Source organism: Cupressus sempervirens, chromosome 5 (genome assembly GCF_028749045.1).
Source record: "Cupressus sempervirens isolate cs-2001-9-10 chromosome 5, ASM2874904v1, whole genome shotgun sequence".
Taxonomy (NCBI): Eukaryota; Viridiplantae; Streptophyta; class Pinopsida; order Cupressales; family Cupressaceae; genus Cupressus; species Cupressus sempervirens.
Window position 1 is genome coordinate 298,392,850 of NC_143122.1, and position 72,089 is coordinate 298,464,938.

Here is a 72,089-nt window from a genome sequence, read left to right on the forward strand (position 1 = left end):
ACTAGCCACAACTTGGCCTATAAGATTATATAAACACTTAGACCAAATCAAGCCACAAGCTAGATAAGAAAAATAACTCAAGTTAAAACCTTTGATGAGGAAGTCACTAAGAAAAATAAGATAAGTTTTGAGGCCACTCGGTAAAAGGATCATAAGATAGAGATTGAACTCATTGGTGAAGAGAACTACAAACTACACTAAGAACTCCAAAGAAAGCACCAAGCATGTCGTGAAGAACCAAGATCACTCCACCAAAGTAGCTACCAATAATGTTAGTGAACAAAAATTGAACACAACGTCGAGCACAACAAACAAACTACTAAGAACCCAAGGTGCTCCTATGTATTAGATTCTTGAGGCAAATAGAAAAGTGTGTCCCACTCTTTAATCCAAAAATAAATAGTTACACTCATCTTCATCTTTGCCAAAGGCTTCAAATCCATCAAAGACAATAGAATAGATTTGTAAATCCAACATCTTTGTTTCATTCCCTGAAACACTAGAATCTTCCATATCACAACTAACCAATCAACATATTCACTCATAGGAATAAAATGAATAATATAGCAATCTACTAATAATTTATGCAACTTATCATCAAAATATTTATATATGAGAACCATATCAGTAGTATCATGTAAATCCAAATAAGAAGAATAATGTAGATCATCAATTATATCAACAACAATTGAATCTAACTCCACATCAGTAGAAACATACATTATCTGATGATATATATATTTTATATTTGACTATGTGCCCCTGTTTCATAATTTATTTCAAGCTTGAATCGATATTTACATCACTATTTCCTTTCATGAAATTAAGTTATTTGAATTATGTAATTAATCATTATTATTTTACATCAATTTCCTTGATTAAATTGGAGTTAATGTATTTAATTAATTTTAAATAAATGGTTGGATCATCTTGATTTTTGTATTATTTAATTAAAAGAATTTGCTCCCTTTTGATTAAATAAAACCCCTCCTCACTTAATGTTATGTGCAACAATTATTATTTTAAAAGAAATAATTAAATAAATGTCACACACTTTATTTTATAAGAAAAGAGATTATTTTACATTAAATTTAAAATAAACACCCCTCATCTTATAATTTTTATGGATTTATACACTCCACATCTCTTAATTAAATGTTAATTGCACATTCTCTTATGTGGGTCACACCTTTTCATTTAATTTTCATTCTCCCTCTAATCTAGGAATATCTCTTGGCTTTGGTATATATATTGCATATCTTGTGTTTGCTTGTTTTTCTTGTTGCTTTGTTCATTGCGAGCGAGCGTTCAAGCATAAACGAAAGGTACAATAGAGAAAAATGTGTTGCAAGGATTATTAGGTATTTTGCTGGATCTCTATAACACTTGGATTTGGAACTAAAATGAACATCTCATTTGTTTGGCTTGAGCGCTTTTACATGCTTTCATAGATTCACACTTCATTTGGTGCTCTAAAATTGGATCTATATTTACTTTCACGCATATATGTTTCACATAGTAATTAGGCCCTATGAACACTATTTGGGAGATCTTGAGAGACTGAGCTTCATTCGCTTGCTTTACATGTGAAGCTCCTCTTGACGACATATCCCCTTGTAGGTAGGGAAGGATATTTGTCATTGTCTCATTATTCTGCTTGGGTTTGTCCTCAACATCCACTAGTACTTTCTCTTTTGAGAATGGTGGTGTTTGTTATTGGATTTTCCAAAAAGTTGGTGAGATGATTTCAAATTAGTGTGTCAAAGAATCTTGTTTTCTATATTTAGGTAAGGTGAAGAGGCTAGAGGAGTATGCTCTATTCCCTTTTGGGCACATTAGAAACTTGGAACCCTTAAATCCAAACCAAGTCCTCATGTGGTACAACTTTGTGAGTCTTCCTTGATTATAGAGGGTTAAACTGCAGTGGACATTCCCTTTATTGGGTCAACCATGTGGATGGTACCTCAAACAGTAATAGCCATTTTTGATGTGGTAGTAGCAACCGCTATATAAATGTCCTTATGGGGGAAATCCCCACGGGTGTAGTCTTTTGTTGAGTTTTCGGATCTCCTCAGTATCTATGATTGATTAAATTCTTGGAATATGTCAAAACCTTGGTATGCCAGGATTGGATTTCACCCACTCTAGATTGTAAAAGTTGCAGAGCTGACCATTACTAAGAACCTTAGTGCTGCCAAATTTTCTTTTCTAGGACTATGTGCATGATTGAAAAATATTTTGAGAACATACATAGTAGTGGTTCTAGGGATTAGATTCATACTACGACACTATTTTTGTTCATGTGCAAGGTTGCTTTGTCCCTTGTCCATTGCTTGTAGATGTTTGCTTGAAATCCCCGATTGTTGTTCTATGTGCCTGATTATTATTTATAAATGAAGGAAATGATTTTTCAAGTGGAGAAAGTTTTCTTTGGGATTCTTTAATTTCATCCTTGGATTGTGGGTAGTTAGATGGTTTGTTATCTCAAGTTTCCTATTGGGGCGTTACACTTTTGATTCAAGATTTTTAACTTCTTAAAAAAGCCCAATTCAAAATCTTGCAGTATGAACTTGAATTTAAGTCTTGAAATTATAACTCTCTATTTAGTGATAAATTATGTTCTCCATTACCTTCCCTATCTTTCTATAATCCCTTCCACTACAAGGAAACATGACCTTTTAACTTAGTTTGTGCTAACTTAAACCTTTATGGATCCTTAATGAGTTTAAGCTCAATATAAACTTCTAGCTCAATTATCTAATCTATCAAATCCTTAGGATGTAATGAACTAGAAAAGTTAGAAACATCAATTCTATGACTCTAACCATCTATGCCTTAGAATTCAATACTATTTCTTATTCTACAAGAATCCTACCTTCTCTTTATTCTTGATCATCAATAACCTCTTTAAATTTATCTCCAATTTCATTATTTGTCCCAACCGAGCATTTTGGATTTTAGCTCTCAACTTGTATTTAATTACTCCATCATGTGCTATAATCTTCTAGGGTCATCCTCCTATGTAATGTGTTAATAAAGATTCCAATACTTAATTCCCTTAAGTTTGGTAGTATGATTATAGCTATCAATTTCTCTAGTCTAATCCAATAATATACCAACACAAATAATCTTCCTCAAGTAACAAGGATTATTTAATACCTAAAAAATTATCATTTTTGACAATCAACCAATACTCCAATAGTTATAGGTTAGATCCAATCTTCTGCCACCCATAACCAAGTTCATAAGTGTGATATTCAATTCTTCAAAGAAACTAGACCTCCTCTTTCCATCTTGTACTAACCTCTTGTTGATGTAGATCAAATCCTAAACTTCTATGGTCATCCTCCTATGTAATGTGTTCATAAAGATTCTAATACTTAATTCCCTTAAGTTTGGTAGTATGATTACAACTATCAATGTCTCTAGTCTAATCCAATAATATACCAACACAAATAATCTTCCTCAAGTAAAAAGGATTGTTTAATACCTAAAAAATTATCATTTTTGACAATCAACCAATACTCCAATAATTATAGGTTACATCCAATCTTAGTATTAGTATACTTAATAATCAGATTTATTGAGATAAAATAAAAGTTTATAGGTTAATCTGAACCCTCTAGTGGATTGGGAGATATTGTTATCAATTTTGAAACTAATATCATACATGATATATGATAACTAATTTAAATTTAAATATTACAATTCAAAATATAAAAAATACTCTACTTCACTAGTCCCTGACTCATAATAATTGAAGTGCTTGATTCTTTTAAACCGCTCAAATCCCTCTCCCACTTTCTTCACTTTTGGATAGTTACACATGAAACTCCTCAAGACAATCCATTGTCCCCTCTTCCAATTCTAGGAACTCCTCTAATTCACCGAACCAATTAATTTTCTCAATTATATTTCAATGTAATGCATTATTTTCTTGTTACCTACACGTAAAATTGTTAGATTCCTTATCATTTTCAGGAGATTGCACTTTCTATTTATCTTCCTTTTTCATGGATTGCCATTAAAATTATAATATTTATTTTTTCATTAGTAATTTCTCTTAATTTTTTAGATTTTAATAATTCTTTAGAGAATTGTTAAGAAAACAATACTTGAGATGTCATATGAATCTATAAAAATTATCATTCATCAATAAAAATTATCATTCACCAATAGATTATGGTGATATTAATGGTAATAAGTTTGATGAAAAACAAACACATTATCAAATGCATAATTAGCTTCATAGTAAAAAGTTATTAATCTTATAATAGTAATTTATTCAAATTCATTTTTAAATTTAAGAGAAAATAAAATTATTCAATAGTTAATTTAATGAGTATGAGTCAAGCCCAAGTTGGATTAGATAGAATAATATATGTGCTTGGATGGGTGCATACATATAAATACTTATCAACTATATTTTTAAATATGTGTAGGCATTTGGAAGTCATTTGCAAGTAAAATGTGGTCAGGCAAAGTTGTTTTTGTCATATTGGACTCCATAAATTAGGTGAGTTGGTTTTTTCTTTTCAATCATTAAGTTGCACTAAGTAAATTATTTTAAATTTTTTACGTAGTAATTGTAATTGATGTATATTTTTGTGTGTGAGCACACATGCACGCACGCACACATACACACAAACACATGTCCACAAGTTTAAATTTAAAATTTAAGAGAAAAGCAAGTTGTCTTATAGTTAATTTAATGGGTAGGAGTCAAGCCCAATTTGGATTTGATTTTTCTAAGGGGGTTGTATTCATAGTTGGAAGATTGATCTTATGTTTGAAAAATAGTTCAATACATGGAAGTTTTAAGATAAAATAAAATAATAGATGTGTTGGGATGATTGTGTAGATATAAGCATAATAAATCATATCATTGATCAACTATATGTATAAATGTGTAGGGATTTGAAAGTGAGTTGCAAGTCAAACATAGTCAAGAAAAGTTGTTTCTCCATATTAAGACACTATAGACCAGGTAAGTAGGTTTCTTCTTCAATCTTTAAGTTACACTAAGTTGAATATTGATATAGTTAGTTTAGTTTATAATAACAATATTATAATTTAATATTCACATATTAATTATTTATTTAATTTAAGCATTTAAATTCACTATTTCAATTAACTGAAATAATGTGTTTTTTCTTGGGTATTTTATGTTTGAAGCGTTAAATTATATTAAATTTTATGTACTAATTATAATTTATGAATATGTTTATGTGTATGTTTGTTTATATATACATACATATTTGAACAAAAAAGTGATGAAGGATTCAATAATTTAGTTTTTTTTTTAATATACTATACAAAGGTGTTAGTTTTAAAAATTCAAAATTAAATGAACATATACATTTATCGGGTCCATACTAGCAGTCACTCCTACTTAAATAATTATTATAGGTTTTTTTTGTGTGTTTGTCATGTTAGATTACAACCTCCCTACTTGCAGACAAATGGTGACTTTTTCCTTTTCAACCATAGGTTTGTAATCATGTCTCTATCATGTGTTCATTTAGACTACTATTTACATCTTTATCATATATCCCTATCATACAGTATACACAACCTTTACCCTAGATGTGTATCATAAAATATCTTATATCCACTTGCACTAATCTCAAACATAAATTTCAACCATGGGATATGCATTCTATGTTATTAATGATATTTTGTTTTAAAAATTGTTCAAAATTATTTTTTTATCTATGAGCTATAAGTTGACCCTTTTATAGACATTTACTCCCTAATTTTATACTACCACAATAGTATCTAGTCATATAACATCTCCAAAATCACCCATATGTCATATGTTATAAACTCATACCATCATAACATCTTTATAATGTTATAGTAATTATTTGTTCGCACTTATTAATTAAATCACTTTGATTTAATTAATTAAGTTGCCTATTACTCTAGTTTTCTTAAGCTATCTTGTAGGTGCATATAATTAATATTCTATTAATTATATTGTGCAACCCTAGCTTTTTTAGGCTTTAGTTTCCCTTTTCGGGTTTCGTGATTCCTTTATAAGGATTCACTTCTTTGTATTTTATTCATTCACTTATTGGATTATATGAGATATTGCTCTTTGCATGTCCATAAGATAGATCTGAGTTTTTGGCCTCCATGATTTTTCTTTGCCTCTGTTCTTTGCTTCATCCATGTGACAGGTTTATGCATGCAGGTGTTCTTGGGAGATTAGTTTTTCACCTAATCTAACATGGTATAAGAGCAAGCTTGCTGCTCGATGTTCGTGGTTTGTTGAAGCATTTCAAAAGCTACTTTTTTTAAGGGTTTTGAAAGTTTTTTATGTGAATTTAGGGGGGACCTTATTTTTTTTGGTCACTTTGGGCTCAAACGGACATCACCGTTGTGCTCAGAGCGCCCAAAAACCCCAGAATCCATATAAAATTTGTCCATTTTGGACACCGTTGGTCTGGGAGGCAAAAAAAATTTCCCGTACAAGTGGATCGAGGCAAAAAAAATTATTAAAAAATCACAAAAAAAATAACAATTGCGGTAGTTTTAGCCGTGGCGGTTAATTAACCATAGCGGAGCCGCTAGCGACCACCACTGCGGTCACCGCTGATGGCCACCGCCAGCGGCCCGCAGCGGCTCCGCCGATGGCCACCGCCGCAGCTTCGCCCCACGGTGGCCCTCCACCCTCCTGCCGCCCAGCCTCCGCTCTGCCGGCGGTGGAGATTTTTATAATGTTTTTTTTTTTCATGCATTTTCAGAGGCCCTGGAGGTTTTTTCTCCGTAACTTGAGCATAGGGACGTATTTTTTCAATCCGAAAAATGCGTCGAAAAGCTAGTTTCAAGACAAAAATGCTGGTATAGGTGTTTTTGGGTTTTGATGTAGTTTGGTTGCCTATTTTGGTAGTCAAAGCTAGATATTCTATTTTGCCTTCCGGGAGCCATATCTTGCTCATCCAGACTTTTTTTTGGGCTCACCAGATATCGTTGGAAAGCTGGTTCTGTGAGTTATTCAGTTGCAGGGGTTTTTTATCCAGATTCTACTCCAGTTTCTTTCCCCTCTGAGTTTTTCACTTTCACACTCTGGCGGACTACTTGGATTCTACAAGTCCTGGATCTCTTCTTTTGTTCTTTTGGCTCACTCTTCTTTCTGACTTCTGAGCATTGTATGCTTCTCTTCTGTTGCATTCTTTTTTTTGTAAATGCACTGAGATAAAGTGCCTACTTTTGCATATCTAGGATCTTGTACACCTTGTGTTTGTTTGTACTCGCACTTAGTTATAAAGTGCCATGGGGGGTCATGATGTTTTGCCATTTTGTGCTCATCCCCCTTTGTCAAGTGAATTTTTGTTCCACGACATTAGCCCATGTAGTGTGTTGGTGACACCGCCCTTTATCCTGTGCTTGTACTTCTATTGCACTGTTGGTGTTCCTGATTCTTATTCTTGCAGATGTTTTTGGCATTGCATTTCAGTGTTCCTGTCACCCCTCTCCCTGTTCAGCATTATGGGGGGGTTCACCTGTTGGCTCTATTGCTTCCTTGTTTCGGTTGAGTGATCTACGTATTCAGTTTTTGTTCCTATGTACTAGGCAGATGCAGTGGCTAGGCACCTATGCATTTCGATGAGATGGTTCATCTACTATATAGACACTCATTCATTCCTACTTTTGGAGGTCACCTCTTCGATTGATCAGCTCTTCAGTCTTTGTCTTCTCTACCTGGTCATGCACTATTTCAGTGGGGGTTCCAGCAGTTTCTTCTGACAGTGTTTGCAGCTTCATGCTTCAGAGATGCTTCATGCTCTTTCTTGTTCCTTTCTTTGGGACATTTCCTAGATTGGAGGCTTAGTTTTCATCATTTAGTTCTTTTTTTTTATCATTGTTGATATTCATTGTAAGCATCTTTATGCAACGCACTGAGATAAAGTGCCACTCTTGCGTTTCGGGATCCTTTTCATCATTGTGATTTGTTGTACTCACACTATTTTATAAAGTGCCATGGGGGGGGATAGTTGTTTGCCGCTTATAGGCCCTCTTTCTCTATTTTCTCATGCAGTGTCGATGATACATGCCTTTATTGATGTTTGTACCTCACTCTCGATGTGTTTGGCTCCTGTGTTGCAGGAGATTTTTGGCCCATCTTTTCAGTTGCCTGTCACCTCACCTACCTTAAGGGGAGGTTATATTGCTGTTCTATGCTTCTTTGGTTGATGGTTCGTGCCTTCTATTTCCGTGGAGGTTCCTTTGGTTGATGGTTTGTGCCTTCTATTTCCATGGAGGTTCTATAGATCAGCATTTTGACAGAGTTTTGCAGTTCTTCATGCTTCAATGATTCTCTTCTGATCTCTTTGTTCCTTCTTTTGGAACATTCTTTGCTATCTCTTTTTGGAGTAGGGTTTTTCCCATGTGATTTTCTCTATTTCTGCTCTTTATAGAGATTTTTTTGTGATTGGGTACCTGATCAGGCCTTATTGCCGGGACCCAATTCTTCTTTCATAGCTGTACTAGGTTAGCTTCCTCCCAAGCTTCGCTTAAGGGGGGGTGTTAGAGTAATTATTTGTTCGCACTTATTAATTAAATCACTTTGATTTAATTAATTAAGTTGCCTATTACTCTAGTTTTCTTAAGCTATCTTGTAGGTGCATATAATTAATATTCTATTAATTATATTGTGCAACCCTAGCTTTTTTAGGCTTTAGTTTCCCTTTTCGGGTTTCATGATTCCTTTATAAGGATTCACCTCTTTGTATTTTATTCATTCACTTATTGGATTATATGAGATATTTCTCTTTGCATGTCCATAAGATGGATCTGGGTTTTTGGCCTCCATGATTTTTCCTTGCCTCTGTTCTTTGCTTCATCCATGTGACAGGTTTATGCATGCAGGTGTTCTTGGGAGATTAGTTTTTCACCTAATCTAACATATAAACATCTATTGTAAATTAATTCTTTATTAACTCAACTCAAGGTAGGTTTTATATTCTAGGTTTGATCATCAACCTAACATCTTCATGAACATCTATTTTAAATTAAATCTTCATTAACTCAACTCAATGTAGGTTTTATCACTATACATTTTGTTGTCATCCTTTGGTCTTGACATTTTTTTCATAAGCATTGATTTCTTCAGAAAACCTTTATAGTATTTTTCATTCTATTTTATAGTTCATATTAGCTTCATAACTTTACAAATTACATAAAGAATATGACATTTAGTTAGTTTTTTGAAGTATCTTTAATAGATGTATTAACTTCACCTAGTGGGCCCATGCCTAGAATATTTTGTAGGATATTAATATATAGATATAATGACATCACTATAAAAAAATTTACATGTTTAAACAATATACCTAGGGTCTCTAACAAATTTGATATTATTCAGGATGAGCAAAAGGAATAAATGAGAATCACTTATCAAGCTAGATGTGCAAGACATCTCAAATGAAGAAAATCATTTTTCAAGTTATGAACTTGAATGGACACCTATTGGAGTTGATAATAACCAACAAATAGACTTGTACACCACTATCCCTCTTCATAGACTCATTCACTTTGTGAAAAGTGAAGGTTTATTAGATGGTACAGAAACAACTTTTATATGAAAAAAACACAATGAACATATTTTGATAGAGCCTTCTGACCATGCCACAAAGATATATTCAAGGTTTGTCTCTAGATTTAACAAATTAGTTATGTCGCCCTTTTTTAATAATGTGAATTAATAACTTTTTGTTGTAAATGTATAAACAATTATCATTGTGCTTTTGGGCCTCAAGATGATAGAAATCCAGATGAAAATAAGAATGTAGAAAAGAAAAGGAAGCGAAGGTTTGTTCAAAAAAGGGGTTGTCAAGCCCACTTTCATGTTAAAGTCATGTATGGTAGACAAGATGTTGCTATTATTACATATAATGAGTATATCCATCAAGATGCTAGTGGTGAATTTTGTCATGGAAAGGATGACCCTTCTGGTGATCCAAGGAGTAGTTTTGCACCAAGGTTATCAAGTGAGTGCAAATCATATATAGAATCCCTATTACTTATGGGTGTGGGGATTGACACAATATGCGAACAACACTACTTAGATTTTGGTCTCAAGAAGTTGATGAATAAGAGAGACACTTGCTTGTTGAGAAAAGATGTGTTGAATGTATGGAAAAGAGTGTGTTCCCTACGTTCACAAAAAAATGAAGATGATGCAAAAAGTGTATGTTTGTGGCATGTGGAGGAGAAGGATAACTTTTTCTATTTCAAAACACCAAATAATGTGGAAAACATTCCATTTATCATAGGCATTTAGACACCATGGATGAGGGAAATGATGGTGAAACATTCACATGAATCTATCATTGCAGTGGACTCCACGTTTTCAACAAATAAATACAGTGTAAGTAAAACAATGTTAATTTTTATTTGTGGATTTTAATTTAATTGTGTCTTATATATATATATCATTTATTTATTTATGTGCAGTATGAATTATATACATTGCTTGTATTTGATGAGCAAGAAGCCGGTGTACCTGTTGCATGGGCAATATCCTCAAGAAATAAAATTGAGGATATAAATGAATGGCTAAAAGAGGTTTATAAAAGAGGGAAAGCACAAAAAGAAGATTCACATGTGAACGCATTCATGACAGATGATTCTAGTGCTGAGATTGAAGCAATCAGGTTTTATCAACCTTACTTTAGATTTGTAAGAGTGTAATTATTTGCTATTTCATTTGTAAAAATATAGATTTTCTAACAAGAATGATTTTTTCATTTAAAATTCAATTTTTTTATAATGTCATTATTGTTACTAACTTGTATATTGTAACTTGTAGATCAATCTTTGATTGCCAAGTACTTTTATGCATTTGGCATGTGCGTAGAGCATGGTTAAAGAATGTGTATAGGTAAGTCAAATTTCAATTCAAGCATACAAAAAATTATATGCTTAAACATCATATCCTAATATAATTTTTATAATCTAGGTTTGCGAGTAATAGAGATGTTGGAGCAAAAATGTTTGAAAGATTGGGTGAAATCATGTATGCAATGAGTGACAATGTAGACATGATCAGCCATTTGATTAAAGAATTCATAGAGGAGTTTAAAGAAGAGAAGACATTTATTAAGTACTTTCAAAAAACTTGGTGTCAAAATGAGAGACGCATTGGTAAGTCAATCAAAATGTAATTATTTAATATGTATTTATATCTTTTAATTTGTATGTAGTGTAAGCTTAGACATCATATGTTTTTGTGTAGAGATGTGGGCAAATTTTTTTTGAAGTTTCTGTCATGCAAACCAAGAAACTAATGTAGCTATAGAGTCATACCATTTTCATATTAAGAGTCACTATTTAAGTGATCTTTCTAAGAAATGCACAAGGAGAATGGATTGGCTTATTCATACGCTTCTCCATAGAGTAGAGCCATACTATAAAAATAAAAGATATCTACAGTTCTCTAGATTCTTGACTAACTTCAAAAAGGAAAGATATTATCTAACTGCTTTAGAGAGGTCAAAAGCAATAGCTGATATAGATTTCTATCCTCATGATCTTCTTCCTAATACATATAAGGTAAGAAGTCAAACTGATCCAACCAAATGGTACTTCATTAGGAAATTTGGATCAGATTTACATGTATGTGATTGTCAGTGGGCAAAAAGAGGAAATATCTGCAAACATGTGCTGAAAATTTTAGATTGTCTAAAGAGAAGAAAAATAAACCAACAAGATCAAGTTGGTGGTAAGTTTCATTTGTGATTTAAGCTTAATAGTTATTTCTAATTATTATTATGTAATTTTCAAAACTAACCAAATTAATCATATCAAATTACAGATTATGTTACTACATTGGTTGAAGAAAATGATGGAGTTAGAGGGAGCTCTTGTCATGAAATTGGCACCATTGGTAATGTTAATATTCTTATAATTAAATATTGAATAATTTTAGATTTCTAAAAATTAACTTAGTCATTTTTATTTCTATTATTGATTGTTGAAAATCATCTAATACTTCCAACAATGACTTTCTAGATTCAGTTGACTAAACTATTTTTATTAAATTACAGATGATGTTACTACGGTGGTTGATGATAGTGATGAAGTTAGATGGAGTTCTTGTCATGAAAAGGGTGGCATTGGTAATGTTAATTTATCCTTATAGTAAAGTATTAAAAAATTTCATGTTTCTAAAACTAACTAACTATTATCTAATTATAGATGGTTCTATGCATCTAGAAGATCAAGATGTGTTTGGAGTTGTCATTGCCAAAGCTCAAAGTACTGGTAATCTTCAAAACCATCATTTTATAATGAAACATTACAAATTCTAAAATATTTTTTTAACTTAGTCATTGTTATTTCTATAACAGATGGTTGGAAATCATCTAATACTTCCAATGACGACTTTCTAGATTCAGTTGACTACATAACTTCATTGCTTCAAACTTTACCGACTTGAGAAGATGAGAAAATCATGTTTAGCCAATGTGTTGGGACATTTAAAAAAGATATGCATGCAACTTTTTCTTCATCTTCCAAACTGAAATCAATCCTTGGCTCAGAGAAATTATCTATGAGACGATTAACACCATGGTTTAGTCCAAGTAAAATGCGTAAACGCCATTTTACTCATCAAAAGCTTAGTGCCATAACTCAAAACTCAAATGAAAGAGCTAAGGAACATGAAACTTTTAAATTCCCCTCTGTAGGATCTAGAAAGAAAAAGAAAAAGAAGGTCATCAATCGATCAAGCCTAACAATACAACAGGAAAGAGATGTTATCAAGCAGAAAGGTAAGTATATTTATTCAAAAATATTTTAGTAATTTATATAAGAATTTGTGTGTGTGTGTGTGTGTGTGTGTGTGTGTGTGTGTGATAAACATATGTCATTTTGTAGTTCTGAATGATCAAGAAAGTAGTCGACGACGTCGATTGCCTTTCTCCATTGATTTGAACCAAATGGTTACAAGTGAAATACAAGTTGTTTATGGTAATGATTTTTAGTGATTATTATATTTCCTTGAAGCAAACTAAGATTATTTTATTATATTACAGATGATGTTACTCCATTGGTTGATGAAGATGAAGTTAGAGTGAGTTTTTATCATGAAAATGCAATCCAAACTAGAAATGGTAATGAAATTACAAAATAACAATAAATAAATTTTGATTCTTTTGTTTGTATATTTATTTTATATGATTTAATGTATTAAGCATGCAATGTTGTTGCAATGATAGATGGTGGACAAGAAACTCAATAAGATATCTTACCCAAGACAACAACAATGGACATAATGCAAGTTACAAAAGGTAATAAAATAATGAAATTCATTTTCATAGATTTTGTGCCTTTAATGCACACGTTAAGTTTTAGTCTTTGAATGTGGATGTTATTGCAGTTTTAAATGATAACAACCCCCAAGAACATGTGTTACCTTTTTCTCTTGATCTCAACCAAGCAATAACAATGAGAGACACAATGAAAAGTGGAGATGGTAAGGAAATTTTGTATTTAAATATAATCAATTCCATGACTTTGATTTAGAAATTAATTTTATAACTAACACAATTTATCTACAGGTGGTGTTGATGATATTTATATGGAGGATCATGACCAACATATTTTTGGATAATCACATGTTGATGATATTTATATAGAAGATCACAGTCAACACATTTTTGGACAATATTATAATATATTATATTTTAGATATTGATTATTGAGTACTAAACTATCTTTGCTAGAAGATGTGGAATTCATTTGTTATGGAAATTTTTTTCATCATGTTGTAACTCTTTATTTTTAAAAAGAAATTATGAGTTTAATTGTTCTTTCTTTTCTTGTTTTTTCATGAATCAATTCTACTTGACATAAATCAAGTGATCAATTATTGAATTTTCTACCATGAAAATCTTACTTGTATCATATAAATAGCATTTGAACCTAAAAGAGTTGCAATGTTAGTGTCGATAGTAATATATAGCTTAACTAAAAATAATCATAGCTTCTAATTAGATGAAATTTGTTTTGCATTGCAAAATTTAATAATTTAGAATTAAAAATTTCATTTCTTTAAATTGATATCAAATGCTTATAGAAAAAAGTTTGAAGTAATGCAATTGTCCTTATAATTGAAGGGTGTAGACACCTACTTGCACAATTAAAAGGCTAGACTATTTATTTTCTTTGTTTTTCACTAAGTCTCAAGTTAATTTTATTTTTACAACTATAATCAATAAATAGACATTAATATAAAAGGTTGGGACAGATAATATTCAATTTTTAAGTTTAAATATTAAATGTACTTTTATATAATCTTTAATTCTCGTCAAAACAGAAACTTTGTGACATAATAGACATCCATGAAAACATTTGTAACTTATTACAATCATTTAAAATTAGATAAGAACTCTACATTAAATCATTAATTTTAAGAATTAATTTATTATTACATTTACTCCATTTAATTTTAAATTTAGTAAAATTCTTTTTTTAATATTTTTAAAATTATATCTATATCTTATTTATTATTCATTCATTAATATGTTTTACTATGGAGTTTGAAAAAATAAATTTAATTAATTAATTCAAAACTATTTAAACTATTTTGAATGCATCTATACATAAAAAAATTATAATATAAATAAACAAATAAATGTTTACAAATGGTGAAATGTAAAATTGGAGGAAAGCGAAACAATGAGAGTGAAAGCGCAGAGTTGAAATAATGACTTGAGTGAAAAATATTTCAAAGGAGAGCTAGAACAATCCAAAAACCAATACAGTTATTTCGATTGATGGGAGTCGATGGGCGTCTGACACGGCCAGCATGTAAGAACAAAGTCTCACGGCACCCCTGACGTGATAGGTAGTGGATGGAACGAGGTTGAGAGGGCACTGGACAAGCGGGTGCAATTTTTTGGCTGTTTAGCCAGTGCTGAAATAGCCGAGTAGTCATTCCACTAATAGCATTGACCTTGAACACGTGGATAGCATACCTATTGTTACAAAATCAATAATAAAAGTGGGCAAAGTAATAAGGAGACATGGGATCAATAAACAAATTATACAATTGAATTGCCAATATATTAAGGAGGCTAAAACTATAAGAAAAGGGGTAGTACAATGTGATGTATTATTAGGATAGATCCCCAATTTCAATTACATTCTATTTTATATACAAGACCATTAGTTTTTATATATAACAAAATCATTATATATATACATATAAAATACAATTCCATATATTTCCAAGTAGAGAACGGGTACTTGAAGTTATTTGTAAGATTTTAAATTATAAATTAAGAGCAATTGAAGGACATCCCAAAATGGGACATTACAAAGAACAACTACGAAGAGAGCACATAATGAAATAGGCATTACACACTATTAAGAATATTTTTGTGGATACATTTGGAATAACTAATTTAAACAATCAACATCAAGTTTTGGATCAGTTAGTGTATATTATTTTGATTAGAATAGTATAAAAACTTATTACAATAGGTTCATCATGAACTATTCACCATAGAGAAAAAAAGTTCTAGAGTAATATACTTTAAGTCTACAGGATCAATTACTATATATACTTTAAGTCTACAGTAGCATTTGGAATAACTAATTTAAACAATCAACATCAAATTTTGGATCAGTTAGTGTATATTATTGACAAGGTTCAATAAGAGGATATAAAGACCAATGATGAATTGATGCAATGGTTTGAAAGAAAGTTTTAGCACAAAGCATTAGAGAAAGTCTCTTGAGAACTTGTACATAGACAAGCCGAGTTTTCTAATTGAGTTATACAACTAGAAGTAATTTTGAAGACTACTCATAATTTGTATATGAAGTTATGTGATGTTGAGTTCTTTATATTGAACAATCAACATTTCATTGATGTATTACACATTGAAATGAGGGCATGTACAATTTCATTGAGCAAGAATGCAAGTTCAAGCTCACAATCATACAATATGTCGATATTTGACCAACAAAGGTTAGCCAAGCTTATGACCAGAGATAGTGAAATAAGGAACAAGTTGATATTAATTCAATTTCAATTGTTACCAAGTTTGAAAATTATTCAGAAGGAAGAGTATATTGAAAAGAATATCATGAAGAAAGATACACATTTTTCAAACATTGAGAACCTAATTAATCTAGTTGCCGAGCTAAAAATTCAATTTCAAGTTTTGGAGAAAGTAAAGGGATAGTGGAATAAAGGCTATGCAAAATTTTTGGCAAGCCATAAACAATTTTTTGAGAAATATCAGTTGACCCCAGTAAACCCCAATCCATGAGTGTCAAAAACAAGGGGGAAATGAAAGAAGAAATTAGTTAAATCAAAGGGGAAATGAATTAGAGTCAAAGACATCAGAGGAACATCATCGATACATTCAGATTGCAATATTGTTGATACAAATTATTGTCTTAGGGGGAGTATTTTTTAGTGTAATGATTATTCATGACATAGTGATTTTTCCACTAATGTCAAAAGGGGAGATTGTTGATCTCTACGCCTATGTTGCCTATTAGTGTCCAAACACTTAGTCATTTACTAGGCAAAGATGAATGGTCATCACTGGGATCAAGCCATCTAGTAGAGGGAAAGCACATGAGGACTTGCTTACTTTTATGTTGAGCAAGTCAAAGATTGTGGAGCACCCTAGTTGAGACCAAGCATATATATAAGTTGAGCATACACAACTTAGACCAAGTAGTTTGGAAGACAATTTTTGTCGAGAAAACAAAAAAGATCACACATGTAGAAGCCGAGCGCTAGCATGAATGTTAGTAATGATTGAGTGTTATGACATTCAAATGTCAAGCAAACCAGTTTTGTCATATGAGTTCAAATGTAATCACACAAACACCTATTTAAACTACTTTTGGCCGACCTCTATATACATTTAATGATTTTAGAGACAATTAAGATAGAGCTTACACACCATTATAGATGGTAATGATCCCAAGGAAAGAAAATCAACCAATCAGAAAACCAGAAAGAAACGAAAAAATAACATAAACTATGAACTATTGATTATGATCTAGAACTTTCAAAGATTGTCTATTTAAAGAGGGTTCTAACCCTAGAATTAGTATATGAGAGAGAGAGAGGAGTGTATGCATGTGTGAATAAATGTGTGAATGCACAAGTGAAGAAGAAGACAATGATAGAATAGAGTAAGAAAGTGAAAGAAGATCATACAAGGGCAATCCAAGTAGTGAAGGACTGAATGGAGATATCAGATCAAGAGATCAAATCAATACATTGTACAAAGGAGATCCAAAATTAACTTACAGAGAAAACTGAGGCTAAGATACTAAATCATTTTTTAACAAGATTGAGTCAGGGCAAATCTCTTAATCAGGTGATCCTAACAGATCTATGTAAATCTCCTAACAGAGTCCTTACTTAATTGATTGTGTAAAATCCTTTAATAAGGCAGGACTTCACAACCTTGAATCTTTTAACAAGGTAGACCCCTCATAGGGGAGCTCATATATTATGATCAAATATTCTAACCCTAACAGTTTAATTTTATTGTTGCAAGAGTGAAGATTTGTGGGTTTCATCCCCACCCAAGTTTTACCTTCATATTGAAGTGATTCTAGGTAACCAAATCATTTGTGTTATGTGTTGAATCTTTCATGGATGTTATGTTCTCAACATTACAATTTTAATATTACATTTGAGATATGAGATGAATTAGGTGTGAAATCAGTAATCTATATTTGCAAGTTAAAGTTTGATATTTAGATTCATCCCACTCCCCTTGTCCTCTCAATATCTTGTACAATGTTTAAAAGTTTCCTTTATACAATACATATGAGATGACAACCTAATTCTTATAATTAAACAAGGGGCGCATGCGTCAAAGTTCCTGCCTTCATGTTTTTATGGTTGATTGACTCATGTTCTCATATGACTTTGTTTTAGATTATTTCTTATTTCTCGCAGAGTTGTTACACCTAAGTAGCTTTTGATAAATTGATATTTTTAAAGTATTCTTACCCCCCATTGGCTTTTGATAAAATTGATAGTTTATGAAGTAATATAGTTTTGCTCTTGTATTTCTTTAAAAAAATCAAAGATGTGTTGAAGGCCAATCAATTTGCATGCATTAACTACATTGAGAGATGTTTCTTACAAGAACTCAGTGGAAATGAACTATTTCTGTATATGAAAAAAAATCATTTATAAACATTGATTTGCGTATCTCTATTTCATGAAAAGAAACTAATTTAGTTATTTTATAACAATTAATCAATGGTGTCAATTTTATAAGGATTTGAAATTTTGTGGTAATGTTTTCAAAAGGAATTTTGTACAATTCATAATCCAAAGTTTGCAGATAAAAAATATACACTCCTCTTGTCACACCACTTTTATCCACAAAAGAGTAGATTTTTAATAGGCATCCAAATACACATCTTCTCAATCATCCTATCCATTTTCATCTCTTTGCTCTGGAGGTAGGGCTTTTGTGTGCTCATTTTGTTTAATTTGAAAGTTTTTCTTTAAAACAAAGCCTCTTCTTTCCATTTATTTATTTAATTTGTTGACTTTCAATTTATGAAATATGAGTTATCTTCTTAAAATCCATCCAACCATACATACACTAGTTTAAATATGTATGTATGTACGTATGTATATGTATATAACACATCACATCAATGTAAAACTAATAAGAAATATATATATATATATATATATATATATATATATATATATATATATATATATATATATATATATATATATATATATATATATATATATGAACTTAGTAAGATAGCTAGTAAAATCTAGTGTAAATTTAAAGTAATAATATTTTACAAATTACAAAAATAAACATCAATGTAAAACTAATAATAAATATATTTAAAATAAGAAATATATAACATTTAACTCTATATCTGATTAAAATATCTAAATTATACAACTTAAAAAATATTTAACTCTATAAATTCACATGACTTCTTCTTCATAAAGTATCTTCAATAATAAATGTATTTAAAATAAGAAATATTAAACATTTAACTCTATATTTTATTAAAATATCTATATTTGAATAACATTTTACAAATTACAAAAATAAACATCAATGTAAAATTAATAATAAATATATTTTAAATAAGAAATATAAAACATTTAACTCTATATTTGAAGATTCTTTTCTCATGCTTATCTCTAGAACTTTGCTATGTAAAGGTTTCGAGTCCTTTAAAACCTGTTTTTACTTAATCAAAACTTTATATTTGAAAAAAATAGATAGAGATAATTAATATTGATTAGACATTCATTTGTTAAGTGGATGATAAAAATGATTGTTTTTTAAAAAGTTAATCCACTTGTCACAAATGTGGAAAAGATAAAGTTGTAATTAATGCATTCATTAATAGAGTTGTTAGAAAATATTTGTATTTTTGTTAGATAAAATTGAAAATTTTCATTGCTTTTTTTTATCATGGGCCAATACAATTTTCAAAAAATTACATTTTTTAATTTCAGAAAATATACAAATTAATATAGCTTTTGCAAACATTAGTATATTTTCAAATTTTTAGATTAATGAAACTAATATGGAACCTCATGATTCCATTAGTTTCCTCGGAACCAAAAATAAAGATAAAAACACAAAAGTATGTAAAATATGATAATAACCACTAAGCAAGTGGATAACAATAGATTTGAAAGAAAGGGTTCATAGAAATAAAAGATTTATATGCGTACTAAGAAAGAAAAACATGTGATAAGGAATGGTGGGGTGATTGGATAAGAGTAGTTGACCAAAATGAGCATTAAAAGCAAGCAAGGGACATATAATCCTAATGCAAATGACGGGAGCCGCTAGGCCAAAGGGACCGCACCAAATCAAGACAACTATTTAATGCCAAAAGGGTAGCCAAAAGAATAGATATAATACAAAGAATGATAAAGGAGGGAGACAAAACAATAGGGATAACAACAAAATTTTATACCTAAGATTCTAGATTTCCAAGTAGAGAGTGCAATGAGCCTATTTTACTGCTGCCACATATTTGAAGGAGTGTATCCGTGGAGCTTTCATATCAAAATCATAAATAGCCAAAAAATACTCTATAACGGTCACAGCTTATGATCGACTAGTAGTCGTAACGGGCCTTCAAATCCTACAATTGTGCTTGTCATGATATGGGTTTTTGTCATGCTTAACTTACGTTGAAATTCCAGTGCATCTATTTTGAAGTAGGGTCAAATTATTTGCATAGGAAAGGAATAATAATGGTTAGATCTGGTGACCGGCTCTTTAGAAAATGGAAAGAGAAAAATGCCTTTGACCAGGAGATTATGTTCGATCAAATTTAAGTAGCAGTGCTGTAACATCCCGGATTTTCTTGAGCTAATAATAATGGCCCCTCGACCTAATCAAGAATCACTGACTCCCACTCGACTGGCCTCATCTCTACATGGAGTTCCTTATTAAATACCAACTGTTTTACTAAAATTCCTGACAGCGAGTGAACTCCCTAATTAAATCTTATCCTAAGATGCCAACCCCAATCTTTTCACCTCTATTTAATGGGATTGCTACAAATATGAACATCACCTTTTCCCTCATTACTCCGTATCAATGGCTTCCAATTGCATGTGGAGATGTGTGTTCATATTGATTGCCTTCTGCAACATCAGAGTTGAATGCCGGAGCTCATTTGACAAGAGCGTTGTTGTTAAAGTTGCAATCAATGGCGACTCTGCTATAGCCGAGACAGACAAGGATTTCATATGCGCCACACTCGATTGGTGGCCTCTGAACAAATGTGACTATGGGACTTGCAGCTGGGGTGAGGCGTCTTTGCTTAATTTGGTATGAATCGTGACCCATTTTATATATGTGTTATGTTTTTTTTCTACAAATATTTGAATTTGGCATGCCCCCGTTTGGGTATTAGTGTGAATAGAAGCTCCTCGTTTGCAACTTCCAGTTTTATGCTACTCTGTCTCATCTTTTATGTCTTGATCTTCATTGGAAAATCTTGATTTGTTGGTTGTATTTTAGTTTAGAAGTGTTTTGATCAACTTGGTGATGTTTTGCATTACCCCTGCTTGCTTGTTATCCCCATTTATGATTCGTGTAAATAAAAATGATCCTTTTATCTTCGTGTGGAATCTTTAGTGAAAGGCTACATTTTATTTGTTCATGGGCTAACTTTTTAGCTTAGATGCTATGACTGTGAGATATATGACTTTCGATCAGCTCATCCAATATCAATACTCTAGTATGTCTCCCAAATTTCGAGTCAAGAGATGCTTCGGGACTTCGACTCAGGCCCTTTTTGCTATTTTCTGTAGAGAAATTTACGATTGTACGTCTTATTGTGTGTTAACTTCTTCCCATGGCGTAAATTCAGCTTAGATGCTGCAACTGAGAGACTTCAATTTGGTCAGTCTAGTCAATTTCAACGCTTTGATCTTTTCTGAGGTTTGCGGATATGGATGCATTTACTACATGAGCTTCATAGCCCTTGTCATGGAAGATAGAGATTTTAGACATGTGCACGAGATCAAAACTATTTATTGGAAGATTAGAATGCCTCGAAGAAATGAAACTGTTGAAAGATATGGAAAATCAGGGTTTTTGTTTTACTTTGAGTCTTATTTCTTATCAGAATTTGCCCAATTTTTTCCATTCTCAGGTTTTGGATTTGTATATGAGGATTAACATAAGTCCATACATCACTATGCTAATAGTAAATTTTTTCATGACCTTGATAACATAGCTAACGACTTTGATTAAGATGGGTGAATTCTTTTTGGGTTTTTGTTTGTGCATCAGCTTGTTGCTTATCAAGCTTAATTCAATATGTAATCAATTTGAAGCTTTAATACAGTACTGATTAACAGTAAAATTTATCACTGTTCAAATCAGAATTTTATCATTTGCAATAAGTCATTGTTATATGATTTATGATCTTCTTGTTCATGTTTAAAGTCCACCTTCTCTATTATGCATCAAACATTTACCATATATTATTAATACAAACATATAGCAAATCTGAAGCTCAAAACAATACATAGCATTTGCAGACTTTATTACATTTGCAAACCTTATCGCTGTTCTTATTTAAAAAAAACAATATTCATGACTTATAATTTCAGATTTTCTATAAATATTAAATAATAATTAAAAATAAGTTTGACATACCCAAGTACCTCTGTCCCTTATTTTGAAAAATAGTTGTTTGCGTACCCGTACCAGTACCCTAAGTACCCAAGTACCCCCGTCCCCATGCAACCCTGGACTAAACGCTGAAGGAAAATCAAATAAAATGAAAAGTTGGGCACATTTCTGTCATTAAACAAGTCTCTGTAAAACTTGCCAAGTCTGTGCTGTCAACTTAGTGAGTCTCACCGAGAAACTTCTGAGCTTCCTGCACTGACTCGTTCTGGGTGTCCCTGACAAATTGCATATCTGGTATTGAGAGTTCTTCCGAGTTCGTAAGCTATAGGATAGATAATTCTATCAAAAATGCTGTAGAGAACTGTTGTTGAAGGTTAACCTCTCCCAAAGTTTTAACTACAATAGGATGATGAAGATGTAAAATGTTGTAGTATGCCATTTATGAATTATGCTGAATCATGATGATGTTTAAAGACAATGATCATATAGTCATTACAGTTTTCAGCTTACTATATTGTATTAGGATTCCACATGAGGATGCGATTTGTACTCAATTTACATTCAATCAATCAAATTTGATTGAAAAACATGATTCGTCTAATTTATGGACTGTTTGGATACATCTTGTTATTGAAGTTTGCAAAAAAAAAAAAAAAGAGTATATTGAAATATAAGTAAACTTTTGGGTTGCTGAGTTTTTGCCAAGTACTATTCATTGGGCTTGCATTCTCATATTGGCAAGGTCATTTTGTTTCTCCATGACAGCCCTCAGGTTCCTTGCATTCTGAATTTGTGTCCTTGTCTTAGCAGACAGTTAGTCCGATGCTTACAAAGTTTACAGTGGCACTTTGATCTCTAATAGAAATCTCCACTGAAGATATCATGATTTACATGGAGGAATTAAATAATAAAAGTTAGTAATTATATTGGTCAGCTTCACACTGTTTTTTGCTCTGAAAATTTGAACTTGATATTTGTTGAATACTTTGAAATTTGTAACCACATAGTGCAGGTAGCTATGTTTCTTGTAGAGATTGACCAAAATTTACAAACCAGAATTATATAGTAACTGATTCTATTTTGATTCAACACTCCTAGCAGCAATATGGATTGACAGTTGGAACAATTTGCCATTTTTAGGCACGTTTAAATAGAAAAGGTGATGTTGAGAAGTAACATTAAAAACTCTAGGGTTCACATTGATAGGCAGGATGCCAACAACCTAGAGCCAATGAAGTGGTTTTGTTTATTTTAAGGGAGCGTCCAAAGACCTATGCTTGACAATCAATTGAATGGCAGCATATTTATGTGGTAGCATGCATTTAAGTGAGATGAATTTGTTGTTTTAGAGCATTTCTAGATCCTTGGCACTAGAACTTCTCTAGGATTTTCTTTCTCATGGACAGAATCTATATGCTTTTAGATTCACTGGAAATGTTTCTTATTGGTAAAAAGTGGTTTCCTGGATCAGATAGCATTACTTTATTTTATATTTTTGATTCTTCTTTTTCTTAGTGTTTTGCTACCCTACTAACCCACCTAATTGAGCTGGTCAATTCCAGCTCTAAGCTGTTGAATTGATATAAAACACTAACTTAATATCAACTACACAATACTAAATGTAGTAAAGAAGAGAACAAGCATCAACATACTGGCCAGCAGATAATGGACTCAGAGCAATAAATAGCAGAAAGGAAACAAACAAAAGATGATCAATAGGGTGATTGAAGTGCCCTTTTTGAACATCCAAATTTCATTTCCCTTATGCAATAGTCTTTTTTGGGTAAACTTCTTTCTGTAAGTCGTACTGGTATAAACGTTTCATCGAAAAGGAAAGTTGAATTCATTAAAGCACAGCCTTAGATTCTTAACAAAACCAGGCATCTGGAAAGTATACATATTGATACATTTCTTGATAAGATGCCATAAAATGGCACAAAATGCAAACACATGAAATTATTGTCTCCCAGGTAGGAGGAATATAATTGCCTTTATAATTGTACAAAATTGCTCTAAAGGTAGCAACAAGTCACAACAAACTGTGATTTCATCTAGAAAATCTTCTCACTTCAGAAACAGGCTCAATAACCTTTTTCAATTGCCAATGGATATCTTTGAAGGTATCAATAACTATGTAATTGATATTCAAATCTTAAGAATCCCCTAATACGGGAAACTGCAACAGTGAAGAAGTGTTAATAATATAGTCAGAGATTTTTTTTACAAACCATTTAGTTGATGTCAAAGAAGTGTTATTTGTAATCTCATCCAAGGGAACTCACTTGATCCATCGGTTTTGTTTGCAAAAGAAAAGTGATGGAGGTAGCAGCCTTTGATCTGGTCGACAATTTTATAAAGAATTTTTAACTGAAGTAGTTATAAAACTTATGAATAACTTTATCTAAAAATACTGATTAGCATTGAATTTCAATCGCCTATCTTACATGACTCTAACAAATCTTTTGAACACGATCCATAGAACTGGCTCCAATGTGAGTTATATGTCAAAACAGTTGTATGTGGTGAGTCTGTCTACCACCATACATTCCTCAATTAACACCCTACCCTTGTGATTTAGGAATGCCTGTGAGGAAGTCCATGGATACTTTGTTCTAACAATAGCTTGTAATACTCAATATTTGCATCAGGCATGGTGGTATTTGATTGTCTCTCCCTTAACATATAGACACAAACTTCTTGATATGTCCTTTTAGTCCATTGTAAAAGAAGTTCTGCTTAACCTTGTATTAGTTGTCAGCAATTCTGGGGGACTTCGTATCAAGAATTTTTACACGGAAATGTAAACTTAGCGAAAACAGTTACAAAAGAGCTCACATAGAGTATGTTCTAGTAGTATTGTCACACAATCTACCCCCAACACCATAATGCTTCCTCCACAACCTACCAAATTCTCTAACTTATCACTCACACACTTTTTCTGGAGTTAAGATTTGTGTTTCTTATTTTTGAACATTTGGGTGTTGACTTTCTTGCACTAAACAACTCCCATTGGATTCCTAAAAGGATGAGGCATTGTTTTCTTTGGTTATTGCTTATTGGATCCTACTTATGCTCATAAGTTTGTTAAACTTCGTTTGTTGTTCATTTTGTTGCTGTGATGTGAGACTGAAGTTAAGTGTGGTGTCAGTTTTGCCCCTCTTGAGCCTCATAAAGATTGTTGAAAGAACTTGTGGTTAGCCATTTATTTAATTTTAATTCTTTTGCTACCTAGATTAGCTTTTCTTTACATACTTTCTTTGCTTGGAATACTTTCAACTTTCATAGGTGTCTTTCCATTTCTTTCTTTGGCCTTGTTATTTTAGCCATAGCTCCAAAGCAAATATCCATAAAAGATATGTACTTTTATGATCAGCTGGATAAACTAATATAAATCAAATAGATTTCTTCAAGGGTTTGGTAAAAACCTGAATACAACAAGGTTTCAAGTGGGACCTAGGTGGTTGTGATAATCTTGCCAAGAAAAACATTGTAAGAGATGATAAGTATCTTCAGCAGCACTAACTCCTTATCTGAGGGACTTTTTTGGTTGCTCTGAGGAACTGAGAAGAGTGGAATCGTTGTGTTTTTATTGATAGTCTACATTTGTTTGGCAAGACCCCAAGCTGAGAGACACAACTTTAATGGATTTTAGAAGAAATGATAGAAAGTAACAAAAGTCTCAGGAAAAGGAATGGTAGAAAGGCAAAATAAGTGAGCAAAGAATTGAGATGTTTGAACTCATTTCTGTACTTGCTTCCTTATATTGCTGAAATATATGCCAAAAGGTTTATCTAGCAAGGTTTGAAAAATCATTCTTGGTCCATAAATAGAATTCTGCTTTCAATATTTCTTGTTATGCATAATTTTAGACTGTAACAGTGAAATAGCTTCAAGTTGTGAGGATATTGGACTGTAATGCATGGAAGTTCTTATGGATTCTTGATACATCGATTTACTATTCTATTATGTTTAATGAGCAGATAGGGAATTATTGAAGCTCTCTGAAATACAAAAATTAAATAAATTGCTCAATTTCTTGGCTGAACTGGCATGGGTGGTCTTCAATTTAATTATAAATGTATAAGTAATGAATGTTGATCATCTGGAGAAAATCAACTTTATCTGCAAAAGCCAATATTATCTAGTATGGCCACAAAATCAGAGGGAAAGTTGATTCTTTCATCTCAATAATCTAAGAAGAATTTCAGGAACTTTGTACCATTCAACCATGCTATAAGGAAATATATAGAAATATTGCAGAGGCAAAAGATGATAGATCCTAAATTATATGCTGGAACTCTTGCGTGCATTTATATGTATGTGTACATTGTATGTGTATATATATGTTTGTGTGCAGCCATAAGTAGGATTGTGCTTTGCAACCAATAAAGAGTGAGGGAGCTGTTAGTTACAATCTCTTGCAAAAGGCAATATTTCAACAGACAGTGGAAATATAAATGTATCTATTATGGACTTTGTATTAACTTGATTCCTGTCTTTTGCCAGGATCTTGAAAACCCGCTGCTGGCAAATGCTATTAAAGGTATATATGTTTGCATTTTCAAATTTAATGTAGTATTTGCGAGTTTTTTGTAATATTTCTTGCACCTTTGATACACCCCCAAACTATTGTTGCACCATGCATGGACCCATCATTGAGGAAAATGGGCTTTTTAAGCATGGGGAGAGCGAGCATGTGGTACTCTGTTCAGTGTCAGTGAATGAAAAACAGTACAGCTATTTCGCAATCTTTTTAAAATATTGCAGGTCATGGTGTTTGAATTGAAATATATGCGAGTATTTGTTAGTTACTAATGAATCTAATATTGTTTCACATATTGAAATATATGCGAGTTTTTGTTAGTTACTAATGAATCTAATATTGTTTCACATATCAACGTACAGCTTTTGATCCTTTGAAATTAAGATTGGGTGGATCATTGCAAGACCAAGTCATATATCATGTTGGAGACCTGAAACAACGTTGCCAACCTTTTGTGAAGAATAATGCTTCTTTGTTTGGATTCACGGGTGGATGCCTGCCCATGTCAAGATGGGATGCTTTGAATTCATTTTTCAAGAAAACAAGGCAAGTTCTTAAATGGTTTCCAAATCATTTGTACATGCAAGCTTAGCCCTCTTTTTACTTACCATGTTAGATGTCATGTGATATGAATGGCGACTATAGGGCTGTAGTAGCATTTGGATTGAATGCCCTAATTGGAAGACACAACATATCAGAAGGTGTTATGGGAGGACCATGGGATCCAAGGAATGCTCATGATTTTATTCAGTATACAGTTGATCATGGCTACAAGATAAGTGCATGGGAGTTAGGTGAGCTATTGTAAAATTCACATTTTATGTATTCCTATGCTTAGCAAGAAAATTTTGGGAGGTGCCATTAGCCTTTATCTCTATGTTGTTGTGAGTGATTGATGAAAAACGACCAACATTTTGTCAAGAATTTAAAAAGAAATGTAATGTTTTGGTAATAGGAAACGAGCTTTGTGGAAGTGGTGTTGGGACAAGTGTCAATGCAACGCAATATGCTTCTGATGTAATCGTGCTAAAAAAGATTCTGAAAAAGATTTACAAGGTTGATAAAGAGAAACCCCTCCTTCTTGCACCTGGTGGTTATTATGATGCTGACTGGTTTAAGGAATTTCTGCAAGAATCTGGACCTAATATTGTGAATGTTGTTACACACCACATCTACAATCTTGGTGCAGGTATACAAGATTGTTTACATGCTTTGTACATGTTCATTTTTCATGCTGAGGTTTTAGATGATATTAACTTCCCTTTATCTTATCAGGCGTGGATCCCACTCTTGTGGAGAAGATTCTTGATCCATCTTTTCTAAGTAGAATAGAATCTACCTTTAAAAGTGTCAAAAACATTGTGGAAACTTATGGGCCTTGGTCAAGGGCTTGGGTTGGTGAATCTGGTGGAGCTTATAACAGCGGACACAATCTTGTCAGCAATGCTTTTGTATATAGTTTTTGGTAAGGTCATCTCTTATTGATCTCGAGTCTTCATTTTCTTTAGGAATTCAGACACTTTCAGGATATTAAAATTTATATTTATCTTTTCAGATACGAATTGAAAATGAGAAACTCGAGTGAAGTATATACATAATATATATTTCAAGAAACCAGTGAAAACTAATATTTCTCATGAGATATTTGAACATAACTTTTTACCTCTCGTAATGCTTTCTCTCTTCATCCTGACGATGGAACATGAAGTGTGATCTGAAATGTTGACAAAAAAATACTCACATAACCGAATCTGGAAGCAGCATTCAAATGATTTCTCATGGATTGTAAAGATGTACTCACTATTAACTAGTATTTTGTCATTTCTATATTGGACTTTTTTAAGAGTCTCTGTAGTAAGTATGCTAGTTTTTCCTTTGTTTAGACTTTTGCCAGATTGGAAATAAGATTTGCTGACTTAGTTATTCCCAGTTTTAACTAGTATTTTGTCATTTCTATATTAGACTTTTTAAAGAGTCTTTGTTTGTAAGTATGCTAGTTTTTCATCTGTTTAGACTTTTGCCAAATTGGAAATAAGATTTACTGACTTAGTTATTCCCAGTTTGTTTTTCTTTTCCTTTACTGCTCTTTCCTGTACCCATAGTTGATCTCCTTCTGGCAGCATCCTCACTGCTGACTTTTTGTTAATACATTATTTTGATTTTCCTTTTGTGGAAATCTGGTGCTAAATTTCTATATTATACAGAAGTCTTTTGCATTTTAGTTGTTGCTAATAACTATTAGCTTATGTGTTGTGAATTGTGATGGGGTCTCCTGGTTGAATTTCGGACCCTGGTAAATAGTATACTCAATAATTGCTGTACACATTCTGTCAGGAAAAGGTATATATCATTGAATAGCTATAATATTCAGCGAGGAAAGAGCATTTCTTCATTGAACAGTATCATAAATAGTAAACATCTCAGGATTAAATTAGTTCACCTTATTGCTTGAAAGTTCATTCCAAATGGTTGAGATGCCTTTGTTAATGCATTACTAATGTTGTCTCTGTCATCTTACGGTGATATTCTTGTCGTGGCATCCTTTACTTTCTTGTCCTTTTTTAGTCTAACATAATGGTATTATAAGCATCAATTTCTACATATTCAGGAAACCTCTATAACATCTTGGACAGGTATTTAGATCAGCTAGGAATGGCATCCAAATACAATACCAAGTCATACTGCAGGCAAAGTTTGATTGGGGGTAACTATGGCCTTTTAAACACTAAAAATTTTGTGCCAAATCCTGATTATTACAGGTACTGCTCTAAAGACATATTGTTCCTTTTAGTTTGTTATATTTTGCTTAGTCGATGAATTAGAGAAAGTAGAATTTGAATCCTTGACTATGCTGATAGATAAAACTGATTGTGCTGCTGAATTGGTAGAATTGAACATATTCCTGACATTTTGTTAACTTTTGTTTCAGTGCACTTCTTTGGCACAAATTAATGGGAAGACGTGTTCTTTCAATAAGTTCCAAGGGATCACAATATCTCCGCGCTTATGCACATTGTACAAAGAAATCTGTAAGTAATTTAAAATTTTAATTTTAAAAGGACATGAACATAACTGCTATCTTTATCCATTTGATTATAGGCTTTGCATGTTATAGGCAGTGATAAAAACATGCCCTTTATCTCTTTGCTGTTAGTTTTCACTTTGGAGAAAGGAAACTATGCCTGATGAGAAATTGATATTCACATTCTCTGAAAATTAGTTTGTTTTCCCTATTATCTATCTTTAGTGCACAATGTTTCTAGGTCAATATGATAAATTATTGCAAATATAAATTGATTAGTCATATGCAAGATGAAATTATAGATGATTTGCAGAGTTGCCCACTTTCCTGGGCATTCGCTCTTTTTTGCTTAAGGCCATAGTCGCTAACATTATTGAACTCAGTGTTTAGTTGGGCACTTCATTACATTCAATCTTCTGTATAAATAAATTGGAATATTTTTTACTCTTTCTGCATTGCTTGTAGTGTATGCTATGGGTTTAGTAATGATGTTTTCAACAAAAAGATAACCAGTATTTGGTCTAAATTTCTGTAGTGGTTATTTTCACAGAGGGGAGTCACTTTGCTCTTTATCAACCTCAGCAACTCCACTCGCATCTTTGTGCGGTTATCCGGGAAAAACAAGAATATGGATTTGAATTTCATTGGAGAAATTGATAGGGAGAAGAAAGGCGGGAAATTGAGGATGGAGTATCACTTAACAGCAAAAAATCATAATCTGCACAGCCAGACTATGCTTCTCAATGGAAAAGCTTTGAAACTGACTTCTGATGGAGATATACCCTCTTTAAAACCAGTAGAAACTAATGCTCGAAGACCTCTCTCTGTAGCCCCCCTCTCTATTGCATTTGTGACTCTTCCATTTGTTCAACCCCCTGCATGTAATAGAGGGGGAGGTAATGATTGGAATCATCAACACTAGCTATTGATTCATTACTATTAGCTACCAATCAATGGTTTTGAAATTTTATTTCAATAAGTATCTGAGTATTGTATGCCATCTTATCCATAAAAGGTCATGGAAAAGAAGCTGGCATGTAGGTGAGATATTGTATTTTGATGAAAGACTTAAATGTTGAGATCGGTTTCTTTATTGCCAATGATAATGTGGTTTTCTTTTCATTTTTTAAACTTACTACTGCTTATTCCAGGAGACTCCCTCTCTTTATAATGAAAGACAATATGGTCGCAGGTCAGCACACATATGTGCAGTATGACTGTTTTTTTTTTGACAAGATGTATAGAAGAATGATTTGGGATTGCAATAATATATTAATAATAACAAGAGCTGCCTTGCAGCTGGAGTCCCTGCCTTTCGCTAAAGGCAGTAAATGTTGGAACTTAGATTAGCTGAATTGGATTTGACATTCAGCTAAGTGCACTAGCATTTAAATACTGTATTGCTTATAAAAGTTGTGTATGTCTTTGCTGTATTTCAATTATGGGCAAGAGTAGACTTGAAGATCACTTAGCCACTATGTTACTAGAAAAGACAAATGAGAAACCAAAATTTACAAAAATTGCGTATAAGACACACACACACACACACACACACACACACACTTATAATAAATTATAAACATAGGGAGATTAAAAAATTTATCTTTAAGGACTTGTGATTCTCACCAGTTGTGCTGCTAGCAGTTATATTTCAGTTGAGTGGGAAAGATTAGTAATTCATCAGCTAAACAACCAATAATATTAGGTCAGTCATCACTTCTATGCACCAAGACAAGAGAAGTCTGAAGATGACGAAGAAAAACTTACTTGGAAAAAGAAGTTATTGATTTGGGTAAGAAGATGGAAAGAAAACATTCAAGTTGCCCAAGACAACCATGGAAATAGCAGAAAGCATAGGAGAAAATGGATTTATAGGAACCATCAGTAGTACTAGATTTGCTAGACTATTAAGGATAAATATTAAAAAACAAAACTGACTTCTCATGCGGTGTGAGGAATCTTAGGTTGTTTAATGAATATCATTAATGAACAGGAAGTAAAGGCGTCTAAGCCTCAAATAAAATGTGTGTTTCAGGCTGAGATATTACTGAACAGTCTGTGCAAGGATTGTTCATACCAATCCCATCATCCATACTGCTCTTAGCCTGGGCTTGTGCTGGAAGAAAGGATGATGCCATTTTATCTGCTAGTGCTACCATAAAAATGTTCTTTTGAGTTGCAATGCATTTCTATTTAATGCAAAGCTCATTTTTCTAGAAGAAATAGAAAATTAGAAACCTGTATCTGGAGATATTTCAATGCCTAGTAGGTTTTTTCTGGCTACTAGTAAAGTCTTCCCCTCTCTCACCCATATCCCCCTTCTTTTGGTCTGCACTTTGTCCCTCTCCGTACATGCACTCACCCAAATGTGCATGTAGATGCACACTCCAGAACAAGACCATATAAAACCCCCCACCTAAAATTGTGTACCATCTATGTCTCTGTCTGTCTCTCCTCTTTGCCCAACTCAAAGATAGAGGGACATGACTACTCACTAATAAAAAAATATCTCTAATAAAACCAACAAAAAAATGTGTGCCATCAGACATTCTAATTCTGAGAAGCCTACTAAAGGTTTTCCAAACATCATAAAAATTCAATGGCAATTATTTACCTTTGTTGTAATGTCTGTATAAATGGGAGATGAGTATGTCATGTTGCATAGACAAGCCTCAGCAGGTTTCAGTACCAGCTTCTTTCCTTCTTTGGTGCTGTAGGAAGGCTTCCCACAGCGGCCTTGCCAATTTTAACAGATGCGCAATAGCGTAATGTGTCTGATGAGGATCTCTTTTTTGTGTAATCTGTTTCTACATTAAACACACCAAGATCATCAATTACCTTTTGTAAACCATGGCTCATAAAATGGTTGAATGAATCAGCTGGTGGCTTAGCAGTGCCCACTCGCCAAAGAATGCTTTGGAAGCATCCCTGCATAAGGTTCGTAGTTCTTCATCAGACAATTTGCTTTCGATTTTGTTGAATAAATCTTGTTCCTCTTCACTGCTATCTGTTTCTTCTGCAAATGGTGCCACATCTATGTTGTTTCCTAGTTCTTGTACTTGCTCTGCAATGTCTATATCCTTGCTTTTGCCACACTTTTCTATTTCTTTAAGGATATCTGCCAGATCCCAATTGTCAGGATCTGTATAAGGTATTCTCCTCTCACTACAGTACATCTTGCTCAATTTCATGGCCATTTGCATTCTCTGCTTCATACAACACATCCTCAATTGCTCCGGCCTCTGTTATATCTGTCATCTCTATCCTTGTTGTAGTGTCTTCCATTTGCTCAGATAAATTTTGTATGCCACCACTCCTAGCACTACAATCAATTCATTCATCTGATATATCTACAACATCAACATCCATCCTTTTGGCACCAACTTCAGTTTCCATTTCGTTGTTCATCTTGTGCATATTCCTCTTCCTGCCTTTAGCTTCTCCTGCATAACTTATTTTGTTTGTGCACCGGAAAGTGTTCAATGAAGGTCTTGAGAAAGTTATTGCAGAAAGGGGAGAAAATTTCCAGTTACCATATCAATATCAGCTCGAAACGCTAAACTGCATAGATAAAGCAAAAACCGTTGTCACATGTAAATTCTTTGATTAAAAAATACTGAAGAAATAAGATACACGAATTAACAAAAGTTATGATCACAGATGTTTGCGTGCTTATGCAAAGCAAGAGGATTTTAAATAATTTTCAACTACATCATACACAATAATTTTCAAACCAACCTTGGTAAACGCTATTAGATTGCACCTTAGAGGTTACCATTAAGCATATTGAGCTAACTGTTCAGTAAACCACACCCACATCCTCAATTAGCAAGGTTCTCATGTCACTCCAATAAATACTCAACAATTCTGTAAAACTTAGTTTTTATAATAGTATTCAGTTCGCTTCCTTGAGAGAATTATTACCAGGCCTCTAGTGATAAACAAAAAAAGTCGTCTAACATCACCAGTATAAACGTTTCTCAGCTTGCATGAGGGCGGTGATACACGGTTTAGAGATTATATCCAATAGGACACCTAAACACTTGGGTTTGCAGGCAGGGAATGAGACTGTAGGAGGAATACTCATAATTATATGAGTTAATAAATTTAGAAGCTTTAAGATGTAAAACATTTTAAAACAATCTACTTGTAAGCTACAAAAATGTTTTGTTTGGGTTCAAACGCTTATATATCTAATGTTCAGACTTCTCATCTTTCTGCAACTGATTTTTAATCTGATTTTTAGCATGCGATGGGCAGCTTGGATGCACTGCACAGGTTGGAGAAATTAACAGTTTGGTCTTATATGATTAATGATGATTGCATTTGACATTTTTGTGTACGGAATCTTACATTGAAGGAACTATTTTCGAAGTGAACTTCTATGAGTTTTTCTAGATACCTTATGGCAGAGGTGGGGTACTTGGGTACTCAAGTATTTGGTGCGGGGACAGCTATTTTGAGGTTTGGGAGGGAGGAGCGAGTCTCCGTTTTACACTAGTATTATGCAAATGCTACTTGATGATTGTTTCTTTATTTATTGAACCTGGTACTTATGATTGATGGGATAAGGAGGCTAGCGTGGTAACTGTAGACTACTTTTGCAATGGTCAGGCCACAAGAATTATCTCCCCATTTAGTCACAACCAAGACTTTCCATCCCCACTCACTATTGCCTTTCCAGACACTAACATCAAAAGGCACCTTCAAAGTGACTTCACCGTGCAACCACTAGGAATACGTACTGAGGTGAAATGCATCCTAAATGGTCTCGCCGATTTTAATCACATGTATTGGGCCCATTATTTGATGCGCCAATTTTGTGTAGCTACATCAAGAGAGAGGACTTTGGAAAAATATTTTTGGGTTTGAAAAACATCGATTCCACTTGGGAGTAAGGGACTATTCGATTCCACTTGGGAGTAAGGGACTACTACCAACCCATATTTGAAAAAACCCCAAAAGATAATGCAGTCAACTTGTTCCCCCTATAGTCGGTCTATTTGTAATAGATTTCCCATGCCACCTTTGTCAAATCATGTTGGATCTCAAAAGGCACATTTTGTTCCAACTAAAGAGGAGAATTCCTATTTAAACCCCAATGTTCGTCAAAATAACTATAAATTTCTTGCAATAAAGAGGAATCTTCTTTTGTTGTTTATTGTTCACATATGCATAGTGTGGCCTCCACAATCTGTGGCTTGGTGTTTGTATGTTTACTCTTAATAAGGCCTTGAGATTGTGCCTCTATCATATTCCTCTTCTTCTCGACTGTGGTGTATTGTAGTGGTTCTCTTTACACTTAGCTCAATTTGTAGAGACCTTTACACCCTTTGTTTATATGGGAATATTTTGCATCACACATGCTTTTTTTCTCTTCCATTCATCTTTCATTCAAAGCATGGATTGTTCCATATAAGGTCTTTATCTGTGAATAATAGGTAATCAAGCATGATTACTCGCAATGAACCTCTGGCAGGAGTGGTTTTATTCTGGACAAAGCCACTAACATCGTGTCCCTACCTTGCATGATTTTCACACCTACAAGTATCCTCTCACCCTTGTTTGGATTGTTGCACTTGCACTATGTCTACCTTTGAGGGAATGCATCCTAGAGATGATGGTTTAGAAGTTTTGCTAAGGCTTGCAAGATGTTGTGAGAACTTTGGTGCATCATCTTGAAGCATTTCCCCCTTATTCTCTATTTAAGGAATAAAGAGCCAACTTCTAAAATCCTCGAAGTCAACATAACATAGTGCACCAAGTCCCCTATATGCAAAGCTTATTGAATACCTTTATTTAGATATGAACCTGTTAGAGATCAACCATTTTTTCTAGCATGCCTATTGTGACGAAAGTTTGATATCAAAAAAAGTAAGTGCTTTCTTTAGTGAATCAACTTTCATAGAAGCCTCTACAAAGAATCCTATGTTACATAACAATACACAAAGATACAATCCTTTTCTAGGCTACATGGACCATGTTGACTATAGTCATTACCTCACATTTCAACTAGAGGTGTAAAGCTTCCCACATGTAGAGATCTCATGGTGACAGTGCACAAGACATCTAGTGCAATTTCTTGTAAGAAATAATGCAGATCAATGTGGAGCTCCATTGGTATGATCCCTCAGACCTAGGCCACAAAAACATTTTAGTTACATAAATGCTAGTCCATATGAGTGAGCTATTTTTTGCCTAGGATGCAACATTCCTTTCTTTCAGGTCAATTAAATGGCTCTACCATGAACTGGAGGAGGTTAAGGAAATAATGGGACAATTGGCATAAGGGAAGAAGTGAGATCATGGAAATTTGATAGATCGGGGGATGGTCTCAGGTTGGCTGAAAAAAGGATACCAAATTTGGAGAATTGTAATCATAATATGGCAAACCAAATAATTTCTATTATCAATTCTTTAGATGAAAACATCTCCTCTTGCTAGAAAGCTGAAAGCTAGGGGCTTTTTGGAGGAAAATGAGGATAAGGACAGAGTCAGAGATAGGATGGATGAGGATATGACTACGAACATTACCTTCAGCAACTTGGATTAGATCGGTCAGAAGAAGCAGGAGCATATGGCTGAGGAGATTCAGAAAGCTTATGAAGTGGCAGAAACAATGTAGGAGCTTGTAAGAAGGCAGAGGAGTAACTAAGGTTTTTCATTACCTGTCTTTTGGTTTGTTTGGCTTCTATTTTTGTTTTTTGGCTTTTTGCCTAACTGTCGTTTTGGCCTTTTGGCTGGATGTAGTATTGTGGCTGGGCTTTTGTTGCTTATTTTCAGCCCTTTGATATGTAATAACTTTTGGGTTTCAGAATCCTTATAAAACATGTATTTCTTATTAAAAAAATTCCTTTCTTTCAAAGAAACAATCCACATGCCACATGTGAATGATTTTCCACCACGTTTAGTCCTTGAAATTATCTCCTTGTATAAGGCCAACCTAGTCTTCTTGCACAAAGAGCATCCCAAGGAAGAGAAAACAAACACAATTTGTTGCATAATTTTGGCCCCCAAATCATCTCACGTTGTTTCAAAAAAGATGGAAGTCATTAGTGATATTTGATAGGACCTAAGGAATACACATGAGAGGACAATGATGCCCAATTCTAGAATGAGCTTGAGATTTTGTATGCATCATGAGATCATGAGTCCCTTGTGAAGAGAAGGCCAAAAGAAGATATCTCAGGGGCTTTAGTTTTGACCCTTGACAATATAAGAAATGAGGCCCTAACATGGAGCATCAACGAAGAATATCTATTTCTAACATTGGATACCCCATTAGGGGAAACAAGCCAATTGCAGCCCATGTATGCATAATCGCCACACTAACCATTACCTTTACCCCCCATTGACCAACCTAAAAAACCCGAGTACCTACATGTAAACATGCCAAAATAAATCAACATGAACACCAATACCCGTTACCTTTACACTAACACATACTCACTAAACATGGGCAATTATTGGTACAAACATGTTTAAAATTGACACATCATCACACAAAAAAGGTGTTGTATTAATAAAAAATATAACGTTGCACATAAATGCATATTTACATGATTGATTTCAAAATATAAAGTGATTATATTTATGTTCAATTTAGAATTTATTCAAGTGTACATTATAAATTATTTTATATACAAAAATGCATAGCTTTGACATTCCCTTCTACACATGGATCGGAAACAAATGTGGCAACTTATTGCATTTAGCTCAACTTCATTTGGTACCTACATGCACAACTAATGGTCTAAGACTCACCAATTGAATTAAATTAAACAAATGCAAGCACAACAAATGAAATTAATTAAACAAGGAAAAAAGAAGGCACAAGTAATATAAATTTTAATCCAAGAAGCCACTACATGTAGCGATCATTAAATGCAATTCATTGTATGAAATGACCAATCACTTCCCACCACAATTCAAAATTCAAATTGACAAACCATTCCTTCTATGAAAAAATTCCTATAAGAGTGATATAATGCCACATTTATATCCTTGAAAATTCCTTGTCTGAACACTCTCGATTTATTCTTTGCAGTCTGCAAATTCTCTACGCTTGTTCAAGTTGGTAATATATTGCTAATTCCATGTTTATTTCCCTTTTTAGTGGTTCAAATGCACTCTAAGTACTAGTTATATCATAGCATCACGTTCATCATCCCCAATTATAGAAACAAACATGCCACCAACCACCACAATATGCACCTAAACTAGATCTAGGGCTAGTTTTGACTGTACCCACTCTAACTCTATGACAACCTCATCCAAACATGATTGTGACTCCTCAAGAGCTAACTATGTACACTAAAGAGAGTCCACAGTCAACTCAAGCTCCTGGATGAGCTCAGTCACCTCCGCCTCTTTCCATTTTGGACTACTTCTCGCTTGTGAGGAGTTCTTAGTTGCTGGTATTCCTTTTCTTGTTTCTTTTGTTGTTTTGCTTTCACATTCTTTCTGCAGACACCGTTTAGTGTTTCCCCTGCTGTTATTTTCCCTTTGTACTGTTTCCAGTCCCTTAGACCCTCGTTGGTCTCTTGTTGGACATTAATAAATTTATCTTATCTTATCTTATTGTATCTCCTATCTAATTGTCTCGAATGCACATCGTTTTCCAAGTTTAATTTCTTATTATAGCAGTTCAAATTCACGTTCTTTCCAAGTCTTGTGCTTCATAAAGTCACATATGTTTTTTCCAATTTTAGTGGTTAAAAACACATTTTCCCCCCAATTAAAAAGAATGTTTTTCCCAGTTGCGTTATCTATTTTACTAGTTCAATTGCAAGTTTTGGCTTCTTATTTTATTGGTTCAAATGCAAGTTACATTCCTCGTTTTATTGGTTGTTACGCCTAGTTTTAACTAATAATGACAACCCCTAAATCAAGTTTTATATCTACATTTTATGGTTTGCCTCTAAATGTAAACAAAATAATCTATATAGTTTTATTGTTCTTACCACTTGTAAACAATGAATTTTCATGCCCAGTTTTAACTAATAATTGCTGCTCATAAATCAAGTTTTATATCTACATTTTATGGTTTGCCTTTAAGTTTAAACAAAATATTCTATATAGTTTTATTGCTATTACTATTTGCAAATAATGAATGTTCCCCTATTTTTCTTGCTTTGACTACTTTTTAAAAACATATTTGACCTTATTTATCAATATTTCGTCCTCCTGATTCCTTGCAAGTGTATGCTAATTGGAAGTTTGTAATGAAGTATTTGTTGATATTGATGTCATCATTCTTCTAAATTTGTGCAAGTATTTCACTTTTGTTTTCAATGCATTGTGTTCATGCTTCACAATCCCTATGAACACCTTACTTTTGGTTACTAATGTGCCACTAATTACATTTGAAAACTATTATTCTCAATGACTACTTAGGGTTCACTAAATTTCTAAGTTTATAATCTTAAGTATTGGTATTTTGTTATGGTTTACTACTTGTCGTCTTGCTTCTATCATGTTCTCAATGAATACCCAGCAATTCCCTCTTCATTTACAAGATGATGTCAATGAATACATTACACATATATCATACTTTTTCCCTCATTGACTTCCTGTTGTCATGTTCTCAATGAATACCCAACAATTCCTTATACATTTGTACAACGTTGTCAATGTACATTACACATCTATCATACGAATTTTCTCAATAGAATTTGTAATTTTTTGTGCATATACATTACAAAACCAATTCAGCCAACTGCTATCATATGTATCCAATGTATTCATTGAAACAAAATGTCAAATAAAGAAACTAAATATACCCAATTAGCAATTGCTTGTGTCAATGAATGTTCACTTTATAATATGAACCCACCCATTGGGTAGAAAAGGTGGTGATGGGGTCATTTTAATTAAAACACATTGTCCATAACATAAATCAAAACCCCATGTTATTACACCCCACCATGACCCTAACTTAACCACAACTAACCATATTACCCTACATAATGACACATATTGCCTTTCATCAATTGCCACATTATCACCAATGGTTAACCCATTTACTAAGACAATTTAACCCTAAACTAGTTCATTTTCATCATCTAAAAGTCACTCACAAAGCTCCCACCAATTCTTTCCCCTACTTCTATCTCTTCCATTTTGAAAAACCTTTTTCTTCTTCTGCATTTTAGTTGAGGACTCATGAAGTAACAATATATCACTATTGTTTATAATTCACTTAGTGTTTCCATGATTATCTAGAACTTTTCGTTGTATGTCTTTGGGGTTTCACCATGAAATGATTGTACATATTATGAGAGAGTAATTATTTGAGAATATGTTAAAGATATAGTGTAGAATCTTGATAGAATCATAGCTTTTTATTATGTTTGTTGTGAATGATTGTACTAATTTGTAGGCTTTGGGAGCAATATGGGGTGTTCTATGAGTTTATTATTGTTGTTATTTATCATTCCCTTAGTGTTTTCATGATTATCATGCATTTTTTGTTTTATGTCTTTGAGGTTTTGGTTTTAAATGATTGTATGTAATGTGAAAGGAACTAGTAATTTAAGAAAATGGTAAAGAAAAAGTGTACAATGTCTAATAATAATTAAAAGTGTCTTGCAAGTTTTAGGTCAAAGATGGAGTCTTATATGTGTTTATAATGATAAGGGCTTGTAATGATTGAAGGGTTTTAATTCACTAATTGGAGGGTTTTCTTTAGTGGTCTTTACTATTGCATTACTTAATGTTTTCTATTTTAGTTGTATGTACAACAACTAAACTTCAGTTCATTGTTATGTAATGAAACTTTTATAGTTATGTACTGTTGCAGATGTATAATACTTCACTCCTATTTCCTGATGCCAATTTTTTAATGGATATAGTCAATGTCAACTTTGTAATGCATACATTAAGTTCAAGCTTCACAAGTGTTATATGAAAATTAATTTGTGTAAATGTGTTTGTATGTGTTTGTGTGGAGGCATCTTTATGTATATGTATATATTTATATACACACACATTTACATATGTCTATGTATATACATCTATCTACACACACATACACACAAATAATGGTTTTTATTCATTGATTGCTTGGAGGGTTTTCAATCATTGATTTCTATTGTGTAATTTGTGATTTTTTCAAAATTTTCAAGGGATCTTCAAAGGGTTTACAGATATCATTGTTAAAATGTCAAGTTTTGAAAGGGTTTTCTTCCACCCTAAATGACAATGTAGGAAAATTTTAGAGGAAAAGGGGAAATGGTTTCAAATTATATAGATGAAATGTAAAAAGGAATCTTTGAAATGTGATATGATTTTTTGTTAAGGGTTTTTAATGATTTAAGGGCTTTGAATTTTCTTATTCTACTCAAGGGTTTCTAATCAAGAAATAAGTAGTGTACAATGTCGATAAAATTATTTTTTGTTGTTGTGTTCCTTTCAAATGTTTGAAGTACATTGCAAGTTTTTGCAAAATATTGGGGTTTTCTCTAAGTTTATAATTCTCTTCAACTTGTTTGCTAGAATAATTGCTCTAATTGTTTTGAATAACTAACTAATATTTTTTAGCAGCTAATTATAGTGTATATTGCTGATTATATCATTATTTGTGCATCTCCATCGTTTCTACCACTCTTCATACTAAGTATGAAGAATTGCTTGTGTTCATCATTGTCTTCCTTGTACTATTATTCTATAAAGTTCAATACCCACTCATGCTTCGTGCTAGCCGCATTTGGAATAATTACATTGTCTGTGACCTTTCTCATATTGTCATTCATTTGTTGACTATCTTGAATATACTCATTTGGATACATCTATTCGAATGCACTACCTCTTTCAATTAACTACATACATTTTTAGGTTGTCATCAATCTATGCATTGTTCAGTTGACATTGACTATGTGCATTGTTAAGTTCACATTGACTATTTGAATTCTTAAGTTCGTATTGATTGTATGCCTTGTAAAGTTGTCATGACCTGTATGATCTAAAGAGTTGACATTAATTATATGCATTCATCGAGTTACTATTCCCGTATGGGTGTGCATATTTCTTTTGAATCTACTGCATGCATATGTGCAAGGATTTATCCATGCTTCAACTCACATGCATGTGTAGAAGATTGTATGCATTATTCAACTCATAAGAATTCTATGCATTACTCTGATTTTTAAATCTTCTACTTTCCATCATTAATCTATCATTCTTTCCTTATACTGTTTGCATTGTCATGATGTGCTACTAAATCTCTATACATTGTCAAGAATTGTTGTCATAAGGATAGTAATAGTTATGGCACACAAAAATTAGGCAAGTTTAGGAAAGGATTAAAAGAACAACATGTGCAAGAATTATACATCAACAAGATCTCGTGGAACTATTAGTGTGTCTCCTATCGTAAGTTTGACAAGTGCATAACCCATTAAGGGTAATGTTGTAGGTAGCATAAGTTTCACCTAATGCTACCCCAACACATGTGGTAGAACCTACTACTACTGGCAATGGAGAAAAAGATGATAGTGTTGTAAATCAAGCAGTAATTGGAACTTCTCATACTGTGTCAAAAAAATGTGGACTAAGGAGGACATGGAAGCTAGTATTGTTATTTTTGAAAAAGGAAAGAGCTCAATTCAAGCTACTGCAAAGAAGTGGGGAACACCTCCTTCCAATTTGAGGGTGTAGTTGTATGGTATCACTCTAACAAAGTTGAGGATGTCCAAAACAATGCTGATTGAGGAAGAGGAATTGGATGTTGTTCACTGGTACAAAAGAATGTCTCAAGTGGGCATGGGTGTGTAGTAGGGATAACTTTAAGAAACCCCCCTTTGGAAAAATGTATAAAATCATGGCGAATCCAACATTACTTTAGGGGCAACAAATTAATTTGTATTGACAATTTTTTTTCAAAATAGGAAATTTTTAATTTTATTGGTGATTTTTTTGTCTATCGTAAGGAAATTTTCAAAAACTGTGGTGAATCTTTAATTATTTCAGCAAATTGCAACCAAAAGTAAAAATATCTAGAAACCATAAATTTGTATCTTCCAAGATACAATAACCCTTTTTAATGAGCGTTAGATGATCCTAAATCAATAGTATAAATCCTATTTTAGGCTAAAAAGTTAAAGTACAACAAGTTTTAGAGAAAGTTTTCAAAATAATGACACTTGTCCATAGTATAATCTATTTCACACCAAATCTTAGAAGGATAAAAAGTTCCTTAGAAAGTCTCTGGAATAGAGACACTTGTCAAAACTATATACCTTACATATAACCCAACTTAAAGTTTTACCATAGTTTGGTGAATGTGACCATCTATTAAGACATGCTTTAGAAATTGTGGACAAAAATATTTAATTTATCATGTGGAAAGATTAGATTCCATTAGTGAAGTCATCATCAAAATAAAAATGATTATGTATCATTATTGGTGGTTGGTCTAAGCATGGGACCTAGTTTTCATAAATAGTGACTGATGTCACCATCCCAGAAGTTCAAATTTTTTTGCCAAATTCAAGGTCCCCGATGAGTGATATTGGCCACCAAAGTAAACCTTGGTGTGAAAGTTGTGGACTTGCAACAAACTCTTTCCCAAATAACAATACAGAGTGTTAATCCTCTTACAAATGGAATGCTCGACAGATCATTGTGGCTCGAATTTAAACGCCACCACAAGGACTTGGCCATTAGAAAAGTGGAGAGGGCAGACATAGATAGAGCCATTATTCATCTAGATGTGGTAAAATTATTCTATGAAAACCTGGAAAGGATGTACAACTAGTACAACTATGAATCTTGCCAAATTTGGAACTATGATGAGACAGGAGTGGAAGCAGATCACAACTGTGGAATGAGAGTTGTTGCAGAGTTAGGGGCCAAAAATATCATACTTATCATGGAAAAAAGTAGGGAATGGATCACTATTCTCTCATGTTGTAATGCTTCTAGTTGGTGCATTCCAAATTTTTATTTGTTCAAGGTCAACAGACACATGTTTAACTACATTGTCAATTGCGAGCCCAAGGTTTGCATGGAAGTGCAGGAACATGCATGGATGACAAAAAAATTATTCTTGAATTGGCTTGACCAATTTGTGTGAATAATTCTTAGTAGGGATTCTCCCTCAAACATGTGTCTTCTAGTATTTGATGGTCATGACAACCATATGGGATGCCAAAAAATTGACAAAGCAAGGTAGTTGGGCATAGATTTTGTGACGCTTGCAGCTCATACCACACATAGATGTCAATTGTTATATGTTGGTGTTTTTGCACCATTCAAATTTTACTTCAAATAGATTCTTAACATGTGGTTGGCTAGTAATCCTTAGATCGATATTGGTCATGAGGAGTTGGCAACACTATCTAGCAAAGCTTCCAAATTGACATTTACACTGGGTAATATAATGAGTGGTTTTTGTAGGACAAGGGTTTGAACTTTGAACATGGATGCCTTAGTGCATGATATGAGCCCAAGCCAATCCTTCATTGCTACTGAGGATGGTGAAGATAGATCAGACACACAACCCACAAGTAGTGGATTAGAGGTAATACCTATCACTGCTGATGCAAATAATGTTGATGTCAATGTTGCTAATGCCAATATTGTTGATGCAAATATTGCTAATGCCAATATTGGTGTGTTGGAAGGTGAGGAGGAGACAATAGGTGTTGAAGCTTTCATGCAATTTAGAAACTTCTCAAATGAATCAATCAACACTTTTCTGAGAAATTATGCATAAAACAATGATAGGCCAACTACCAATTCACCCCAGATGCTCCAACTAGAAAACCCAAAGAAACCAAAAAATTGTTACAAACCAACAAGCCTTGATGAAAGAATAAACATTGATGTTGGACTCAGTTTGCTAATACAAGCTTCTCAACTAGATTGATTGCAAGAGGCTGCCACAACTATTGGGCATCCAATCACTACTAGGGAAGAGGATACTTCCCTTTCAATGCCATCTTCAGCACATGTTCCCCCCAAGGAGTTCATCCACTACTTTATAGATGGTGGGAATTGGGATGAGATAAAAAACTCAAAATTTGCTAAAACATAGGTTGAAAGTGACAATCCAATATTTTATTGTCATATTTGACAATGTAACAATGCATGCAGGCAATACAGTCCAATAGAAGTAAACAAAAGAATTTTATCATGTCCCCCATTGTACAACAATCTCGAACAAATATAACTACTTCTGTAATGTAACTATTTATGCTTTGACATATGCAATGTATCTATTTAATAAATGTCATTGAAGCTAATAATTAATCCAATGTAACTACTTATGCCTTTGAATTATTTGCAATAACTGATAATGTAGTTTAACTATTTGTACAATTTGACTATTTATGCAATACAATTTGTTATATAACAATCTATGCAATCTAATTATGCAACATCCTTTTACTATGACATATTTGTTCTACATTGCCACTGCAGGGATAATTGTATTGCCCCATACATACATACATACACATATATGTATGCACATTCACATACATATGAACACATACTTATTTATGCATTCACATGTATGCATGCATACATACATACATAAGTACATATGTACATACATACGTACATTGACACCTTTTTTAGAAATAATATGGTTACATATGACTACACGAATTGAATAAAATATGACAAAAACCTACAAATGAAAAAGAAATAGCTGGGTATTCATTGAGAACATGTAATATTTACATCCACATTTTATCCTTCACAATCATAAGTCTACTGAAATAACACAATTGTATGAAATATTAAACTAAATGTAACTATTTTAGTAGTATAATAACTATGCAATGACTAAAGACTATTCTTTCCACATTTTCATTCCATATAATATATTATGCATTGTACCTATATAAGCAATGACATGTGTAATCTAAGTATTGAAGCATTGAGATGTGCAATGTAACTACTTATGCAATGACATCAACACTATAAGTAGTTATACAATGTTACTACACAAGGAATTACATTTACAATGAAACTTAGTAATGCTTCTTTGAAATGAAGAAATAGAAACCAACGGAAATCAAAATAGTTCAACAAATTCAATCAGTTTTATAGCCTTAGTAAAGTCAAGAAGACTTTACCTTTATATTTCCTATGAAAGAGAAACCAACATAAATTAAAATAGACGAGGACTTTCAATTGGTTTCAAATTGCTGCCCTATCGTACAAGGCTACCTACAAATAACACAAATGTTGAAACAACATATATCGGTGTGTAACATGAAATTTAAAGTAATTAAAAAGCACAACAAATAAACCAACAAGATTATGATTTCTCAAAATATATGGAGGGTTCATAAACATAGTTTAGTAATACTGAAGCGACAATGTTGATTAGAAACACATGTACATGGACCTTTAACAATCAACAAGCCACATTGAAGTCCTCAACCTCACATATCTACAATATTGTGCAAAAAGAGGAGAAAGTAACAATTCTAACTGGAATTATCATTCATCTACTGTATGCATGATAATATTACACTTTCATTAATGGATACACTTTAATCCAAACAAACCAAGTAAAACACTGATACAAGCATGAAAAGGTAATGTTGTAAGAATCACTAATAAAATTAATACTAACATAGTGCAATTTTACATGTATACATCCAAGTGAACCTATACATATATACATACATATGTACATGCACATAGGAACTATAAAGTTTAATTGTACGCATATATGCATCACACATAAATATGCATCTCTATGAAAAGATACACATACAGATATATACACACACACAGACACACATGATTGCAAAGTTTAATTGCATGCATATTTACATACATACATACATAAATATATATACGTCCACATGAACACATACAAACACATTTACAAACATTCATTTTTATTATAGCCCTTGTGAAGCTTGCATTGACTGTATGCATGACAAAGTTGATGTTGATTGTATGCATTGACAATTTGACATTCAAATAACTAAAGTAAAACATTATAAATCTGCAACATTATATAACGATAAAAGTTTTCATTGCATAATAGTGACCTAAAGTTTAGTTGTTGTACATACAAATGATACACACACACACACACACACACACACACACACACACACACACACACACACACACAGATGTAGGAGCATCTAGTGGTGTAAGGGTAATCTTGTATCACCCAAAAATATGCTTAGTTTTAGTTTCTATTTAATGTGTTTTCATTTCTGGATACCCATTTGGATCAAACAGAGATTTCAATTCTCAAAGTTCCACTATTGATTTTCTGGGTTAGAGTTTTTTAGCACCTCGGGATATGTCCCAATGCAAGAAAATAGGTTATTTTGTAATTGAGCCATAATTATGATGATTTAGAGGGTGTAAGTTGGATGGATAATTATAATTGTAATTTAAAGTACTCTAGAAAAAGAATAAGGTCAAAAGGCTTTACAATTTGAAAGTTGTTGCAGTTTTAAGTTGCCTGGAGACCCCACTAAGAGCACTTAAAGTCAGATTTGAGGCACAAAATGGCCTTGTATGGGCCCAAAAATGGGGGATAAAAGAATCTAGTCCATAGGCCTATAGAGTGCTTGGAGAGCTTTTCGAAAATGTAAATGGTTCATCAATCGGAGTCCCAGATCAAAAGTTATGCTCCTGGAAGTTGGACTACCATTTTTGGATTCTTCTAATTTTACATTGACTTTTGATGTGATTTCTAGAACCTTCTATTTTGGAGGTGGATTCCAAATGGCATATGCTAAAATGTATTCCTAACCCTAAACCTAATTGAGATTTATTTAAGAACATTTCTTGCATTGTAAAGGAGTCTTTGGTGGAGTTTGGGAGAAGGTATTATAGGAGGGTTTTTCTCTAGGACTAGACAACATTGTAATCCCATAGGGCACACATTTGAGTCTATTTTCATTGTACTGAATGTGATAGTAGATCACTTCTGATAACAATATTCCCCTTTTCCTATTACATCCAATGTTTCTTGGGTTGTTCCCTCATCAAGTGGTATCAGAGCAAGTTTTCCTGAGTGTGTAGACAAAGCACTAACTGTGAGGCAGTTTGCACTAGGACCATGTGGTTGTGGGTTTTGATACAAGAAGATTCCTCCATGAAGGGAGCATGGTGAAAGAGCTGAAGTTGTTACTCTTGAGGTTAGAGCCTTCTAGAGACAAGTCCAAGCATTGTAGGAGGAGATCCCTAGAGGGATAAATGTTGTTGTAGGTGATGAAAGTGAAGAAGAAAATGAAGAAGAAGGAAATATTGGGTAGGAAGGGGAAGGAGACAAAGAAGTCCTAAACCAAATGGAGGAGAAACTTTTTAGGGCAATTTCCAAGCTTGGAAAAAGATCTAAAATTGACATCGACATGTTTTTGGGAAATCTAAACCCGGATGAGTTGATTGACTGGATCAATGAGCTGGAGGAATATTTTGAGTTGAGGATGTCAGAGACCCTAATAGGGTTAAGTTTGCAAAGGCCATGCCAAAATTTGGTGGCAAGAGATTTAGTTGGAAAGAAATAGAAGAGGAAAGGAGAAAATCACAAGATGGGATCACATGGTGGCCAAACTAAAGGAGTAGTTCATTCTTGTTGATTACGAGCTTGATTTGTTGAAGAAGATGCTTGAGGGTTAAAGCAAGTAGGAAAATTTGTCTAGGAATACACAAAGGAATTTTATCAAGTCCTTATTAGGGTAGGGTATGTAGAAGCAAACAAGGAGAAGGTTGCCTATTACCTTAATGGGTTAAGACATAGCATTCAAGAGGAGTTAAGTCTGGTTAGAATGAATAACATTGAAGAAGCATACCAGTTTGCCTTGAAAGTTGAGGAGAAGCTAAACATAAAGTTTGATGGAAGGAAAAGAGGGTGTAGTCAAGGAGGAAGGGGCGGTGGTAGGTCATTTGGAGGCCAAAATGAGAATCATAAGAAAAATGAAGATGTGGGTACTAGCCAAAAAATGAGCAACAAGGGTTTCAATTGCTTCCATGATCAAAACTTTGTAGATTAGAGAGGAAGAGATAGAGGACTTGGACAAGGTTCAAGAAGAGGAGGCTTTTGTAGTTTCATTGCAATGACGAAGGTCATCGCACCCTTGAATGCCCTCAATGGCAAGGAAGGACAGATATGAGAGTTGATGGTCAAGCAAGGGTTTCTCATGTGGATGATGATGCACAATCATTGCATTTAGAGGATGCATAAAGAGGAGAGGTTCTAGTAAATGAAAGGATCTTACTGAGTGGTGAGATTGAACCTAGACAAAGGAGGAGTTTGTTTTGTACTAGATGCAAGTGCGAGGGTAAGTGTTGTGATGTGATTGTTGATGGTGGAAGCACTAACAACTTGGTGTTAGAGGCGATGGTCTCAAAGCTAAAGCTCAAGAGGGAGAAACACCCACAACCCTATTAGATTGCTTGGGTTCAGGATGATCATAAGGTCTTGGTTAGTGAACAATGTTTGGTAAAGTTCAAGATTGGGAGTTACCATGATGAGGTTCTCTGTGACATCATTCCAATGGATGTTTGTCATTTATTGTTGGGAAGGCCATGGCAGTTTGATAGGTATGATATAAATGATGGTCATGCAAATACATACTCTCTGATAAAGGATGGAGTTCACCAAAAATTGAAGCCCTTGATAAAGGAGGGTGAAAAGGTATGCGATAGTGCTATGGTATGTCTTGTTAATGAAAGAAAATTTCTAGATGGCATGAACATCAACTTATGTGTTATGCTTTGATTCCTAGAAAAGATAAGGTAGTAGTGAAGTATCACTTGAAGTTTTAGTTCTATTAAGTGAGTATGGAGATGCCATCTCTAATAATGTTCTAGAAGGGTTGCCACTAGTAAGGAAAATTAGTCACCAAATAGATTTAATCCTTGGAGATAGTTTTCCTAACAAGGCTTCTCAGAGGATGACTCCTACTGAGATTGAGGAGCTAAAAAGACAAGTTTAGGAGTTGTTGAGGAAAGGTTTGATTCGAGAGAGCCCAAGTCCATGTGCAGTACCTGCATTGCTGGAACCAAAGAAGGATGTAGAGTGGAGAATATGCATAGACTCCTAGGCTATAAATAGAATAACCATCAAGTATCAGTTCCCTCTGCCAAGAATAGATGATCTTATGGACTATTTGAGTGGAGCTCAGTACTTTATAAAGATAGATCTCAAGAGTGGCTATCACCAAATATGGATATGAGAGGGAGATGAGTGGAAGACTAGATTTAGGACCAAGGAGGGTATATATGAGTGGTTAGTCATGCCCTTTGGACTAACCAATACGCCAAGCACCTTTATGTGGCTTCTGAATGAGGTACCACATAATTCTTTGGGAAATATTTTTATTTTTCTATCTAGATGATATTTTAATTTTCAGTAAATCCTTGGATGAACATTTATTGTACATTTGTAGTGTCCTTGAAAGGTTGAGGGAAGATAAATTGGTGATTAATTTGAAGAAGTTTAGCTTTGTCAAAAATGATTTAGTCTATTTGGAGTTTGCTATATTAGCTAAGGGTCTCAAAATGGACCTAGAGAAGCTGAAGGTCATCTTGGAATGGCCTACTCCAAGGTCTACCATTGAGGTGAGGTCATTCCATTGTTTAAATAGTTTTTACAGGAAGTTCATTAGGAATTTTAGTAGTATATGTGCACCCCTAATTGAAACACTGAGGGAAGATAGAAAATAGTTCAAGTGGACTACAAGAGCTATGAGGAGTTTTGAATTGCTAAAGAAGGTGATAGAGAAACTTGTGTGGGCATTTCCTAATTTCAAAAAAGTGTTCTAGGTGGATTGTGATGCTAGTGGTAGTACTATTGGGTCTGTATTGAGCCAAGAAGGTAATCCTATTGCCTATTTTAGTGAAAAATTGAATGATGCAAAGAAGAAATATTCTCTTTATGATCAAGCGTTCTATGCAATAGTTCAAGCCTTAAGAAATGGAGGCATTATTTGTTGCCAAAAGAATTTGTCTTGTATACTGATCACCAGGCATTCAAGTACATAAATATCTAAGGTAAATTGAATCAGAGATATTTGAAATGGATAGAGTTATGCAAAGCTATACATTTGTATTGAAACATAGAAATAGAAGGTCTAATTATTAGTCTCAAAATGGTTTTGACATTTGAGTGCCAACACACTTAACCACTTTCTACATTGAAGCCAAGTACACTATGTATGCTAACTCAGAATTCCAATAAGTACCGAGCAATCTTTAAGTGCCGAGTGAAGATCAAGTGCTGAGTGACTACAAGTGCCGAGCATGATACAAGTTTCGAGTAATATTTAGGTGCTGAGTCAAAGATGATGCCGAGCAGGATAGAGTCACTATAGGAGCCGAGTGAGCTAGTTTCTTATATGTGCTAAGCATCAAGAAATAGTAAGTGCTGAGTAACACATAATGCATATATGAGTTTGAAAAGGCACAAAATTAGATGTAAACCATTTTTATGGCTGACATATGATGAATCTCGAAGGATCTAAGTGATAAGATCGAATCTTTTGTATTTCCTATGCAATCTACATGCAGCCAATAAGGAAAATGGAGAAGGCATGCAACCAATAATAAAAGTGCAAGGAATGAGTGGGAAATAAAGATTCAATATGGATCGTAGATCCATACCTAACCCTAAGTCTTTGAAAGCCTTTATAAGGAAGACAAGATCTCATTGTGAAGAATGAGAAAAGAAAAATATGGAAAGCTATAGTGAAATTTAGAGTGAAGAGTGAAAAGACTTAGAGGAAAAGAGAAACAATTAGATATTCAGTTGATCAGAACAAAGCAAGGAATATGAATAGATATCAGATTTTAGAGAGTCAAGATTAGAGAGAGTAGATCAAGTGCCTAAATTCAACAATCAAGGATTGTAAGCTATTAGGTTTATTATACCTAATATTCTCTAGCAATTGTATTAGAAAGGAAATCCTATGTTGATAGGTTAGCTTAACAGTTAGGTTGTAGATCCTTTGAAGAGGTGATTAAATCCTTTAACAAGATGACACTTAATGAAAAGTTTTTGTAAATCCTTTAACCAGGTCACTATTGATATAGTGTAAAGCCTTTAACAGGGTAGGCCTTTCACAGGGCAGACCATCAGAAGTGGTCAAAATAATTATTGCTACAGTGATTTTGTGGGTATCATCCCCACCCCAGTTTTACTTTCTTATTCTTGAAGGGTTTCTGGGTTACCAAAATCTAGTGTTATGTGTTGTTGATGCATGTGTTTACTTCATGTTTATTTCATATGTTTACATGCATGTAATATACTTTCAGCTAAAAGTTATAATTGAAAAAGTGTAATACTTTTGATTCACCCCCCATCTCAGAAGCATTCTTCCCATTTGAATATTCTAACAATTGGTATTAGAGCTAAAGTTCTCACAAGGAAAAGTCTAACAATTTGGTGAAAAAGGTTAGAAGATGGAGGTCTTCAAACTTGGGAAGATAATAGAAAATCAAGTGATTGATGTTCAACTCGCTCTAAACAAATTGGAGGAAGCCAAAGAAGAATTACAAAAATCTTTGAAAAGAAGGAAGGATATAGCCATAGCTGAAAATGATATAAAATACAAGGAGATTGATACCACAAAAGTATTTTCCAATGGTGATACTAAAGAGTTCGATGCAGAAATAGCAGAACTAATGGAAATGAATAAATCTCAAGTAGAAGAAATCAGAATCTTGAAGATTGAACAAGAATCACAAGCCATAATGCTTTGTGAAGTGACTGAACAAAAGAAAAGGGCTATTGAACAAAAAGCCATGATAGAAGATGACAAGAGAAATCTTAAAAATAGATTGGAGGAGAAGATAGTTGAGTTTGAAAGAATCTCAAACATGCAGCTAGAAACCTTAAGCCAGATGATGAATGCACATCATGAGCTGAATATGAAGGACATTGAGATCTCTACACTGAAGATGCAAAATGAATAATTGTAGAATAATTTGAGAAAAGAAAAGGAAATTTCAGAGAGCTTCAACAAACCTAATGAAGCCATCAATTACTTTGAGCAGTTACTAAAATCCCCAAGGTCCAGCAATGACACTCAAGGATTAGGATATATCAGCGCTAAAGAAGGAGAGTCATCCAAGACTGCAGAAGAAAGGAACAACAAAGGTAAGAACACCAAACCTACTTGTCATTTCTGTGGTAAGAAAGGACAAACTTCTAATGTGTGTAGGAGCAATAATGCCCATAATCTTGATAACCCTAAGAGTGCAAGCTATTGTCATAAGTGCAAGAAGCAAGGACATCAAGCACATAAATGTAGAACAAGGATTATCAAGACACCAAGATTTGAAGGTCACTGCTACAATTGCAAGAAGTATGGACATAGAGCCTTTGAATGCAGATCAATGCCCATGTGGACATTAAATCAACCAACAAATACAAAAGGAAATGGAAAGCACTACTATTGGGATTACAACACCAGGTATAACTATCATTACTGTTAGGAATATGGACATGTTCCTAAAAATTGCATAAGGACACATTTCAGAGGAAACTATAGCAGATGGTTGAGTCAAACCACATGTTTTAGTTGCTTGAAGACTAGTCATATCAGTAGGAATTGCCCAACAAGGTCCAAGGCACCAAGTTCAGAGTTCAACAAAGGGAAGGCAAAGGTAGGTGTTGAGCACATAAAAGAAGAGATGAATAAGACATGGAAGAAGAAAAATGAGTGCAGCACATCAAGTAAAGGGATCACTTCACCCAATGGGTCAAGTGATCACACTTCATTAAATTAAGCATGAGAAAGGTGTATGGGATTGATATACAAAGTTATATCATACATCAGTCCCAAGATAAATAAGTATTGCAAAGAAGACATCAGCATAAGCAAAGATGCCAAGTCAAAATTTGAAGTTCTTGCAAATACTGTTGAGTCATCCTCAGATGCTGAGTAAATCCCCAATGCATGCTGAGTTGCTAATAGTGACTGAGCTGATGGTTGATGCCAAGTTGAGAAATGTCAATTAATGTCGAGTCATGTTGAAACCTTGAAGTGCTGAGTTTACAGCTGTACAAGCACTAAGCATTTAATGCTATGTTTTGAAGGGTATAAGGTCAATTTTTTATCATCTCTCGCCGTTCAAATGTAGAGCAAAGATGAGAAGAGCACATGAGAGATCAAAGAACTGCATCAAAGCCATTTGCATAGATTCCAATAGCAATTCAGCATAAAATTCGTTGATCAAAGGTACTTATCGAGTGCCAAGCTACGTAGTGTTAAAAGTTTTTAATCTTTAAAACCCTAGATCGAAATAATGGCTTCTAGTTCTAAGAACCCCAAGGGAAAAGAAGGTCATGAGGTTTAGTTGGTCAGTAATGAGGTTAATCAACTCGAATTTAGGCCAATTCTAGAAGTCACTTACAGAAACAACCCTACTGGTGATTATCCATTGTTCCATCCAAAGTAGTCATGGTGCAGGATGTACGGAAGTGTTATAAATGCAAAATTGGTGCCATAGGTGATCTTGAAATATTCCAAGCCTATGAAAAACTATGTGAGAACAAGATTGTGAAGGATGAATTCTAGATAGTCGAGAGAAAGGGTTTGACCAATGCCCTAGTTTACCCTATAAAATTCAAAACTGAATGGATATGAATTGTTTTAAGCAGAATTCATGATGGATTCTGTTGGCTAGAAAAAGGTCTAGTAAAGATTACAAAAAGGATAGTATATAGGGTTACGAGTTTTCCAACCCTAGATGGGACTAAGACCATGTACAGTGATTCCAAAGAGATCATTGAAAAGAATACAAGGGCAAAATGGAATAAGAGGGGTATGACTATTGATTCTATCACTGACCCTCTTCTAGATTTTTCTGTGAGAATAATATCCCACAAATTCTATCAATCTAGTAGATTGAACAGTGTGCCATGCATAGCTATTGATGTGGCCTACAAATTGGTAAAGAGAGATCACACATATGATTTGTCAAAACTTCTACTGCAACAGATAAATGAAAACCTAGGAGCAATAAGGAGAACAAAATGTGCTCAATGCAAATTTAGTTCAGTTCTTATGTGTATATTATTCTATATAATGGAAGAGTTTCCTTCTATAGGAAAGGTAAATTGGAATCCTAACAAAACTATAATTACACAAATTAATGAGTTTATTGATAAGATGGGTGACAAATTTGAAGTCTATATGACAAGCTATTTTGAGGATTTCAAGAAATCCATGAAGCAAAGAGTAAGAATACCAGTTTCCTTAGTGGAAAGACATATCAATGATATATGCTTCTTAGTTGATATTGATTTGACCTATATCCAAGCAGCAGTTCCAAGGGTGAGATGGCTAAGGCCATTTGGTTATGAACTAGATGTGGATGAAGCATTAGTAGCAATTACTGCATTGCTTACAGAAGAAATAGACAAGTTTGCCAAGCCTTTTGGCACATATGATGTTGTTAAATATAAAGTTGTAACAGAGTTAATGACTGCCTCCATAATGAAGAAGAAAGATAAATTGGTGAAGAAAATAAAGAAGAAATTTGGTGAAGGAATTGAGGCTGAAGCAGAAGAAGAAGATGATGATGATGATGAGGAGGAGGAGGATGAACAAGGGCAAGGCCAAATGGAATTGACTCAAGGCCTAGGTGAAGATAAGGAGGAAGGTGTTGAGGAAGAAGAAGCCGAGGAAGCACCAACCCAAGCTGAGCCAAAGAAAAGAAAGGCAATAGTATAGCCTCTAGCCTAGCCCAAAACAAAGAAGGGTGCTAAGCCAACTCAAGCCAAGCCACAGATACCAGTCACAAGGGCTACCACAAGGGCATCTTCACAAAAGGCCAAGGAAAAAATCAAAGAGAAGAAGAAGGCTATTGAATAGATTGGTGAAGTGTCAAGAAAAAGAAGAAAATATGTAGTGCAACTAGATTCTAATGAGGAGGAGAGAACAAAGCCATAAGATATTAGCCAATTCAGAGTGGTAAGTCATCCTCCCAAATCAGCCATAGATAAAATTTGTGAAAATATTAAGAATGTATATTTTACTAATTTGAAAAGCATTGATTTCAACAAGCTAAGTAAAGAAGAGAAAAACAAAATAGAAGAATCAATATATGCCATGATGGCTGAATTCAAGTATACACCTCTAGAGCTAGACAATACCATGCCTAGAGAATTATATGAGATAACTGAAAACAAATGGCATTATTGTTTGAAAATTGAAAAGGAGATAAGAGAATCTACCTTAGCATTGGTGATGCCTGACCTAACAAGATGTCAAATAACAAGGCTAATAAGAAATATAGTGGCAATTTCACACCAAAGTATAGAGCCTTTGGTATCTTACAAAACAAGATTGAAGATGTTGTCAGTAAGTCAACAAAAATATGGAAGTTGATATATGGTTTGAATACTATCAAGGATGGAGAAGAAGATCCCCTTGAGGGACAAAAAACTGAACGTGAAGACAAGGTAGAGCCTAGTGAGAAAGAGGAGGAAGAAGTAAAGTATATAGAAAAAGAAGAAGAAGAGAAGAATGAAGAAGAAAAGAAAGATGGAGAGGAGAAAGAAAAAGGTGAGGAGGAGGAGACACAAAAACAAGATGAAATGGCAACAACTGAGCATGAGCAACAACAAGACCAGAGTGTGCAAGACACACAATTGCCACCTTCTAGCCCTGCTCATGTACCCATCACACCTGCAGACACTATAACTATAAAGGATGTTCCTAACACTTCTACTTAGAAGATCAATCCTTTAACTACAGATGATCTCAAAAGAATCCTTGACCAATCCACACAACAAGAAAAATTATGTATATATCCAGTATTGGTCAGTGTGGATGAATTAAAAAAGTTAGTAGTAGACATAGTTAGAGATAAGTAAATCCACAAGAACTACCTTCCATCATCTCTAAAACTACTAGTGGTCAACTTCAAATGAAAATAGTTGTTTCATCAGGAATAGTTGACACCATAGTGTAGAAGCTGAGTGTAGCAGGAGACAAAGAAATAGAACAAATAGGACAAACTGTTACATTTGATCCTACAACACAAAAACAAGGTGCACTTCCTCACATTTCTATAATTGATCAAGGTAGTAGACAGAAGGAGAAGGAAGTAGAGAAAACTCCTAAAGAGCAGGAGGCAATACAAACATTGATAGATTTGCCTACCTTGGGAACTCCTTTGAAACAACCAAGAAATGATGCAATGCCATTGCAAATGTCAGCACTAGGATCAAGTACTACAAAAGTTGCAAGGGTGCTTCACTATGGAGACCCTGAATTAGATAAGGAGATAGTCATACCTAGTTATGACTCAAAAACAATAAGCATTGATCAAATCACTGAGGTGCAGGAAGCATTGAATAGAAGAAAGAGGTAGGAGATAATTAGGAAGGAGTATAAATAAAAGAAAACATTACATGAGATTAAGGACATCTTTATGGATGCCTTCAGTTTGCAATCACCAGATGAGACAAAGTATAGAATGGAACAACTATCAGATATTGTTGACCAAGTGACAAATGAAGACCAAGAAACTAATGTAAAACTTATGGAATGGTCTGAAAGGAAATTCCAAGGGAAAGTAAATGAGAAAATATCTAGTGAAATTGCACTTCCCCAGGTTGAATTGGTCAAAGATGATTGGCAAAGTGAAAAAGGTACTTGAGAATATATTCTCATTGTACAAAAAGCTGTGTGACTTTTCATTCTTCACACAGGAGACAAGCCAAAGAATAATGAGCCCGGAGAGGAATCTGAAGATTTCAAGCACACAACTACTAAAAGATCTAGCTCAAATTGAGAAGCACTTTAATCAAACGCTTCACACTCAGAGAGAAGTAGCTGTGTTGACAACAGAAGAGGCCACCATCAAGGCCAAACTGATATAGCTCCAATCTTCCATTACCCCACATTTGGAAGTACTCCATAAAGAATAGGCCTATGCTGAAACTGTTCTCAAGAAAGATCCTAATATTTCTACTTTAGATGGACTTGTTCACCTTGTTGCAGAGACTGCCATCCAGCACAAGTCATTGGAAATTTCTTTGCATAATTGGGATGCAACTCTCAAGATGATTATGGAGGTAAATAGCACATTTTTGGCGAAATATGGTCTTAACCCTTAGTACCCTTTGACATTTGTTTCAAAAAGGGGGAGATAAACAAAAAGAGGGAGATATACTAAGGGAGATATAACAAAGGGGGAGATATACTGTATAACAAAGGTACAAAGTACAAAAATAGCTAAAGAGTATCAGATTTATCAAAATTTTGGTTACAGGAATTTTGGCACAATTAGGTCAGGGGGAGTTATAAGAACTTTAAGGTATATTGTTCCTTGCAAAACTTTTGAACAAGTTTTTGAGATTTTGTGTATACGCTGAACATAATGAATTATGTACCTATAAGGTCAGACAAATAATGTTTAGTTAAGTTTTTTTGACACTCATGTCAAAGGGGGAGATTGTTAGTCTCAAAATGGTTTTGACATTTGAGTGCCAACACACTTAACCACTTTCTACATTGAAGCCAAGTACACTATGTATGCCGAGTCAAAATTCCAACAGGTGCCGAATGAGCTTTAGGTGCCGAGCAATATTTAAGTGCTGAGTGAAGATCAAGTGTCGAGTGACTACAAGTGCCGAGTAATATTTAGGTGCCGAGTCAAAGATGATGCCGAGCAGGATAGAATCACTACAGGAGCTGAGTGAGCTAGTTTCTTATATGTGTTGAGCATCAAGAATTAGTAAGTTTTGAGTAACACAAAATGCGTATATGAGTTTGAAAAGGCACAAAATTAGATGTAAACCATTTTTATGGCTGACATATGATGAATCTTGAAGGATCTAAGTGATAAGATCGAATCTTTTGTATTTCCTATGCAATCTACATGCAGCCAATAAGAAAAATGGAGAAGGCATGCAACCAATAATAAAAGTACAAGGAATGAGTAGGAAATAAAGATTCAATATGGATCATAGATCCATACCTAACCCTAAGTCTTTGAAAGCCTTTATAAGGAAGACAAAATCTCATTTTGAAGAATGAGAAAAGAAAAATATGGAAAGCTATAGTGAAATTCAGAGCGAAGAGTGAAAAGACTTAGAGGAAAAGAGAAACAATTAGATATTCAATTGATTAGAACAAAGCAAGGAATACGAACAGATATCAAATTTTAGAGAATCAAGATCAGAGAGAGTAGATCAAGTACTTAAATTCAGCAATCAAGGATTGTAAGCTATCAGGTTTATCATACCTAATATTCTCTAGCAATTGTATTAGAAAGGAAATCCTATGTTAATAGGTTAACTTAATAGCTAGGTTGTAGATTCTTTGAAGAGGTGATTAAATCCTTTAACAAGGTGACACTTAATGAAAAGTGTTTGTAAATCCTTTAACCAGGTCACTATTGATATAGTGTAAAGCCTTTAACAAGGCAGACCTTTCACAGGGCAGACCGTCAGAAGTGGTCAAAACAATTATTGCTGCAGTGATTTTGTGGGTATCATCCCCACCCCAATTTTACCTTCTTATTCCTAGAGGGTTTCTAGGTTACCAAAATCTAGTGTTATATGTTGATGCATGTGTTTACTTCATATTTATTTCATATGTTTACATGCATGTAATATACTTTCAACTAGAAGTTATAATTGAAAAAGTGTAATACTTTTGATTCACCCCCCCTCTCAGAAGCATTCTTCCCATTTGAATATTCTAACACTAATAGGGTTGCAAATGCATTAAGTAGGAGATAGTTGTTGCTGACATTAATGCAGGTTGAAGTGGTTGGATTTGATGAACTCATGAATCTGTACCTTGAGGATCCTAACTCTGCAAAGGCTTAAAAGGCTTGTAAAGAAACTATTACTCTAGAAAGGACCAGATGGCTAGATCGTATGATCCAAGATGGTATATTTTCAAGGGAAGTCAATTGTCTATTCCAAGGAGATCTATGAGGGAGAACTTGATCAAGGAGAAGCATAGTGGACGGATGGTAGGACACTTTGGTTGAGACAAGACCATTGTCATTATTAGAGAACATTATTTTTGGCTTCAATTGTCACAAGATGTGAAGAATTTTGTGTAGATTTGTCAAGTATGTCAAACAAACAACTAAAGGGTTTAGTCACAATAATAGAATCTGTTAGCCATTGCCTATTCCATCAAAGCCTTGGGAGGACATAAGTATGGATTTTGTTCTTGGATTGAGAAGGACAAAAGGGGTAATGACTCAATATTTCTTGTGGTTGATAAGTTCTCCAAGATGACACATTTCATTCCATGCCACAAGACTCATGACATAGTACATATTGTAGATTTATTTTTTAGAGAGGTGGTGAGGCTACATGGTCTCCCAAAAAGTATTATTTCTGACAAAGATATTAAATTTGTGGGGTATTTTTGGAAGAATTTGTGGAAGAAGCTGAAGACATAATTGAAGTTCATTTTTGCACATCATCCATAGACTGATGGAAACAAAGTAGTAAATAGAAGTTTGGGAAATTTTTTGAGGTGTTTAATAGGAGATAAGCCCAAGGGATGGAGTTTGATTATACCATATGTAGGATTTTCTTACAATAATTCTATGAATAGGAGTACTCATAGATCACTATCCCAAATTGTGTATGGAAGTAGTCCAAGGACTACACTAGAGCTAAGGAAGATGGAGCATGGGGAGAGGACAAGTGCTAAGGCAGAAGACTTTGTTGAACACATCAAGAACCTACAAATGGAGGTTCAAGTATATATTACCAAGATGAACCTACAGTATAAGGCTAGGGAAGATCAAAAGAGGAGACATAAGGAGTTCCAAGTAGGGGATCTAGCTATGGTATACTTGAGGCAGGAATGAATTCTAGTGGGTACCTAAAACAAGCTAAAGATGAAGAAATTTGGCCCCTGCAAAATTTTGAAGAAACATGATTCAGGGAATGCATATGAGGTGGAGTTTCTAGATGGGATTCAAATTTCTCCTATTTTCAATATTGTAGACTTAAAAAAATATCATGATGATGGTGCAGATGAGGAGTTGATGCTGGAGCCATGTCCAATTCCTATTTCTAAGAAGAAAGAGATAGAAGAAATTCTAGATAGTCGTGTGTGCCAGAGTACCAGAAGCAGGAAATATGAAGATAGCTAGTGAAGTGGAAAGGATGACAAGTAGAAGATTTAAATTGGATATCTACAATGGAGGTTTCCCATTTGGGTTTTCCACTACCAACTATAAAGTGATAGGGTCACTTTTCAATCTACCCTGGGTGTCCAATGCAAGAGTATCCAATGGTGTAAGGGAAATCCTTTACCATCCCAAAATATACTTAGTGTTAGTTCCTATTTAATGTATTTTCATTTTTGGATACACATTTGTGTCAAATAAAGATTTCAACTCTCATAATTCCACTATTGGTTATCTGGGTTAGAGTTTTTGAGCACCTTGGGATACATACCAATGCATAAAATATGTTATTGTAATTGAGCCATTATTATGATGATTTAGACGGTGTATTTTGGAGGGATGATTATAATTATAATTTAAAGTACTCCAAAAAAAGAATGAGGTCAAAAAGCTTTACAGTTTGAATGTTATTATAGTTTTAAGTTGCTTGGAGACCCCCCTAAGAGCACTAAAAAGTCAGATTTGAGGTACTCAAAACTTCGTATAGGCCCAAAAATTGGAGGATGACTGAAGCTATCCATAGGACTATAGATCATTTGGAGATCTTTCTAGAAATATAAACAGTTCATCAATCAGAGTCCTGGGTCAAAAGTTATGCCTCCTAGAAGTTGGACTACCATTTCTGGATTCTTCTAATTTTACAATGACTTCTAATGTGATTTCTAGAACCTTTTGCTTTGGCAGTGGATGCCAAATGGCATATTCTAAAATGTACTCCTAACCCTAAACCTAATTGGGGTTTATTTAAGAATATTTCTAGCATTATAAAGGAGTTTTTGGTGGAGACTGGGAGAAGGTACTAGAGGAGAGTTTTTCTCCAGGATCAGACAACATTGTAACCCCATAGGGCATGTCTTTTGGTTTATTTTTATTTTACTGAATGTGATAGTATATCATTCTGATAATGATATTCCCCTTTTCATGTTGTGTTCATTTTTTCATGGGTTGTGCCTTCAGCGCGTGCACACACACACACACACATATTTGTATATGTATATATGTATGTGTGTATATAAATATATGTATATATATACATACACACACAAACTTATATATACACATACATGTATAGATATATATAACATATATACATGTATAGTTATATATACATATATACACATGTATAGATCTATGTATACATGTATAATACACACACACACACACACACACACACACACACACACACACACACACACACACACACACACATGTATACATATACAAAAACACACACACACACACACACACACACATACAGATGGACATAAGTGTGTATCTACATGAACATATACAAACATATTTTGACACATTCGTTTCCATTATATCCCAAAAGTTGACATTGATTGTATGCACTGAAAAATTGACATTCAGATAACTGGAGTAAAGCATTATAAATATGCAATATTATATATTTGTGAAAAAATATATTACTTAACAATGAATTTAAGTTTAGTTATTGTACATACAAATAAGATAGAATATATTATATATATACAGACACACACACACACACATATACATACATACATACATATATATATATATATATATATATATAGAGAGAGAGAGAGAGAGAGAGAGAGAGAGAGAGGTATGTACACACACACACACAAGTATGCATACACACGAACACATACAAACACATTTCAACACATTCATTTCAATTATATCCCTTGTGAAGCTTGAATTTACTGCATTCATGACAAAGTTGACATTGAGTATAGCATTGAGAAATTGACATTCAAAAAAAATGATTAAGGCATTATAAATATGAAACATTGTGTAACTATAAAATTTATAATTACATAATAGTGAACCAAAGTGAACCAAAGTTTGGTTAGTGTACAAACAACTAAATAGAAAATATTAATTAGTGCAATGGTAAAGAACATTAATTGTTTACGATATGATTAGAAAACAAAGACATATACAAGATGTCAGTTAGCAGCACCACATCCCTCTTCCTTCACACTACCTTATCCCTCTTTCTTAACACCTTGATTAATCTCGCATATCAAACATTTACAGGGCACACATGCAAGATTGTGAAATTGGGCATCAAAGAGGATGCATTTTATTGAATTTGCAATGTTCAATAGATTTTTATCAAAGTGTTGTGGCATTATGGATGTATGCTTCTAGAACATATTATAGACATCATTTTCCTCATCATCCATTATGTAGTCTATTACTATTCTTAATGTTAATCTCATCTCATTGTTGCCCTCTACAATTGACTCTGGGACAATATCAACCATGTAAGCCTCACCACTATAAAGGTCATAAGACCTCATGGAATCCTCCAAAGTATTCCAGTCAAGGAATGACTTGTCAAGTAACTATCTACAATGAGTTACATATAAGAATTGGATTACAACAAATCCACGTACAACGATAGGAACATTGAAATTAGCTGCGATGAATAAATGGTTCTTCTGCAGTCATGAATGAGTTCTCAAACTATAATTTCACCAATACAATTTTTCACACATAGACAAGAGTGATATCGAAAGAATTATATCACAAAACCCTCAAATAAAATATAATCCAAAGATGTATCACCAAGTGGAATTGAGATCCAAATATGGTAGTTTCTTGGTGTTAATTTAATTGATGAATGGTATCCCCTAACACAATTACATGGATGTTATGTCAACATAAGTTATCCAAATGAATAAAAATAATCATGTTGGTAAAATAAATTAGAGATCTACATACAATCAGCGTCATGTACATGTTACCAATGTCAATTGAATAATGAATATAGTGTTGTGGTGTCCACAACACACGCCTCATTCCTCACTAGGAATGGGGACCCCCTTACTTTTTTTTTCTAACTCTCGGACTCACAGTTTGAGAGCTGGGAGAAAATGTAAAGTATTAGAGTTGTTGGAAATTAAAAAACACAAAAAAATTAGAAAATTAAAAAAAAACACAAAAAAATTAGAAAATTAGAAAACACAAAAAAATAAGAAAATTAAAAAACACAAAAAATTAGAAAATCAGAAAACACAAAAAAATAAAAAAAAATAAGAAAAATACAAAAAATCAAAAATTGGAAAAATATTAAAAAATTATTAAATTTTTTATGTAAAATAAAAATAAAAAATGCGCACAAGTGCGCGGGCAGGCAAATTCTGGGTTGTGCATCCTGCCTGGGTGGGGTGGCCATAAAACCCCCATCACTTGGCATTTCCTTCAAAGTTTTTTTTGGTTTTTGTTTTTCTCCACAAGCCCAATGCTCACTAGGTATTTCTTGCCCCTCTTGTGACTTGCATTTGTGCATCGCACCATGGGCACTTGCGCACATGCCACGGTCTTTTCAAATCATACACACATTCATTAAACTCCATGATGGTGCCTTGGCCTATGCCACTCATGTTCGTGTGCCGTGCTCATGTGCATCGGTGCGTAGTGCCCAACATTGCAGTGATGCCCACATCATTAAACTCCATAGTGGTGCCATAGAGCATGCCACCCGTGCTCTCACGCAACACCCAACACCACAGCAGTGCCCACATTTATTGAACTCCATGGCAGTGCCTTATCATGCACTGGCCATGCTCGCATGCCCATGCATAGTGCCCAACTCTGCGGTGGTACCCACCTTTCATTCAACCCTAGCATGACACTATGCTCACACCCATGTGTACTATGCCCGTCATTTTGCGTGGTACTGCCATGCACCTGCATTCATTGACCTCACTAGCACCATCAAAACCTACCTCTGCCATGCATGTAGAGCTTCATCCCTTCCATGCACCTTCCCAAAAAATCCCCACACATTTTTTTAATTAATGTAATTTTTGAAAAAACAAAAACAAAAAAAAAATCTGAAAAATAATAATAATATAAAATATAATAAAAATAATAATAAAAATAAAAAAGGGAAAGATAGAAAAGTAAAATAATAAATAAAAATGCCCAAATTGGGCATTTCATTTTTAGCTTTTATGTCTATTTCTAACTTTTTTCATTGACCTAACTAACGTTGCTTTTTCCTATGACGTACAGGTGATCAAATGGCATCCACATCTAGAGTAGCACCCAAACCTATAGTCTTCAAATTCTAAGGTGTACCATCAAAGTGGAGATTCCATGATGACCATGCAGAGATCTGAGATATTGATATAGGGCACACAAATTTAGGAGAATTCCTGAAAATTTGCAACAAGTGAATAGAGAGATCAACTTTGTTATCTGCATTGATCCATTCTAGGTTGGTGAATGCAGTGTCACACCCTGTGTCAGTACAATCAACTAAGCTAATCATGGCCCTATCACAATGCTTTGTTCTTGAAAAAAGGGTAGTCAAAAGAATTACAGGAGAGGTGGTGTTGGATTTATGACCTAATAACATTGAAAGGGTCTTCCATCTCCCAAGAGTGTACCAGTTCATTAGGCTCTCCTATGAAATAATTGAAAGACGGTATAGGGAGCATCAACAACAAGCCATTGACATCATACAATCCTCGTACCTTATTGAGAAGCCTCCTTGGGGAAGGATAATAGGAAAAGTTGACATGACCAGGGGACACATGAAGGAAGATATTGGATACTCTATCATTCTTCTGAGCAGAGTCATGGGCTTACCCATAGTGGGTTACCTCAATACCGTTATGGTTAACTTCATTGAGACCATCAGACAAGAAAAGATACCATTGGAATGGGCCACCACACTAAGTGAAAACTTGTGTGAGTAACTGAGGATGGTGAAGGACAAGAAGAAGTTTTACATGACTTCTTACATGGAGTACCTACTTGCAGCGAGGGCAACAAACTATCTTGATTTGTACAGGAAAGGCAGTATGCAAATCCAGATGCCTGACCATACATAGTCTACCCTTAGCTGGTAAAGAAGAAACTCTCAGCACAAAGCAAGGAATATAAAATCGTGAATGATGCATTCATCTTTATGATCATTCAATTCATTGAGGGAGACTATAGGAAGAGGTTATCTGATGAAGCCAAAGCATAGATCATAGTTCTTGGAGCCTGCTTCATCCAGTTCAAGACATTAATGTATCTACAGGTAACTGGTGCATCTATCAATCGTAAGAAGCTCCCGAGATATCCTAGTGACAAACTGGTACCATTGGAGATTTCTCGACAAATTGAGTTGGCCTATGAGAAAATAAAGAGACAATGAAGACCTTGTTGGACATGGCCATTGGTCATTGGAGCATATTAGGTGAAGAAAAAATAGGATATTTCGTATTTTGAGTGGGAGTGGGAGAACTATCCCCTTGAAGAGTACAACTCTCCTTGGCCATATTTTGACAATATCAGGAACGTGGAGAGTTTGGCAGGAAAGGACTTCTATCATGAGGATGTGATTGAAGATCATTGGATGAATGCCACAAATGACTATGATGTCCACATTAGGGACTATTGTAGGATGACTTTTTATCTAGTAGAGAAGGTTCTCCAGTTGAATATCCCAAATGAGATAAGGCAACAAGATTCTAAGGATCTACTGGACCCCTTATTCAACATAGATAAAATTGGTGAAAGACCTATTCTAAATGCTAAGGCTGACAGGGAGGAAGGAGATGATATCAATCATCTAGCAAGGCATGTCATCAAAATGACAAAGAATTGGATCAAGAAACCTTTTCCAGTTGATCCAATTCCTAATATAGTGATCTTCCATGCACATGCCCACCCAAAAAGAGGTAAAGGAAAGAAAGTTACAATTCGTACCTTTGCAAACCAATCTCCTATTAGGCCAGATACAATCTACCATCTTGATCGCTCAGTTGGATATTATCACCCTCCAAAGAGGAGGGCAAAAAGAAAGAGGACTTCTCCCTAGAGAATTTAGGTAGAATAGGCTACAGAACAGGCATCTCCCTAGTAGTAGGAATAGATTCCACAAGGGTCCCAAGATACTAGAACTACTCAAGTCTAGGATGAACCTTAGTTGCCTCCTATTGTGTCTAGCCAACCAAAAGAGGGAGAGATTCCACAAGCTTCCATTCCTCCTATGCAAGAAGAACCAGCTTCTCCTTCTATCCCAAAGAAACATAAGAAGAGGATTAAGATTCAGATGAAGAAAATATAAAAGATCAATAGAATATTAGTGCCTAATCCCTCTATTTCGAAAACCTTTTTGGAGGTAAATGACGAAGAAGAAGAAACAAAATTAGAGGAGGAAGAGGAAGAAAAAATGCCCCTATAGGGAAGAACTCGACTAGCAAGATCCACAGAGTTGCAAAGAAGAAAGAGTGTCATGGGTATGTCACCATCCACTCAAGTAGAACCCTTAGAACTCTCTTCTTTAGAAGATGAAGTGCAACACTGGGTAAATGAGCAAAGTGAAGAGGGTGATGATGTTTTCTCGATGTCAAATTTTGATTTCATGCCCGTAAGTATAGAGTTGATTAGAGATAAGATCAGGGACACCTCTATAGGTGAACTTCAACAGGAAGATTGGATGCAGATGCTACCAAATACACAAGGTCCTGATCTTACTCCCCCATCTCCACCACAAATGGTGGCCCACCTCAGAGTTCAGAAGAGGAGTAGGTTCAGAAGGAACCATCATCAGAGGAGCAACCCAAAAAATTGATGACCAATGAAGTATTGAAGGTGGGAGAAATTATGGAATATTCTCAACCACCTTCCCAAGACACTGAGGAGCAAGCTACAGGATCCACAGAGACTGAAGCTAAAAAAGGGGAGTCCTCACAATAGGAGATGACTCCAAGTAGGAGTGATAAAGGGAAGGAGGTAGCTAAACACACCACTTCATCATCAAGAGCTAAGTCCACAGATAAACACATCTCGAGATGGATCTGAAAGGAAATAATGAGGATGACAAAGTCTCAATTCCATGCTTTACAAGATGACATTTGTGACATTGTAGAGATCTTGAACAAACCAGAGTCTCCATCACCTGAGGCAAGACCATTGGAATTTGTCACCACCATATGGAACTAGGATTTATTTGTACAAATGGCTCTCCCTCCCGAGGGTACAAGTGTAGAAGGCCTTAGCCTCAAAGATTATGAAATGAAGGATGTTATGTTGGGAAGGCCTACACAGGATTCAACCCAAAAAATAATGACTATGGGAGTCAAAGAGGTCCTCAAGCACATGGAACAAGATGAGATTGAACTCCAAACACTTCGAAGGCAAGTCAAGATCCTAAAGGGATATCTAGCCGAAGTTGTTGGTCCTCTCGATCTTGAGCACCTCGAGAAAACTCTAAATACTATACTCAGAGAAGGGGGAGATGTGCAATTAGACCCATTTTGAAGGCTTGTCAAGAGTGGCGAGAAAGCCTTGAGGATAGAGGTTTTACTATAATCATAGGGAATTTGAAGTTACTACATGCTACACAAGAGAATTTGAATAAGAATGTGGAAATTTTGAGGTAGGACTTCAGTATCATGGATGAGGTACAGGCCTAGAGTAAGGATTTGCAAACTCTACAAGCCATAAAGAGGCAAAGGTACTAGACTTTGATCGATGTATATACTAGAGAAGAGATAGAAATGATTGATGATTAGATAGAGAAGATAGTGGATGGAAATAAAATAATGGAAACATTACATGACGAGATTCATTAGCTCAAGGACCAAGCTAGAGAGCAAATTTTGGAAGCAGAGAAGCTATATAGTGATGCATGCTTGGACATTTTTGAAAATGATGAACATGAGAAGTTATTGCCTATTGAAGTTGTGGTAGAAAAATTTAAGAAGACCTTAGAGGAAGCATCTAGTGATGAAGATATCCGACAAGTATTTAGGATTGGAGAAGCACTGTTAGAGTTGGACACCAAACTCGGAGATTTTGCAAAAACTCAAATTGAGGTGGAAAACTACAAGCAAAAGGTGAAGGATAAATATGAGGCTTTAAATCTTCCAAATGTGGCTAAAATTACTAAGATGATAGAGAAATTCAAGGGCAAACATCCAAACATAGTTTGGGATGAAGAAGAACAAAACCTAGATGTTAGAATTTCAATTTTGACACTTGGTAAAATTATGAGCTTTTGACCCAGTCGAGGTGTGCAGGTCCCCAGGTCTACAGGTACGCAGGTCTGTAGCTCCACAATTTAGAGGTGCACTATTAGTAAACTAATAGTTCCAAAAATAGCACTTTCCATGCATTGGGAACACATTTTGACAATAGTTTAACTTCGACACATGCCTAGTGAAGGACCAACTTCCACTTTTGACACCTCCAGACACTTCCACTTCGATTGATGGCTTCCTCCTACTTTCTCTCTCATGTTTTCTTTGTTTTTGACATGTAAAGGGATCATGCATCCAATTAATGAATAAAATATGGATGGAGTCCCTCTAAGCATTGGAGTCCCTCTAAGCACCAAATTAATTGTTAGTTTGTATATATTTAGTTTTTTTTAATTGTTTAAAAGCATATTATTGCATGAAGAATATCTCTCACTCTCAACATAAATTGAGGAGACAATTTCTTATAAATATCCCATTGTAAAATGTAATAAGGGCCACCATTATTATGCAATAAAATTATGCTTTTGGTGCTTGCATTTGGAGTGTAGTGATTCTTGCTTGAATGTGTAATATTTTTGTGGATTTTATTCATGAGATTGTGATTGAGCCAAAGGTTTATTGTGTTGTTTCTAGTTGTGATTTTTAATTCTGGTGTTTGCTACAATTTTACAAATTCCACTGACGTATCTAGCTTGAGAAGAGATCATCAAATTTTGTCTACATAGCTTTTCATCTTGAATGAGTGTGTTTTCCATGGTCTTGTGATTTGATGAAAGGTGAAATATCATACAATTGTTAAAGTTTCTTGCTGACGATTGCATCAGTGGATTCTAGGAAATGCTACTCCTATTTTCATTAGTTTCTTACCAATTTCTTTGAAAGTTTAACTCACAGCGTGTTTTTTTCTATAGATTATGTTTGTTAAGATTTTCAATTTCATGCTATTTGCTTTCAGTATTGTTATTTGCTTTGCTAACTCCTTGTTAGAATAGGAACTCATTTTAGTTCATTGTTAGAATTGCATTCATTGAAAAACTAGAAAATACAAAAATATTGTTCTTTTGTGTGTTATTTTGAGATAGCAAATAGAATTACTTCATTCTAAGATCAAATCAGAACTAGCAAAGGCCTCCTCATGAACAATCACATTTATCTTCAACTAAGTGGATTTTGGTACATCGCAAGACAAATATTAAACCTTGGAGTTGATCCCAAAAGATTATCTTTTCAAGAGAGGAATTGCACAATGGATTCCTGCCGTTGACCTTGTGCATAATGACCACCCAACATAAGTGGTGGTAGGAGGGCCATTTTACAATCCTAAAAATGAAGAAAATTTGTCAAAATTTAGGAATTCTGCATTCTCGCAATGATCTGCACTTTGAACAAGTTCATAATTTTTTTTGAGTTTTTCAAAAATTTAGGTGCATATGTGTGCAAGTCCATAGGTATGCAGGTCTGCAGATTTGCAGTTACGCAGGTCTGCAAAACTTTGTGGTGCACAAAATTTAGAGAGGTGAGAAATTGTACTTCTACAGAGGTGTGCTTTTTCTAGAATTGATGCAAACTAGAGGGTATTGATCCAAAATCCCTATTTCAATGAGCATTAAGGTCTTTGCCAAGTACCCAAGAGTTTCTTGAGCTTACTCACTTTCGTAAGCCATGCAGTCACAAAGGAATACCCTAAATTCAACCCCTCCCATTCAATATTTTGTCGTCTTCTTCTACTCCACCACCCATTCAACCACCAATTGGATCTCCACATACTCCAATAGTCCCAATACCATCCTAGCCACCTTTAGGTCCACCAAATCCTCCAATGACCTTTTTCACAAATGCAGTAGACTCACCCATAAACTTGAGAGGTGCACTTCATGACCTCCCTAAGAATCTTGAAAAGTTTTGCCTAAGGTTCATTTATGGAGAAACATGAACTGTCAAAGATCATGTCAAAGTTTTCAAGGAAATTTGCAACTGAAAGTAGATTGCTAATGAGGATGTGGTTCTTCATTTATTTCCGTATTCTTTGGGGGAAATTATCTTCAATTGGTACATTAATTTGCCACCAGGATGTATTGGAGATTTGGATACTTTTGAAAAATTATTCTTGGAATAATTCAAAACTTTCATCAACCCAGTTGTGATACATCAACAATTTATATCAATTAAAAGGGATCTAGCTGAGATAGTTTCATGCTTCGACCATCACTTTCATATGGCATATTGTAAGTTGGAAATTCCATAATCTATACTGGTTGGAGCCACTATTCAGATTTATCTGAATGCTATGGATACCGTTACATTGATCTTTTTGAGAATACTTCCTCTAGGCGATATTGATACATTAGACAAAGTCTTTGTAGAAGTGATCATGTTCACAAAGCAAGCTAATCCTAATGGAGGAGGGATGATGCTTCCAACACAAGTAATCACTACGATGCTAACATGCCTTGTGGGAGCACATATGGTGCCTAGCTATTTCATACCTATGAACCCAGTTCCACTACATTAGGCACACACTCCACAAATTCATGCGATAACATATCTAGGGTATGAGCCTTCAAAAACAACTTTCTTTGAATAGAAAGCAACAGTTCCAGTGGAAACAGACAATAATCTTATTTCAAAAGTTGGTCAAATGAAGAAGACCATGTCACAAATGAACAATGAGTTGACATGTCTTAGATTGTTGCAAGGAAAGAATATCAACTTCCAAAGAAACAACGTTGGTCCCTACAACAATAATTTTGGCTAGAATTTCAACAGGAACTTCAACGGGAACAATAATAATAACAGTGCAGGAAACAATAGTAGAGGAAACAACTTTAATCCTCTTGATTGCAATAATGGCTTCCAAAGGCAAAACCAACAATGAAACACCCATCCATATAATGGAAGCGTTCCTGCTAATAACAACAACAATAAAATTTAGTATGTTGAGATTAATCAGTATGATGATAGAAAAAATGTGCTTAACAATGATGGTTCATACTACAATGGCAATTAGGAGGTGAATCAAAATTCATAGGTAAATGAAAATCCTCCTCTTGTACAATTCAATTCTATGCTATTGGAATCCTATGATTCTACACAGAATGCACAAGAGGAATAACAAACAAGTGAGGAATTCTCATTCCCATTTAGCCAAGAACCAGACCTTCAACATGACGAGATGTTTGCCTTTTGTAATGATAATCGAAATACATACAATCTTAGAAATAGAAAGGATCCCTTGATGGATGGGATTCATCTAGCTTTACATCCAACTCCACCTG

The 72,089-nt window shown here is 34.1% G+C and overlaps 1 protein-coding gene across 1 annotated transcript; it reads left to right on the top strand.

Moving 5' to 3' along the window:
• The first annotated feature begins 19,970 nt into the window (after nucleotides 1-19,970).
• On the top strand, nucleotides 19,971-30,841 carry LOC149555756 (heparanase-like protein 3). Its single transcript, XM_089829902.1, has 9 exons — nucleotides 19,971-20,840; nucleotides 26,661-26,697; nucleotides 27,060-27,243; nucleotides 27,343-27,491; nucleotides 27,653-27,886; nucleotides 27,973-28,162; nucleotides 29,331-29,456; nucleotides 29,627-29,726; nucleotides 30,270-30,841. Exons 1-9 carry the CDS (start codon nucleotides 20,607-20,609, stop codon nucleotides 30,639-30,641), a joined length of 1,626 nt encoding a protein of 541 aa, XP_089686028.1. The 5' UTR covers nucleotides 19,971-20,606; the 3' UTR covers nucleotides 30,642-30,841.
• Nucleotides 30,842-72,089: the final 41,248 nt, after the last annotated feature.

Coding starts and splice junctions, on each gene's coding strand:
- LOC149555756 (XM_089829902.1), top strand. CDS start 20,607: ATGGCTTCCAATTGCATGTGGAGATGTGTGTTCATATTGATTGCCTTC. Junction 20,841..26,660: donor AGGCGTCTTTGCTTAATTTG/GTATGAATCGTG, acceptor GTCTTTTGCCAG/GATCTTGAAAACCCGCTGCT. Junction 26,698..27,059: donor GCTGGCAAATGCTATTAAAG/GTATATATGTTT, acceptor ATCAACGTACAG/CTTTTGATCCTTTGAAATTA.